This window comes from Ambystoma mexicanum, chromosome 8 (genome assembly GCF_040938575.1).
Source record: "Ambystoma mexicanum isolate Mex_15411 chromosome 8, UKY_AmexF1_1, whole genome shotgun sequence".
NCBI classification, from domain to species: Eukaryota; Metazoa; Chordata; class Amphibia; order Caudata; family Ambystomatidae; genus Ambystoma; species Ambystoma mexicanum.
Genome location: NC_090929.1, coordinates 1,531,263,328 through 1,531,335,416, shown reverse-complemented (window position 1 = coordinate 1,531,335,416; position 72,089 = coordinate 1,531,263,328).

Here is a 72,089-nt window from a genome sequence, read left to right as displayed (position 1 = left end):
CGCTCATGCCCCGTGTGTCTCTCCCCCTCCCGCCCACCCCCGCTCATGTCCGTGTGACTCTCCCCACCCGCCGCCCACCCCCACTCATGTCCTGTGTGTCTCTCTCCCTCCCCCCCACCCCGCTCATGCCCCGTGTGTCTCTCCCCCTCCCGCCCACCCCCCGCTCATGCCCCATGTGTCTCTCTCTCCTTCCCCCCACCCCCCATTCATGCCCCGTGTGTCTCTCTCCCCCCCCCACCCATGCCCCGTGTGTCTCTCCCCCTCCCGCCCACCCCCCGCTCATGCCCCGTGTGTCTCTCCCCACCCGCCGCCCACCCCCCCGCTCATGTCCGTATGTCTCTCACCACCTGCCGCCCACCCCCGCTCATGTCCGTGTGTCTCTCCCCACCCCCGCTCATGTCTGTGTGTCTCTCCCCACCCGCCGCCCAACCCCCGCTCATGACCCGTGTGTCTCTCCCCCTCCCGCCCACCCCCGCTCATGTCCGTGTGTCTCTCTACCCCCCACTCATGTCCCGTGTGTCTCTCTCCCCCCCACCCCCGCTCATGCCCCATGTGTCTCTCTCCCCCCCACCCCCACTCATGACCTGTGTTTCTCTCCCCCTCCTGCCCAACCCCCGCTCATGCCCCATGTGTCTCTCTCTCCTTCCCCCCACCCCCCACTCATGCCCTGTGTGTCTCTCTCCCTCCCCCCCACCCATGCCCCGTGTGTCTCTCCCCTTCCCACCCACCCCCCGCTCATGCCCCGTGTGTCTCTCCCCCTCCCACCCACCCCCCGATCTTGGCCTGGGTCTCTTTCCCCCTCCCGCCCAACCCCGCACTTGCCCCGTGTCTCTTTCCCACTCCCGCCCACCCCCGCTCTTGCCCCGTGTCTCTTTCCCCCTCCCACCCACCCCCGCTCTTGCCCCGGGTCTCTTTCCCCCTCCCGCCCGCCACCCGTTCTTGCACCGTGTGTCTTTCCCCCTCCCGCCCACCCACGCTCTTGCCCCGTGTCTCTTTCCCCCTCCCGCCCACCCCGGCTCTTGACCTGTGTCTCTTTCCCCCTCCCGCCCACCCACGCTCTTGCCCCATGTCTCTTTCCCCCTCCCGCCCAGCCCCGCTCTTGCCCCGTGTCTCTTTCCCTCTCCCGCCCACCCCCGCTCTTGCCCCGTGTCTTTCAATCTTCCGCCCACCCCCGCTCATGCCCCTTGTGTCTCTCCCCCTCCAGCCCACCCCCGATCATGCCCCGTGTGTCTCTCTCCCTCCCCACCCCCCACTCATGCCGCGTGCGTCTCTCTCCCTCCCCCCCACCCCGCGCTCATGCCCTGTGTGTCTCTCTCCCCTTACCCCCACCCCCTGCTCATGCCCTGTGTGTCTCTCTCCCTCCCCCCACCCCCGCTCATGCCCCGTGTATGTCTCCGGTTCTCCCCACCCCCCGCTCATGCTCCCTGTCTGTCTCCTGTTCCCCCCCACCCCCTGCTCTTGCCCCGTGTCTGTCTCCTGTTGCCCTCACCCGCCGCTCATTCCCCGTGTCTTCTCTCTCCTGTTGCCCCCCACCCCCCGCGCCTGCCCTGTGTCTCTCTCCTGTTGCCCCCCACCCCCGCTCATGCCCCATGTCTGTCTCTTTTGTTCCCGCCACCCCCCGCTCATGCCCTGTGTCTGTCTCCTGTTCCCCCACCACCCGCTCATGCCCCGTGTCTCTCTCCTGTTGCCCCCCACCCCCTGCTCATGCCCCGTGTCTGTCTCCTGTAACTCACCCACCCCCCACTCATGCTCGTGTCTGTCTCCTGTACCCCCCCACCCCCCCGCTCATGCCCCATGTCTGTCTCCTGTTGCTCCCTGCTCATGCCCCGTGTCTGTCTCCTGTTCCCCCCACCCGCTCATGTCCCATGTCTCTCTCCTGTTGCCCCCCGCTCATGCCCCGTGTCTGTCTCCTGTACCCCCCCACCCCCCCGCTCATGCCCTCTGTCTCTCTCCTGTTTCCCCCCACCCCCTGCTCATGCCCCGTGTCTGTCTCCTGTACCCCCCCACCCCCCGCTCATGCCCCATGTCTCTCTCCTGTTGCCCCCACTACCCCGCTCATGCCCCGTGTCTGATTTCTGTACCCCCCACCCCCCGCTCATGCCCCGTGTCTGTCTCCTGTACCCCCCCACCCCCCACTCATGCTCGTGTCTGTCTCCTGTACCCCCCCACCCCGCCGCTCATGCCCCATGTCTGTCTCCTGTTGCCCCCCTGCTCATGCCCCATGTCTGTCTCCTGTTCCCCCCACCCGCTCATGTCCCGTGTCTCTCTCCTGTTGCCCCCCACCCCCCGCTCATGCCCCGTGTCTGTCTCCTGTATCCCCCACCCCCCGCTCATGCCCTGTGTCTCTCTCCTGTTGTCCCCCACCCCCTGCTCATGCCCTGTGTCTGTCTCCTGTACCCCCTAACTCCACGCTCATGCCCGTGTCTCTCTCCTGTTGCCCCCCACACCCCCGCTCATGCCCCGTGTCTGTCTCCTGTTCTCCCCACCCCCCGCTCCTGCCCCGTGTCTGTCTCCTGTTCCTCCCACCCCCCGCTCATGCCCCGTGTCTGTCTCCTGTTGTCCCCCACCCCCCACTCATGCCCGTGTCTTTCTCCTGTTCTCCCCACCCCCCGCTCATGCCCTGTGTCTGTCTCCTGTTGCCCCCCACCCCCTGCTCATGCCCCGTGTCTGTCTCTGTTGTTCCCCCACCCCCGCTCATGCCCCGTGTCTGTCTCCTGTTCCCCCCACCACCCGCTCATGCCCCGTGTCTCTCTCCTGTTGCCCCCCACCCCCCGCTCATGCCCTGTGTCTGTCTCCTGTACCCCCCCACCCCCGCTCATGGCCCGTGTCTGTCTCCTGTACCCCCCCACCCCCCCGCTCATGCCCCGTGTCTGACTCCTGTTCTCCCCCCACTCATGCCCCGTGTCTGTCTCCTGTTCCCCCCACCCACTCATGTCCCGTGTCTCTCTCCTGTTGCCCCCCACCCCCCCGCTCATGCCCCGTGTCTGTCTCCTGTACCCCCCATCCCATGCTCAAGCCCCGTGTCTCTTTCCTGTTGCCCCCGACTCCCCCGCTCATGCCCCGTGTCTGTCTTCTGTTCCCCCCACCCCCTGCTCATGCCCCGTGTCTCTCTCCTGTTCCCCCCACTCCCTGCTCATGCCCCGTGTCTGTCTCCTGTTGCCCCCACCCATGCCCTGTGTCTGTCTCCTGCATTCCCCCACTCCACGCTCATGCCCGTGTCTTTCTCCTGTTGCCCCCCATGCCCCCGCTCATGCCCCGTGTCTGTCTCCTGTTGCCCCCCACCCTCCGTTCATTCACCGTGACTGTCTCCTGTTCTCCCCACCCCGGCTCATGCCCCGTATCTGTCTCCTGTTCCCCCCATCCCCAGCTCATGCCCCGTGTCTGTCTCCTGTTCTCCCCACCCCTCGCTCATGCCCCGTGTCTCTCTCCTGTTGACCCCACCCCCTGCTCATGCCCTGTGTCTGTCTCCTGTTGCCCCCCACCTCCCGCTCATGCCCCGTGTCTTCCTCGTGTTTCCCCCACCCCCTGCTCATGCCCCGTGCATCTCTCGTGTTACCCCCCGCCCCCGCTCATGCTCCGTGTCTCCCTCGTGTTCCCCCCACCCCCCGCTCATGCCCCTTGTCTCTCTCCTTTCCTCCCCACCCCCGCTCATGTCCCGTATGTGCCCTGTACCCCCCGCTCATGCCCTGTGTCTCCCTCGTGTTCCTCCCCACACCCTGCTCATACCCCGTGTCTCCCTCATGTTCCTCCCCACCCGCTGCTCATGCCCTGTGTCTCTCTTGTGTCCCCCCACCACCGCTCATGCCCTGTGTTTCCTTCCTTTTCCCCCCACCCCCTGCTCATGCCCCGTTTGTACCCTGTTCCCTCTCACCCCCCGCTCATGCCCATGTGTTTCCCCTGTGCCCCCCCAACCCCGCTCATGCGCCGTTGTGTTCTTTATACACCCCGCCTTCCCTTTCCATGGTGGCCATCTTGGTAAAAGATTTTCCTTCCTACACCGAGATGCTGCAGGCGTCCCGGCGTAGGAAGGAAAATTTTTTTGTTTTTTTTACCACCCGGCATTCCTACTTTGAGGACATAAGATGTTAGTGGTCTTCATCTATTGAAAAGGATGTTATGGTCACGTTGTACTAATAAAAACCTTAAAAATTTAGTTTAAAAAAATGTTACAGGGACGTTATGGTTAAGTTGCACTAATAAAAACCTATGAAATTCAATGAAAAAACTTTGTTAAAGGGACGTTATGGTTAAGTTGCGCTACTAAAAACCTATGAAATTCAGTGAAAAAACTTTATTAAAGGGACGTTATGGTAAAGTTGCGCTACTAAAAACCTATGAAATTCAGTGAAAAAACTTTGTCAAAGGAACGTTATGGTTCCAAGTAAAACCGAAAAACCCTTGAAATTTGCCAGTTATGGTAAGCTAAGCAACCATAACTCGCGCCACCACCGTGCACTGCTAAGACTAACACGCAGGACATCAAAGATGACATCACAAATGTCATTGACATTGAATAAACATATATATATATTACATGGCCATGGTAGTGGCCATGTAGTTATGGTTAAGTTGCTGTTTCCATAGGAAAATCACTTTTTGGATGGCTTATAACTTTGCTTTCCCTGGACGGATCCTCACCAAACTTTAAATAAATAAAGTATTTGGGTCACTCTGAATTCGTTTGCAAAGTTTGGTGAGGATTCGTCCAGGGGGGACAAAGTTATAGACTGAATGGGAAAAGATTTTTGCTTGCGCCTATAGCCCAAACCGCTGGACGGATTTCCACCAAATTTGGACCAGGAGCAGCGGCTTGGTCCCGAAAGCGTGCTTTTACAAATTTGGTGAAAATCCGTCCAGTAGTTTTTTTTTAAAATGACCAAAAAGTAGGTAAAACAAAATTTGAGATATCTGTGTTCGGTTCGCGGACACACTTCCCTGTTTGCTCCGTGGACAGTGTCCTGATTGGCCAATCGTCTTGCGTGATGTTCGCGGACATGCAACGTGTTCGCTGATTGGACGGCGTGGAACGTGAAGCGCGTCAGATTTTTCGGTAGCGCCCGCCATCTTGGATTCGCGGACGTCCGCGGACAGTGCGGTGAAACTTTGTTCAAAATGTGTATTTAGTAGAGTGTGTTGGTGTGTAGGAGTGTTTGGGGAGGGTGGGAGTGTATGAGATAGGATGAAAGTTGTGTTTTTTATGTGTTAGACGTTCTTTTTGTGTTCGATTTGTTTGCGGACATCACGGGTGTTCTGAAATGTTTTGAATAAACTGACTGGGGGGTGTTCTAAGGACTCAATATGTGTCCGTTTTGTTCGCAAGCAAAGTGAAACTGTTCTAAGAACACTTGAGGTGTCCGGGGAGTGTTCGTAGGGGGTGTCCTGAGGACGCTGTCCGTATTGTTCTCTGTCAAGTTGAATGTGTTCAAAGAACACCCGCGGTGTCCTGAAATGTTCGCAAATAAACAAAATGGGGGTGTTCTGAAGACGTTTTTGAGAACACTCCCGGTGTCCTGAAATGTTCGTAGTGTGGAAATCTATATAATATTGTGACCCCAATCGCATTGTTTAAATGTATGTTGGCCTACGCCAAGCTGTCTAAAGAATACTATGTACATAGGTTCCGCGGCAAGGTCTTGACCTTAATGTATCGTGTAAGCCGCCATCTTGGATCTAGCCGCCATTTTAGGTACTCTTGCAGTGTGGAAGTCACCCTGAATCACAAAATGGAGGCCGAATGACATTTCGAGTAAGACTTCGGCCATGGTGACCTCCGCACAAGTGAATGAATAAAATGTCCGCAGGCTACTTGTTAGGGTCATGAACTAAGACCCTGTCCTCTCTTTAACCTATGTGTAAATATGTAACCGTATCAGCGGAACTGATCTAATATATGGAAATTGTGTGTTCGACCTGGCTACGAACCCTAGCCATGGTTCCAAGAGTGGTTAACTTGCAAGAGGGCTGGCCAATGCAGTACAAAATGTATAAAAACCCAAGCATCCCGATGATCGGTCTCTCCCACTTTCAGTGCGAACCTAACGTTGAAGGTTCGCGTGTTAGTCAGAGGGCCGAATAGCTATTCGCGTGTCAATTGACTTTGGTAACTTTGTAACTTTGAAATAAAGCGCTTTGTATGTCCTTTGTAACCTGTGTTGGTGTGTTTCCATTTGGGCTTCCCGGCCTCATATCAATTTCTCTGTTTCCACAGTTGGCGCCCGAATAGGGACCCTCAAGATTGATGCCGGATCATCGAAGGTTGACGCAGACTATCGAATCGGGATCGGACGGTGTGATTCTGCGGGCCCGACCGATCGAGACGCGATACCTCGGCAGCGCTGCACTATCCGATCCTTGGGCGATAGTCGTGCGGTCTGACACGGCATCTTGACGAGGGTCCAATTCCGAGGCGGGCAGATTTGCCGAAACCACCGAAAGCAGGTAAAATTCGTTAGTTGAAGTCCTTTGTAAACCGTACGGTCCTCCTTAGGTTTGGTCAGGTGTAGTCGTGACCCGGCTCTTAATTTAACCCTGACAATTTGAATTTGGCGTATTGTATCTGCAGACACAATTATTGGACCAGGTAACACCAATTCTTTGAGAAATGCCTGGGAAATTGTCTAGCTGCTTTAGGGTTCTGTTCCGCAGCGATCGACAATCTTTGGAATTTAGCCGTCCGGCACCACAGGAGGGGTCGCCGGCGTGTACTATGTACTGTAAGTATGGCATTGGTAGTATTGTATTTAATGACATTTGGCACAGACAGACCAGAAATGCCTCCGAATTTCAGTGGCCAATCAATGGTAGCTTTGAGATCCCCCGTATTGAATACTTAGAGTCGATCTTGCTCAAGAAGAAGGCTAGGCCAGCAGCCTTTGATGTGTTACAAAATTGGAAAAAGGAAGCATTACAGCAGCTTAAAAGTAGGGATAAATATGCACGACGTCATAAAACGAATGCCGAAAAGGCATTGTTGTATGACAAGGAAAAACGATTAGAAGAAACCCAGAAAATGGATAGAGCTTTCTCGCTCGGGGTCCAGAAAATTTACCCCTCTAAAGATTTCCATGTTTCCGAGGAGTTTATTGAGAAAATATTAAACGAACGGAGGCATGATTCTTCAGCGCCACCTCCGTATGCTCCTGTTGTGGCCACTTTGCCCATTCCTGCTATTGCTCCTATCGCTATTCCTACTCCTCCTGCGCAGCCTACTGCCCCTAGTTCTTTGGTTGTCGCTCCTCTGTCTATTCCGTCTATTACATTACCTCTTTCCCCTGCACCCTTGTTAGGTTCACTTACACCTCCGATTCCGGGGAGTCCCGTGTTCACTAAATCAGATCCCGGTGCAGGGTCGAAAATTGTGACTCGTAGTACTGTTCCTGCGGGCAGGAAACAGGAACTATTTGCTTGGGCTAAACATTGCATGGAAAAAGGTGATCAAACTGATGTACTTTCGACATTATCTAATTTGCACGATTTTCCCGAGAAAAACGTTTTTATTGAAGGACTGGGGATTCATTTAGGTGTAATGTGGGGTAGATTGCAGACTTCGGATCTCCCACAAGGGGTGAGAGATCTGAACGCTTTGGCACTCTCGAGGGATACAGAGCAGAAGGTATATGGACATGTTGATAGGTTGTTTGAGTTTAGAAGGGATTTTGAAAGGTTACAAAACGAGGACGATGAAGACGATAGGATATATGTGCAGAAACGGTTCCTTTCGTGCCGAAGATCAGCACCTGAGGAAGTACGGATTTGTACCAGAGATGCGATTCGGTGGATCTCGGATTCATCGATATCGCCAGATGAGGTATATGACACATATAGTCAATACACGGTAGAGATGCAAAGGAAGGTAATCCAAGTGATGGTACAGCACTTGCAGGAGGAATGTATAAGGAAGAAGGTTGGTTGCCCCACAGAGTTATTAGGTATTTGTAAAAGAGCTTTTTCGCCCGACACTTCTACAGCTGCTTTAGCGCTCGATTTGGCCTTATTACTTAGTAAGCGGTCGGAGGTCGCTATATCTCAGTTGCCTATGAGAGAGGTCCCTCCGACCCTTGTCCCAAAAGTAGAAATCCCCGCCAACGCGGCGGCTGGTACTGCCGCGGTGGATATCCCTGCACATTACGTATCACAGTTTGTTCACGTCCCGTTCTCTCGACAGGAAGTGAACACGATTAGACAATCAGTTCCTGATATCAGGAAGAACCCGACAGGATTTTATAAAGAAATAGAATCCGTTTTGCAATCTTCTGTGTTCACCTTAAGTGACATGGATTTATTGTTTCCAGTGCTTTTGCCTGTTGATGTATGGAAACAGGTACGAACAATAGATGATGTGCCGGGGTTAGGGGATACATGGGTAAATCTGGCTAGAATAGATGGGGAACGACCTGCTGGTGAGAAACCACCCCAGGTAATACTCACTTTACCCGATAGAATAGTCGCCAAATTAAAAACTATAATTCCGGAAAAAAGGATTATTTGGGACAAGCTTACGGCCTGCGTCCAAGGGAAAACTGAAGGTATTACTGAATTCTTTAATAGATTCGAACAGGTGTTCTCCGACTTCAGTGGACAGGATTTAGGTACAGAGTCAGGGAAGAGGTTGTTTGTGGACAAATTTGTGCGTGGATTGTTGCCCGACATCCAGTCACAAATTATGTCCTCAGAGAGCGCTTGGCAGGCAAAATCTCAGTCAGAGGTCTTGCATATGGCTCAGTATTACGAGAATCGGGTTAATAATGAAAAAGAGAAAATCGAAAAAAGAAGGGGTGACCTAAAGACTAAGGTATTGTTGCAGCAAATTGTCAGAAACCCCAGAGGAGGTACGACACAAACTAGAGGTCAGTACATTCCAAGAGGAAATACTCCTCCAAATTCTATAAATATTAATCAGTGTGCTTATTGCCGCCAGGAAGGTCACTGGCGAGCACAGTGCCCTGCCCTCCGTCAGAGGTCAGGAGGCACATTCGGAGGAATGGGTAGGCGACCACAGGGCCGCCCTGGAGCAGGGGGCCCTGATAGGGGTCAGCTTCTACAAGATCCCCAGCAACCTTTTTCACGGGAAAATCAGACTCCGAGTATGGACTCGAGAAATATATTTGATCACCCTTCCGCCGCCTATCTTTCTGAGGAACTTCCCTTTGATGAAGTCTTGCCTTATTAGGATTGCCCGAAGCAGCGTTTGGAACCTTTACCTATTCCCGTTATTCAGAAGGGCCCCTATGTTGAATTATTGGTGGGGAATAGGAAACATCAGTTCTTGATCGACACTGGAGCACAAAAGTGCTCCATCGACCATTCGAGGGTTCCAAACATCCCACTGTCAGGGCAAACAAACGTCTCTATAGGGTTCTCTGGTATACCAACTGTTTGTCCGGTTTCTGCGCCGGTATCCGTTTCTTTGGGTCCTTTTACAGACCAGTGCCCTTTTCTTCTTACTTCAAACTGTGGAGAAAATTTGCTGGGGTTGAATTTGTTGAAGAAACTGAATGCAGTGATTCATTGTTCCCCTGACGGAATAAGATTAACAGTTTCATCACAGCAACCCTTTAACTCCCAATACTTGACCCGACCTCTACCTCCTGAATTTGACATTGTCCCAGAATGTTTGTGGGCAATAGACGACAATGATGTCGGGATATTGCACATCGACCCTGTTAAGATAATATTGAAACATGGGGTTAAGCTACCGCGCATTCCGCAATATAAAATTTCAATTGAAGGTGAGCGCGCTCTGAAATGCATTGTCTCCGATTTTGTACATCGTGGAGTGATCGAAGAGATTACAGGTAGCTTATGTAATAGTCCGATCTTGCCGGTATATAAGAAAGGCGACAATGCAATTCCGTACCGGTTTATAATAGATCTTCGTGCTATTAACCGGGTGGTAGCCCCACAATTTCCAATCGTGCCTTATGTAACAACGATCTTAACAATGATCCCTGCTACGGCTACACACTTTAGTGTCGTAGATTTGAAAAACGCCTTCTTTAGTATTCCGATACATGAGGAGAGCAGGTATTTGTTTGCGTTCACCTTGGGGGGGACGCTCGTTTACATTCACAAGGGCACCTCAAGGGTATACTGAAAGTCCTAGTATCTATAGTAGAGCCTTAAAAGAGCAGCTCGACACCCTTGAATTGCCACCTACTTGCACGCAGCTTCAATATGTAGACGATCTGCTCCTGGCTGCAGACTCTGAGAAAGCTTGTAAAGAAGGCACTATATTGTTGCTTGTTCATTTAGCTGAAAATGGTCACAAAGCTTCACTTAAGAAATTTCAATATTGTTGCCAGGAGGTTGCCTATTTAGGCTACCTCCTGTCAAAGGAGGGGAGAAGATTGACACCTGAACGAATAAAACACATTTCTGGCATGTCTGTCCCAAAAACACAGAAGGAAGTCAGAGCCCTGATAGGGATGGCGTCCTACTGTAGACTGTGGATCCCGAACTTTGCCCTAGTGGTAAAACCGATGTTGGCTTTGACGAAGAAGGGCATTTCTCTGCCACTGCCATGGGAATCGGAACATCAACGATCATTTGAGCTTCTCAAAGCCGCGCTGTGTTCAGCACCGGTTCTGGGTACACCAAATTACGATAAGGCCTTTGTGTTGTTTGTGTATGAATGTAATGGATGTGCTTTGTCTGTGTTAGCGCAGGAACATGGAGGGAAGAATAGGCCGTGCGGCTATTATTCCTCCGCCCTCGATCCTGTTGCATGCGCTTTGCCGCGATGTCTGCGCGCTGTTGCTGCTGCCGCTGCGTCTGTAAAACAGAGTGAGGGGATGGTCCTAGGCCACGATTTAATTTTGATGGTGCCTCACTCTGTCGATATTCTATTGAATAAAACTCAAACACAACACCTTACTTCTGCCCGGTTGACCAGGTACGAATTAGTTCTATTTGCTCCTCATATCCAAATTAAAAGGTGTTGTGTTCTCAATCCGGCTGAACTTTTGCCTCTCTCGCAAACTACTGCTTGCGGCGATGATGGATCACATGACTGCCTGTATGCCACCGAACAAGAAACAAAGGGCAGAATAGACCTCTCAGATACTCCTTTGGAGAATGCGGAAGGGGAGCTGTTTTGTGATGGCTCCTGTTTTAAACTTCCGAATGGCACATCTACAGCTGCTTATGCAGTTACTACTTTGAACAAGATCGTAGAAACTAAAAGGATTCCGCATAACTCCGCGCAGGCCGCAGAGATTATAGCGTTGACCCGCGCTTGTGAGCTCTCCCAAGGGCATAGAGTTAACATTTATACGGATAGTCAGTACGCCTTTGGGGTGGCTCACAACTTCGGAAAACTGTGGTCGGAAAGAGGGTTTCTGACCTCACACGGGACCAAGATTCAGCATGGTCCCTTAATAGTACAACTACTTTTAGCGCTCTCACTCCCTGAACAACTAGCGATCATGAAATGTGCAGCACATCGCAAGGTCATAGACGATGTGGGCAGAGGAAATGCCTTTGCAGATTCGATAGCTAGACAAACAGCCACAGACCTTAGCACAGACATGTATACCTCGAGGGAAGTGAGAGATGGTTGTATAATAGATGAAGGCATTGGGTCTGTGCGAGATATTCAGACTCATGCCTCTGTTGAAGAATCTAGGAAATGGGCTGAAGGCATGGGGAAATTGGATGACGAAGGGTGTTGGCTGGACGCATCTGACGGGAAATGGTTGCTTCCTGATTCTTATGTATTAGCAATGGTCACGATGGCACACGGTCCAACACATGTGTGTGCCCAGCAAATTGCGAAGATATTACAGCAGGTTTGGGTGAATGATAAAATTTTGGAAACTGCAAAAAGATATGTTCAGAATTGTATGATTTGCCTACAGCACAATGTGGGTAAAGGGACAGTGACTCCAAGGGGAAGTTTCGGGCCCCCCTCTGTCCCCTTTGAAACCATTCACCTTGATTTTATTGAAATGGAGCGATGTAATAACTTGAAATATGTTCTTGTTATCATTTGTGCTTTTAGCAAATGGGTCGAGGCTTTCCCCGTCAAAGATGCTACCGCCATGACCACCGCAAAGATCTTGGTAAAAGACTATTTTCCTCGATTTGGGCTCCCGAGGATAATTTGGTCGGACAATGGCCCCCACTTCATCGCAGCCGTAATGTTGCAAATATGTGTTGCCTTAGGGATAGAGAAACGTTTTCATTCAGCTAGGCACCCTCAAAGTGCGGGGTTGGTAGAAAGACACAACGGTATTTTTAAAAACAAACTTGCAAAAACATGTGCCGACACTAAATTAAAATGGCCAGCTGCTTTACCTATTGTGTTGTTAGCTATGCGCACCACACCCCAGACTAGAACTGGGCTCTCTCCATTCGAGGTAGTAATGGGAAGGCCTGCTAATATTTGGGGTCTCCCTAAACCTAAAGCCCTGAGGGATGTGGAGAATGTATTGCTCATAGATTATTGTAATCAATTGACTAAAAATCTGTATTTCATTTACCACCAGGTGAATGCCGCCTTACCTGTACGGTTTACGGGCCCAGGACACGATATATTGCCCGGCAGCTGGGTCCTGGTGAAGGCCTACGAAAGGTCTTCCTGTCTCGCGCCTCGCTGGCGGGGACCCTACCAGGTTTTATTGGTCACCAGGACGGCAGTACGGGTGGCAGGAAAGAAGAACTGGGTACATGCAACGCATGTGAAGAAGATCCCTCACCCGACGCCACACGTTACAGAAGAAACAGAACCCCTCGCTGATGCTACGATCTCTGATCTCGGAGTAGCAGGCAGCGCTGTGAGTGCGTCGGAGAAGTTCTCCGAGCCTGAGGAGCTCGGGGAGCCGTCCATTTTGTCTCCGCACTCCCTTGATCAATCACTTCCGGAAAACCTTGTTTCGAGCTCTGCGACTTCCGTCGCCACTGATACGACGCTCCCCTCAGGGAGCGACGATGCTTTGCTTTTGGATTCAACAAACTTGGGTACCATCAGGTACAACCTTCGACCACGAAAATAGAATCGCCGCACGAGTATCGTGCATCTGGAAGAAAAAGGAGTGATTGAAATACTATTGTCTTTCCTTTTTTTGGAACAAAGAAAAGGAGGGTTCTGTTGGCTAGGGTTGGGAAGGACTAAGAAGTCGCGCGGCCGAAGTGCCGCCAGCAACGAACATTGGGGCCGTCGATCGGGATAACTATGATGCCTGCCGCCTTCACCGCTGCTCCTCGTATTGAACTATTAGATAAGGAGGTGACCAATTCGAACAATGGACAATGTGCCTGGGCCCTGAAAACGTACTGTTGTGTTCTCGTTTTGATTATTGTTAGTTTTGCAACTGCTGCCGTGGGACTTTGGTATTTTGAAGAAATTTATCCTTTGAAGCCTCTGTTACCGACCAAAATCGTACCGACTGTTTTGACTCCCTCTGTACACCTTCACACTCTGTCCCCTAGGGACTCTCGGCATAGACAGAAATATTATAATAACACTCTGATGATAGTGATGAATGCTACGCATGCTATTTTTAATAGGAGTAATTGTTGGATCTGCACTCACTTACCACAACATGGGAACAAGGGACTGGGATGGTATATACATCCCTTACCTCTAACAACTTCCTGCTATGCCTCTCTTAGAGCACTCTTTTTTGGCCGATGGAATGATAGCATCTCAGGGAACTTCGATGGGACTAATTTGAATGAATTTGAAAAACGTGAATTGACTCCCCTGGGATGCTCGCTTTTCGCAAATAGGAGTAGACCTAATATCGCTTCTACTAGGCCGTCTGATAAACTTTCTTTTCCTTTTCAAAATCTAGTTTCTTTCAAGATGGCTCCGATAGGCAATAAGGATGCCATGCCTCCTTCTTATTCTGTAAATCATAGTCCTGATTCTGTCCCTTTCTGTGTACAAAGAAACGGCACTAGGCCAATGGGAGATTTCGAGCCTTGTGTAAATATTGTAAATTTGACTGGGGAAAATAGGCCTTTGTATGTAGGGGGACCCGTTTATTTTGTTTGTGGTAGTTTAGCTTTTCCCTGGTTGCCCAAGGATTGGCAGGGGACCTGTTATTTAGGGATATTGTTACCAGGTGTATTTATAGCCAGTACCTTAGAGGTATCTAAGGCTCGCCCGCGACGGGATAATGATGGAGATACCCCTGGACAAGTGTTCGGGGATATAGCCAAATCAGTAGTCCCCTTCTGGGGACAAATAGCAAATTCAGAAAACATTAGGGGATTAGCGAGGGTGTTGGAGAAAACGATCAACCGGACCACGGACATACTTTACAATATGACCTTAGAGCAAAAGGCGATAAGATTGGTAGCACTTCAAAATCGAATGGCATTAGATGTCATTTTAGCTGAACGAGGTGGAGTGTGTAAATTAGTGGGGTCCGTTTGCTGTGTTTTCGTACCAGATTCTTCACCAACAATATTCAAAGCAATTCAGAATTTACACACTCTTAGTTCTGAAGTCCATATCCCTGTAGGAGACTGGAGCCTTAGTACTTGGTTTTGGGATTCTCTACGATCTTGGGGGTGGAAGGTGCTTTCTGTTCTTTTAGGTATTTTAGGGACTCTGTTATTTCTTTGCTGCTGTTTTCAATGCCTCCCGAGTATATGCGGAATGATAGGGGGATGTTGTGCCCAGGTTATGAGCGCAATAGGGCGTAAAATATACACCCCGAAGACAGCATCTAAAGAATTCATGTTGCAAGAAGTTCTTATGAACAACTTTATGGCTATTGACATTTCAGACAATGATGCGGAACCTATGGATGCTAATGCCTTCAAGTATTTTCAAAAGTATTAGGAAATGATGTTTTAGCACTTGGCATAGGCCAAAAGGAGGGTCTGTGGAAATCGATATAATATTGTGACCCCAATCGCATTGTTTAAATGTATGTTGGCCTACGCCAAGCTGTCTAAAGAATACTATGTACATAGGTTCCGCGGCAAGGTCTTGACCTTAATGTATCGTGTAAGCCGCCATCTTGGATCTAGCCGCCATTTTAGGTACTCTTGCAGTGTGGAAGTCACCCTGAATCACAAAATGGAGGCCGAATGACATTTCGAGTAAGACTTCGGCCATGGTGACCTCCGCACACGTGAATGAATAAAATGTCCGCAGGCTACTTGTTAGGGTCATGTCCTCTCTTTAACCTATGTGTAAATATGTAACCGTATCAGCGGAACTGATCTAATATATGGAAATTGTGTGTTCGACCTGGCTACGAACCCTAGCCATGGTTCCAAGAATGGTTAACTTGCAAGAGGGCTGGCCAATGCAGTACAAAATGTATAAAAACCCAAGCATCCCGATGATCGGTCTCTCCCAATTTCAGTGCGAACCTAACGTTGAAGGTTCGCGTGTTAGTCAGAGGGCCGAATAGCTATTCGCGTGTCAATTGACTTTGGTAACTTTGTAACTTTGAAATAAAGCGCTTTGTATGTCCTTTGTAACCTGTGTTGGTGTGTTTCCTTTTGGGCTTCCCGGCCCCATATCAATTTCTCTGTTTCCACAGTAGGGGGTGTCCTGAGGACGATCTCCGTATTGTTCTCTGTCAAGTTGAATGTGTTCTAAGAACACCCGCGGTGTCCTGAAATGTTTGCAAATAAACAAAATGGGGGTGTTCTGAAGACGCTTCTAAGAACACTTGCGGTGTCCGGGGAGTGTTCGTAGGGGGTGTCCTGAGGACGCTGTCCGTATTGTTCTCTGTCAAGTTGAATGTGTCCTAAGAACACTCACGGTGTCCTGAAATGTTCGCAAATAAACAAATGGGGGTGTTCTGAAGACGCTTCTAAGAACACTCGCGGTGTCCGGGGAGTGTTCGTAGGGGGTGTCCTGAGGAAGCTGTCCGTATTGTTCTATGTCAAGTTGAATGTGTCCTAAGAACACTTGCGGTGTCCTGAAATGTTCGCAAATAAACAAGATGGTGGTGTTCTGAAGACGCTTCTAAGAACACTCCCGGTGTCCTGGAATGTTCGTAGGGGGTGTCCTGAGGACGCTGTCCGTATTGTTCTCTGTCAAGTTGAATGTGTTCTAAGAACACCCGCGGTGTCCTGAAATGTTCGCAAATAAACAAAATGGGGGTGTTCTGAAGACGCTTCTAAGAACACTCGCGGTGTCCGGGGAGTGTTCGTAGGGGGTGTCCTGAGGACGCTGTCCGTATTGTTCTCTGTCAAGTTGAATGTGTCCTAAGAACACTCGCGGTGTCCTGAAATGTTCGCAAATAAACAAGATGGTGGTGTTCTGAAGACGCTTCTAAGAACACTTGCGGTGTCCGGGGAGTGTTCGTAGGGGGTGTCCTGAGGACGCTGTCCGTATTGTTCTCTGTCAAGTTGAATGTGTCCTAAGAACACTCGCGGTGTCCTGAAATGTTCGCAAATAAACAAGATGGTGGTGTTCTGAAGAAGCTTCTAAGAACACTCCCGGTGTCCTGGAATGTTCGTAGGGTGTGTCCTGAGGACGCTGTCCGTATTGTTCTCTATCAAGTTGAATGTGTCCTAAGAACACTTGCGGTGTCCTGAAATGTTCGCAAATAAACAAGGTGGTGGTGTTCTGAAGACGCGTCTAAGAACACTTGCGGTGTCCGCGGATTGTTCGTAGGGGGTGTCCTGAGGACGCTGTCCGTATTGTTCTCTGTCAAGTTGAATGTGTTCTAGGAACACCTGCGGTGTCCTGAAATGTTTGTAAATAAACAAAATGGGGGTGTTCTGAAGACGTTTTTAAGAACACTCCCGGTGTCCTGGAATGTTCGTAGGGGGTGTCCTTAGGACGCTGTCCATATTGTTTGTTGTTAAATTGAAAGTGTTCTAAGAACTATCGCGTTGTTCTGAAATGTTCGTAGGGGGTGTCCTGAAAACGGTGTCCGTATTGTTCGCTGACAAGTTCAAAGTGTTCTAAGAACACTCACATTGTTCACGAACATTAAAAGTTTCCCATAGATCATAGTTGAAATGTTTGACTCTATGGATGTGATATGCTGCGGTGGTTGTTGCCAGGGCATAGAGTCTTGGGTGCACCACCGCAGCATATCACATTCATATTGGCTTATAACTTGAAAAACAAATGTATAAGGAACAAAGGTATTAGATACTATGGATGTGATATGCTGCTATGGTTATCCTTATTATTGTATACTTACTGTTTGGTCTAGTAATGGGAGTCCATGTTTTTCTTCTTCATTTCTGTGATAAAAGAAAATAGCATGTTAGTATTAGTATTTTGTAATGACTTATTACATTGTATAAGCAATATACTTTTATTTTTTTTCGACCCTCATATTTAGTAGAGTACAAATCAGAGTACTGTGCAATTTGCTCAGTTTCTGTATTTGTTGCTAAAATCATTGGGTGTGTGGGAGAAAAAAAAAATCCATGTTGGATTAAAAAAAAAACCTTTTTCTGTTATGCTACAGTTTATTTGTTTGTTTGTTTTCAGTGTTCACTTGTTGTTTCTGGCTAATGCTTTATACTTTGCTTTGTTGTATTTTTTTTGGAGCAGTAACAGATTCTTCATTTGTTTTGATATTATAAAATTTTGGAGCAGTTAGATACCAATTGGCGTATTCTAACTGTCTATTTTTTTAATATATTTTAGTGGTTTTGATTTATCTATTTGGATATTGTTAAATTTTGGGACAGTTAGATACCAATTGGCGTATTCTAACTGTGTATTTTTTGGCCTAATTTAGTGGTATTCATTTATCTGATTAGTTGTTGTAGAATCTTTGAGCTGTTAGATAGCTTTTGGAATATTCTAACAGTTTATATTATTTTAACACAAATTTATAATTTTGGAACAGTTAGATACCAATTGGCGTATTCTAACTGTGTATTTTTTGGTCTAATTTAGTGGTATTCATTTATCTGATTAGTTGTTGTAGAATCTTTGAGCAGTTAGATAGCTTTTGGAGTATTCTAACAGTTTATATTTTTTTAACACAAATTTACTTAAAGGTTTAAATACAGTTTATTCATCAAATTTTGGTTTTAAGAACATCAAATAAGCGTTTGTAAGATTTGCTGGTAATCTCTGCTTTAGAGTAATGGTACTATCATTACATTCAAACCATCCACATTTCTATTTTATATATGCCGTGTAGTGCCCTGAATTGGTTGTGGCTCCTGCGTGGTAGATTATACCTATTGTTGTGAAGGTTTTCTTACCAAGTGATATTTGACTATGTGTGAATCCAGTCAGCTTGCAGTTGTTTTTGGTACCATCTGCATTGTAACGTAGAAGCATTAGTATTATGTATTTACTATGTGTTTATATTACTAACGTGGAGCGATTATCTGAATTGCAGGTAGAGCACAATCTACCATGGTTTGCATTTTGTACAAGTTGCTGAAATGGAATGGATTCACAATTTGGTATTGATATATATATGAAGCGTTCATTGGGAATTTCTTCTTGTGTCACATTGTTGCACAGAGTGCATGTATGTTTGCACATGTATGAAATCTGGAAGATTTCCTTTATAGGTATGTTTTTGTTTTCCAGTACTTGTAGTAAGTACATTAAAAATTCTTGTGGATCTTCCTGTGAGTTTATAGTGAATTTCACCATTCCAGCACAGTAGTCCAATTCTTGTCTTATTCCATAAACACTATATGTGTTGTCAGGATTGTTTTTTGTGTTTCTATGAAGTGCTAACATTTGCATACACAATGGGTCTCTAAAGTGTAAGTAAATGTTGTCAACAATTGGTGGTAATTGAAATAGAATATTCATTGCTACATTTGCATAGCAACTTACACCAACTATATTTGAGAATTTAAATGGTCCAGGTAGTTCTGTATCTAACTGCTATTTTTGGAGTTTGTCTTCCTTCTTTAAAGAAGTACCTGGTTTACTTTCTCTAATTGATTCTTTTTTGTTTGTGGTACTTGATGAAGTATTAGTTTCTTTTACTCTCTTTGGAGGATTTGCAGTGACGTCCTGTTGCATTTCTGTTTGATTTAGTTTTCTTTTACAACGTTTTAGTTTTTGTGGAACAGAATATGTGTTTAGATGGGGAGTGTATAGTGAGCGAAGTCTATTATATTCTAAAATGCAAGGAATATCAGCGTTTACTTTACTTGCATCAAAGTTGATTAGAAATAGACCGTCAAGTGTACGTAAGCGTGATAGTGCTATGTAGCTCATGCCTTCTTTAAATACTGTGTTACCAATATCTATCATTGCTTTGTCTAGGGTAAGACTTTGTGATATATGAATCGTGACTGCGTATGCAAGAGTTAGAGAAAATTATTCTCTGCGTACATACATATCTTTGAAGACAAGGAATCTAGCTGTTGAGCGCCCTATCCGTTTTACTTCTGAAAGTTTGTCAAAGAGTATATTGACAAACTGAATTTTGTTGTCACGTGGGTATGTTTGAAAGCCAACAATTGTACCCAGTGCTCCATTAACTAGTCCTTGTTCCACGTCATGGTTACGTTTAAGCATTACTCTGCAATTTAAGGATAATTTTAATATCTTTTCTAAGACTGCTGTGTTTGAGATTGATTTTTCTAAATTGTTTAGTCTTGTTGTGGCTTGGTCACACATGGGTAGTGTCATACCATTTACATCTAGTTTGTCTGTGGCGCTAATTTTCATTATTGGTTGCATTTCTTTACTTAACATTATTTCATTGAATTTGAGACAGCTTGCAAGAGTTGTCATTAAGGCCATACAATTGACATTTTTGTGGGCTAATTGTTTCATAACATCTGTATCACATGCATTATCGCCATAAAGTGCATTAATGTGCCGGGTTTTCAATGTTGCTTCTGCTTCTTTAGTAAGTATACCAACTCTCAAACTTTTTAAAATGTTGGCATAAGTTAGATCTGCAGATTGGCGCATGTTTTCTGTTAATTCTCTGTATTGGAAATGTTGCCAAAGGTTGACATTTCCAATGCTGCCAACAGTTTTACGGCAGAGTTTGTGCCCTAATGTTTTAAAAATAGGTTCATCTTTTACTGGTGTTAATTGAAGTAGATCTCCAAAAACAATAATGTGTTTTCCTGCAAAGAGCTATTCATAGTCTGTTTTGAGTACTTCTTGTAATCTGAGGTGAATCAAAGCTAACATCAGGTTGGAGACCATGCTCACTTCATCTATTAGTAGCATTTTCATTTGTTTCAATACTCTGCGTAATTCCATTGCAGCTTCTGCCGAAAGTTTGTAATAGTCTAATTTGTTCTGGTGTTCTACTGGTAATAGTAGTAATCGGTGTAATATAACACCACCTATGTTGTAGGCAGCTAAACCTGTGGGGGCAGTGACAACAGCTGACAGTTTGTTGTTTGTCAATTGTTGAAGGAACTTACTAATGATTTTGATTAGGAATGTTTTGCCAGAACCAGCTTCACCACTGATGTACAGTAGTATAGGTTTATAATTATGGCAGGAACATTCATTATTTTCATGTTTTACACCATGTGCAATTTGTTTTGTTACTTCTTGAAAAATGCTACTTTGCTCATTGTTTAGTTTTGATTGTAGTATAGTTAAGTCTTCCTTATCTTCATACTGACACATGGTGTTTTCTACTTCTATCATAGCTAATTCTGCCTCATTTGTTATTAGTTGTTCTCCCAGTGGTGCTTGGCTTCCTGTTACAGAAGGTTGACTACTGTCAGGAGTATCCTTATCTAGTTGGGCTTGGAGTCCTTCTTCATGTTCCTGTTCATTGTGCAACATTGTTTTGTACTGTGTAAAGTTTACATCAGTTATAGTGCTTTCATTTGCTTTGGAAGCATCCTCATATGAGTCATAGTTATCTAGAATTGTTCTTCTTTTCTCCATGGTTTGAAGAGTTGTAGCAGGGACATGTAATATACTTCTTTATGTCGAGGCTAGGGGCATGAGCTGGGGGTGGGTGGCTGGGCTAGAGACACACGGAGCATGAGTAGGGGGTGAGGGGAGAGACACACGGGGCATGAGCGGGGGGTGGGTGGGTGTCAGGGATAGACACACACGGGCATGAGCGGGGGGTGGGTTTGAGGGAAAGACACACACAGGGCAGGAGCGGGGGGTGGGTGGGAGGGCTAGAGACACACGGGTCATGAGAGGGTGGTGGGTGGGAGGGCTAGGGGCCTGAGTGGGGAGTGGGTGGGAGGGCTAGGGGCATTTGCGGGGGGTGGGTGGGAGGATTAGAGACACACAGGGCATGAGCGGGGGGTGGGAGGGCTAGAGACACACAGGGCATGAGCGGGGGTGGGGGGGAGAGAGAGAGACACATGGGGCATGAGCAGGGGTGGGGGGGAGGTAGAGAGACACACGGGGCATGAGCGGGGGGTGGGAGGGCTAGAGACACATGGGGCATGAGCGGGGGGTGGGTGGGAGGGCTAGAGACACACAGGGCATGAGCGGGGGTGGGGGGGAGAGAGAGAGACACATGGGGCATGAGCGGGGGTGGGGGGAGGGAGAGACACACATGGGGCATGAGCGGGGGGTGGACGAGAGGGATAGAGACACACGGGGCATGAGCGAGGGGACAAACAAAAACACGGACATGCTGCACGGACATGAGCTCATGTGGCAGATCCCGCTCCTCGGCCATCCGCTGGCCACTGTGTGCAATCGCGTGAGTGGGGGGCTGGAGGAACAGGGGACGCACAGAGCATGAGTGGATGTGGGGGGACCAGGAAGGACACACGGGGCATGAGCGGGGTGGGGGGGACAAGAGACAGACACACTCCTGCTGACCTGACAAAGCCTCTCATGCGGCAAAGAAAGATGGCGGGCGTCTCTGAAGCCAGACGCACTGCACAATTTCACAGCATCCATGAGAGAGCACGTCAGATGTCCACGGACATCACGCAAGCTGCTGGCCCAATCACCGTCCTGTCCGCAGAGCGAACAGGGAAGTGTGTCCGCGAAGCGAACACAGATATCACTAATTTTTTTTTACCTACTTTTTGGTCATTTTAAAAAAAACTACTGGACGGATTTTCACCAAATTTGCAAAAGCACGCTTTCAGGACCAAATTTGGTGAAAATCCCTCCAGCGGTTTGGGCTGTAGACGCGAGCAACATTTTTTTCCCATTCAGTCTATGGGAAAAAAAAAAGTTTATGGACCCCCCTATAACTTTGCCCCCCTGGACGAATCCTCACCAAACTTTGCAAAAGAATTCAGAGTGACCCAAATACTTTTTTTGCAAAGATTGGTGAGGATTCGTCCAGGGAGAGCGAAGTTATAAGCCACCCAAAAGTGCTCTTCCTATGGAAACAGCAACTTAACCATAACTACATAGCCACTATCGTGGCCATGTAATATATGTATATATATATATATTCAGTGAAAAAAACTTTGTTAAAGGGACATAATGGTTAAGTTGCGCTACTAAAAACCTGTGAAATTCAGTGAAAAAACGTTGTTAAAGGGACGTCATGGTTCCAAGTAAAACCGAAAAACCCTTGAAATTCGCCAGTTATGGTCAGCTAAGCAACCATAACTCGCGCCACCACCATGCACTGCTAAGACTAACACCCAGGACATCAAAGATGACATCACAAATGGCATTGATGACATCACCGATGACATCACATGTCTGGCTCACTATTTTTTCTTTTGCTGACATATCTAGGCCACATGGTTTTCTTCAGTAACAAAAAACAAAAATTAAAGTGTTCTAAAGAACACTATATCTGTCCGTAATGTTCGCTATCAACTTAAAACTGTCCTAAGAACACAATTGGTGTCCTGAAATGTTCGTAAATAAACGAAAATGATGTGTCCTGAACAACAGTACAACTGTTCGTAGTGTTCGCTAGCAACATGAAACTGTACTAAGAACACATGCCGTGTCCTGAATTGTTCGTAAACAAACAAAAATTAAAGTGTCCTAAAGAACACTATACTTGTCCGGTACTGTTCGCTAGCAAGTTCAAACTGTTCTAAGAACGCTATTGGTGTCCTAAAATGTTCATACGTAAACAAAAATGGAGGTGTCCTGAAGAACACTATACCTGTTCGTAGTGTTCGCTACCCAATTGAAACTGTTCTAAGAACACAATTGGTGTCCTGAAATGTTCGTACATAAACGAAATTACACGTGTCCTGAAGAACACTATATCTGTCCTTACTGTTCGCTACCAAGTTTAAACTGTTCTAAGAACACACGCGGTGTCCTGAAATGTTCGTTTCACGTGTACGCACTTTTAATTACTTCAGAACCCGAACAGTGTCCGTAGGACATCAATGCGCATGCGCTAACCAATGTCCGCGCACTTGGTGTCCTGCGGACAGGCGCTTCCTTCGCGGACAAGTTCGCAAACGGATCATATGACCGCGCCCACGCTCATCGTGTGTCCTGAAATGCGGACACTGTTCGTGTCCCCGAACAATTTAAAAGTACATTTTCAGTTAATCCATAATATTTTTCAATAAAATCTCACCATGGCACAAGTCCCACATAGCAATCTTGAGTTTCTATATACCTTTTGAAACTTTCCGATCCTTTTTTTGTGTTCGATCTGTCCGCGGACAGTGCGCATGTCCGCGAACCGCGCACAAGCACCCCTATAAAAGACCACGCCCAAGAGCTTATTCCCATTGTGTTTCTGGCTATTCTTCAGAACACAGTGATTTTTGCTGCCACCTGCAGACTACACCATCATCGTGATGGCATCCTTGGCTGCTGAACTGCCACTTGGTGCTGCACCTGCTTCAGCACCACCCCCACCCCCTCCACCACCACCACCTCCCCAAGGGCCTGAAGAGGGGAACAGGAGTGAGGATGCGGAGGAGGAAGAAGAGGATGATGAGAATGAGGTAGAGGAAAACCCTACTACCCACACTAGGCGTGATTCTTGGGTGTGGCGGTTATTTACCATTCATGGTAATGTTCCTAAGGCTCGTGCGAACCGTGTTACCTGCAAGGAGTGCAAAATGATACTCAGTCGCGGGAAGCACAATAAGTACAGCTTTGGGACCACTACTATGAAGCGACACCTGAGGTCATTTAACTCTGGGGCTATTCGCAGGGTTGTACCTTGCGAAGAACGGAGCAGGTTGATTTCCTCTACTTCATCCTCTGTTTCTGATCCTGTCACCACAAGGACCACCTCTGTGGGACAGCGTCTTCCTCAAGCTGCCTCACAGGCCATACAGAATGCTGATGACCCTTACCTTTCGAGGGTCACAGTTGTATGTATGTACTGTGACACAGTACTCTGCAGGGGGAGCGACTTCGGAGTGCTTTTGAGACTATCGTCTCAGAGCACGAGAAGACCTGCTCACTACCCAAATAAAACCCACTCTACATCTTCCTCTCTCAGCTCGCCCTTTCTTATCCCTGTGGTTGGTGTCCCCCCCTTTACCCTCCTTTACCCTCCTCTCCTAGTGTGTCGTGTCTGAAAAAAATACAAAATTACAAAAATCAAAAAAAAATAAGGCTCTTTTCAGAGCCGCCTTTCCCAGTTAAAAAATAGAAGTGAAACTAAATGAAGCAGGGCTCTTTGGATTTTTTAGAAGTCCGCGGACAGTTCGCGAACATTAAAAAAATTGGGTTGCTACTCCATCACAAACATTGTAATTTTCTCTGGAAAGAAGTGGTGGCTCTGAAAAGAGCCTTTGGGTGGTGTTTGTAAGTCAAAAATTGTAAATGCTTAACATCTACTTCAAAATCGTTGTTGTAATTCCAAAAAAGGTCGCAATGCATTTTGTACATTTCTCAGAAAAATCTGATTGCCAGCATAAGTAAGATGGACACCATCTCTGCGAAAAATGTATGTACTACAAAACATAATATTTTCATTGTGAAAAGAAGACATGCCAAAATCTCTTAGAAAGGCACAAACAGCCTTATTAACATTGCGCCTTGCTTTTTCCATTTGTGGACCAAATGAAGAAGAACAAAGCCACATTTGTCTCTGCGCAATCCGTGAAAATATCACTTGAGAATTAGGAAACATGTCCATAACCTTCCTAAGTCCTTCTTTCATAGCAAATTGCAAAAAAATTACAGTCACATGTCCTAAACTGTTCCCTCCACAATGAATTACAATTATGTCTGGATGCTGCTCTGTCTCCAAAGTAGCACAGAGAGGTAGCAAGTCCAACCACTTTATTCCACGTACTCCATGCCAGTGTACTTCCACATGTGGGAATCCAAGATCTACAGCTACTCCACAGCTTTCTGCATGCACCTTCAACCAATGTATCCACGAATCTCCTAAAATCCAAACAATCTGTTTTCTGAAAAACACAGCCATAGCTATCTTTTGTTCTCTCAGCAAAAAGAGTATCTGAGAAAATCTCTCCTGGCACAACACACCCACCAAACTTTCCTGACCAATCCCTTTCAGTGCTTATTCTCATTTGCATGACTTCTGAACCCAAAAATCCCCGGATGTAACTCCCGATGTCCGCGAACTACCGCCATGTCCGCGGACATATCGTAACATGAACAGCCCTTCTACCATTTCCACTACACTCTCTCTGCCATTCCCTCATTGGATGTACCTCAAAAATCACATGACCATGCACCAATCACATTCAAGACCTCTACATCTAACTGCATCATCATAGATCAGCACTGCAAATGTACTCTGAATCTCTCTGAGTACAAGTGTCATATCATTGGCAAGCAGCATCTACCAGAAATACTGTACAAGTCTTCAAGATTTCTACTTGCAACTCCATGCATATCCATATGCGTGAACACAAACTTCAGGTATGCATATTTTCTGTATAGTAGATGAACACATTTTCAAACAGACTTTTGCCTTGTAAAATCTGTAAAATTAATTTACTTTACTTTTTTCAATTTCCTAAAATCAACTATCACTTATAAACCTTTATACTATTTACTTTCTTTATACACACACACTCAAATCAAAACTAACTTTTTAAATTAAATATATAGACTACATATATTCAAACAAAATTGCATGCAAACACAATCTGTTTAAACCTTTATAAAAATACTTATACAATTTCATATTTTTTGTTTTTATTTATTTATTTACTTAATTACTTTAAATTAGACATGACATTGAGGCGCTATTACCTAGAACAGTTTACTTACAGAAATAGTGGTATTCACTAATATATTATAAATTTCACAAGACATAGTAAATATATTTTTTTTTTGCTACAGTTAGTCATTCAATACAATTTGTTCATTAAGAACATATCATATGTACTGAACTGTTGCAATGTATCTTATGTAAATAAATTAGTTTCATGGTTTTACAGAAGGCACTGAGGATTTCAATTAAAAAAATCAATATCTAAATTAAAAACAGTGCTATATAAAAACAAAGTTACTAATTTGAAGCTTTTACAATTGCAGTGAAGACCAGTTTCCTGAAAAGAAGCAGCCGAATTCGAAGAAGAAAGATAAACTAAGAAGTTACCTGTTAATTTTGAAAAAAAAGTAAGTAAAATATCACCATAATATTTGTCTTATTAATCAAATATACTATAACATTAATAGGAGCTATTTCGGTTTCTAAAAATAGAAATTTTGTACCATTTTGTCCAAAAATTTCCATGTCTTAAACAGCGATTTACAGCCAGAATGGACCACAAATTTCTATTTTTGGACACACAAATTACCCAACTGAACCACTACAATTTTCATATTATAGAACAAACAACTGTTTTAATTGTATACATTAGATTTACTATTTGTACTTTTCCACACCACTAGCTTACTTTTTTTTGTCATCTGAACCCCAGTTTAGTAACACATAAATTCAAGAATACCTATCCCTACTAGTTTTAGTTCCCAATGCACAAATACACACCATTACATACATCTTTATCATCTTACTCAAATACTCATGCACACAGCACACATACATTCCAGAACACCCCAACCCATATCTTCTTTATTTATTTCAACAGACCCTAAAGAATGCCTACCAAAAGTCAAGTCCGTAGAAAGCAACGCAAAAGTAGAGCAAATGAAAATAAAGGTGTCCAACATAAGCATCCATCTCTAGCAGAATTTGTAAAAAAAGTTGAAACAAAACAGCTAATACAATCATTTAGTGAAACACAAGAAGTTTCAACTACAACAACTGCGCTTCCTCTATCAAAATGTAAAACAAACCAAAAAACAATTAACAGAAAATCAGCTATCAGTACAGATAAAACTACTTCTTCAAATTTTAATATAGTGCAAAGTAAGCATACCAAGAAAAGTATTTTAGCCAAAATATACCGTCACAAAGTCCTTCAAAATCTTATAAAAACAGGAGAGAAATCAGGTTCAAAGCTTAAAACCTATCGTAGGAAATTAATCTTAGAAGCATTGATGGACAGTGCAATTCTTCTGAAAAGAAATGTATTTATTTTACTGTTAAACAAAATGAAACCACTAACAAAACTAATAACTAAATTACAAAAAAGGCTTCTCAATAAGCGAAATATCAACAGAAAGAACTTCTTAAGTATCAGTGGAGGTGAATGGAATCACACTACAAGCACAGAACCATATTTTAATGAAGAAGCGTACAAACAAAAGCAAACAAATACAATTGCCATACATAGCAGTGGTCGAGGTTATGAAAAAGTGAATAATACCATAATGGAACAAGAAGTACTTCTTACAAAAATATGCCCTGAAAACTTAGAATTACCCCTCCATTCAACTGAATCAGAACGTCTAGTGTACAAATGGCCATGCACGTCAATGTGTAACATTCCCAAACAATGTTTCAAATCTTTACGCCAATTCCTCAATAAATATGTAAAAAGCAAAGACAAAATCAAAATTAAATTACTGCAAAATATAGATACCTGTCCAGTGCGCAAGTACACAGGACTACAAGGACATTCATTGGCCTGCATTACAGGACCTACTTGTAAAACCACTTTCCATGATATCAAAAGGATATCAACACATCATTCAACTATAAGAAATCTAGTCTATAAAAGGTACTATGCTAAAAGTCCTGCTTTAGCACTATCAAAGTTAAATAACATCCTTCTACATGGTACAGCAAAAGACCTACTTGAAGAAATTCACTATATCCAGAAAAAATATTTTGGAAGTGAAAGCCATTTACAGAATGAAATAGCTTTAAACCAATTAAGCAACAATTCTACACATGGCAACCATTTGCTAAACACGTACAAAAAAGAAATACTAAAATTTAAAAGTACATCAGCTGAAGTACCAAACCATGTATGTGTATGTTGCCGTAGATTTTTTTATAAAAGTAACACAAAAACTGTGGACCTATCATACAAAATAGAAGACAATGAAGATTCTAAATGGTTTGAATTAGCTCTCTACCTTGTAGCAGAAAACAAATATGAAATAACTGAGCCCTTAATACTTTGCAGTTATTGTACTACTAAACTTGACAACAACCAAACTCCTTCACGTTCTATCACAAATAATTTGGAATTATACCCAGTACCAAAACCTCTACAACAACTTAATTTATATGAGAACATCATAATTCAAACAGTACACCCATTTCAAACAATAATACGCCTTCAACCAAAAACAGCAAAATTACCTCCCTCTGAATTGGTAAAAGGCATTCATGGAAAAGTAGTTTATTTACCATTAAATCTAAAAGAAAATGTGCATACTCTAGGAGTGCAACGTCCAATGCAGCAATCTTTAATTATATTAGTAAATGGAGTACCTACAAAAGACAAAAAATATGGCAACAGCTGGTAGATTTATATAAAATTAGACAAGCCTTCCAATATCTTAAAGAGAATAATGAATATTACAAAGAAATTAATATTGAAGAAAACTTGAAAGATACAACTGAAATAATTCAAGAAACACAAGAAGCTGGTCAATTTGAGCTACTAGATCCTGCTACAATATCAAATACTTTAGACCATTATACAATTCATCCTTTGCACTTTAATGACACCGTACAAGATGTACTGGAAACTTACCAAATGCGTCAAACAAAAGGATCGCCAATCAGTATATGGGAAAAAAGTATAGAAGACGTGCTTTTCCTCTACTCTTTCCTACTGGCAAAGGAAGAAGGTATGATGATAGACCTATTCAAATATCAGCTTCAGAATACCGCTCATTACGGATGTATTCTGAAGATCCCAGATTTAGACAAAATGTGGAATACATATTCCACCTACTCTTTGAAAGTGAACTAGCAACTTTATGTTACAGAGTTGCACACATATTAAAATCAGGATCACACTTTCAAAATATGACAGCTACACAATTATTAGAGAAAGTGCAACAAAGGGATGAGGTTTTACAATCAAATATTACAAATCTATTAGCAAATATGCGTGGTACTAAAGAGTACTGGTTTCGACGTCATGGAGATGTACGTTGTATGATCAGAAACCTTGGCCCACCCACTTGGTTTGTTACATTAAGTTGTGCAGAATATGCATGGGAAGATTTACATGATTTCCTAGGCATATCAAATAAAAACAAAACAAACATAGATATTCTAACACCTGGAGAACTTTGTTCTTTGGATCCTGTTAATGTTTCAAGATATTTTTACCATCGCTTCATTGCTATGCTACATTTTATTTGTAATAATACTGTTCCTCCCCTCGGAGAAGTGCAACACTTCTTTTGGAGAAAAGAATACCAAGCCAGAGGAGCACCACATATCCACATGTTTTTATGGATTAAAGATGCTCCTAAATTTGGTCAAGACAGTGATGCCACTGTTTTACAGTTTATTGAAAAATATGTCACTTGTGAAATTCCATCAGAAGCGACAAATAGTGATCTTCATGCACACATTTTACAATTTCAAAGACACAAATGTGGAAAATATTGTCGTCACAAATACAAAAACAAAGGAAAATACTACACCAAATGCCGATTTGGTTTCCCTAGACCAGTTACAAATACAGGTCAAGTAAACAACCTCATGTCTTCAGTTAGACATAGTGTTAAAGGTAAGTCACCTAAAAATACATATTACATAAAAAGAAAAGAAGAAGAAAAATATATCAATGATTATAATGCAATCATTTCCCACTTATGGAATGCAAACATAGATGTGCAGTACATTGCAGACAATTCTACTGCAGTTGCACGATATGTCACAGCATACTTAACTAAAGCAGAAAAGACAGAGCTCCAAGAACTTTGGAATGACCTGTCATCAGATAAAACAGTTTCTCAGAAATTATACAGCTTGGGCATAAAAATGCTCACCCATAGAGAATGTGGATCTTATGAAGCAGCTGATCGTTTAACTGGTACTTCATTGTATGGTAAATCTGAAAATATAGTATGGCTAAGTCTTGATCCAGCTAAATCTAGAAAAAGAGTTCTCAAATCATATGAAGATATAGAAACAATAGCCAAACATGATCCCAACAGCCAAGACATTTTAAAAAACAATGTATTGGACACATACTACCCAAACAGAAGTAATACTTTGGATAACATGTGTCTATACCAAATAGCCCAAAACTACACATACAAAAATAATATGAAACCTGATGAAAGAAAAGGTAAATACAGAGTGACAGACTGTGAAGGCAGCTTAGTTAAACTCACTAAACCAAATTTAATTAATCATATCAAATTGTCATTGAAGACTCCTCAACATAAAGAAGTATATTACATGTCCCTGCTACAACTCTTCAAACCATGGAGAAAAGAAGAACAATTACTAGATAACTATGACTCATATGAGGATGCTTTCAAAGCAAATGAAAGCACTATAACTGATGTAAACTTTACACAGTACAAAACAATGTTGCACAATGAACAGCAACATGAAGAAGAACTCCAAGCCCAACTAGATAAGGATACTCCTGACAGTAGTCAACCTTCTGTAACAGGAAGCCAAGAACCACTGGGAGAACCACTAATAACAAATGAGGAAGAATTAGCTATGATAGAAGTAGAAAACACCATGTGTCAGTATGAAGATAAGGAAGACTTAACTATACTACAATCAAAACTAAACAATGAGCAAAGTAGCATTTTTCAAGAAGTAACAAATCACATTGCACATGGTGTAAAACATGAAAATAAAGAATGTTCCTGCCATAATTATAAACCTATACTACTGTACGTCAGTGGTGAAGCTGGTTCTGGCAAAACATTCCTAATCAAAATCATTAGTAAGTTCCTTCAACAATTGACAAACAACAAACTGTCAGCTGTTGTCACTGCCCCCACAGGTTTAGCTGCCTACAACATAGGTGGTGTTACATTACACCGATTACTACTATTACCCGTAGAACACCAGAACAAATTAGACTATTACAAACTTTCTGCAGAAGCTGCAATGGAATTACGCAGAGTATTGAAACAAATGAAAATGCTACTAATAGATGAAGTGAGCATGGTCTCCAACCTGATGTTAGCTTTGATTCACCTCAGATTACAAGAAGTACTCAAAACAGACTATGAAGAGCTCTTTGCAGGAAAACACATTATTGTTTTTGGAGATCTGCTTCAACTAACACCAGTAAAAGGTGAACCTATTTTTAAAACATTAGGGCACAAACTCTGCTGTAAAACTGTTGGCAGCATTGGAAATGTCAACCTTTGGCAACATTTCCAATACAGAGAATTAACAGAAAACATGCGCCAATCTGCAGATCTAACTTATGCCAACATTTTAAAAAGTTTGAGAGTTGGTATACTTTCTAAAGATGCAGAAGCAATATTGAAAACCCGGCACATTCATGCACTTTATGGTGATAATGCATGTGCTACAGATGTTATGGAACAATTAGCCCTCAAAAAGGTCAATTGTATGGCCTTAATGCCAACTTTTGCAAGCTGTCTCAAATTCAATGAAATAATGTTAAGTAAAGAAATGCAACCAATAATGGAAATTAGCGCCACAGACAAACTAGATGTACATGGTATGGCACTACCCATGTGTGACCAAGACACAACAAGACTAAATAATTTAGAAAAATCAATCTCAAACACAGCAGGCTTAGAAAAGATGTTAAAATTATCCTTAAATTGCAGAGTAATGCTTAAACGTAACCTTGACGTGGACCAAGGACTAGCTAATGGAGCACTGGGTACAGTTGTTGGCTTTCAAACATACCCACGTGACAACAAAATTCAGTTTGTCAATATACTCTTTGACAAACTTTCAGAAGTAAAACGGATAGGATGCTCAACAGCTAGATTCCTTCTCTTCAAAGATATGTATGTACGCAGAGAACAATTTTCTCTAACTCTTGCATACGCAGTCACGATTCATAAATCACAAGGTCTTACCCTAGACAAAGCAATGATAGATATTGGTAACACAGTCTTTAAAGAAGGCATGAGCTACGTAGCACTATCACGCTTACGTGACACTTGACGGTCTATTTCTAATCAACTTTGATGCAAGTAAAGTAAACGCTGATATTCCTTGCATTTTAGAATATAATAGACTTCGCTCACTATACACTCCCAATCTAAACACATATTCTGTTCCACAAAAACTAAAACGTTGTAAAAGAAAACTAAATCAAACAGAAATGCAACAGGACGTCACTGCAAATCCTCCAAAGAGAGTAAAAGAAATTAATACTTCATCAAGTACCACAAACAAAAAAGAATCAATTAGAGAAAGTAAACCAGGTACTTCTTTAAAGAAGGAAGACAAACTCCAAAAAAAGCAGTTAGAAACAGAACTACCTGGACCATTTAAATTCTCAAATATAGTTGGTGTAAGTTGCTATGCAAATGTAGCAATGAATATTCTATTTCAATTACCACCAATTGTTGACAACATTTACTTACACAGTACAGACCCATTGTGTTTGCAAATGTTAGTACTTCACAGAAATGCAGCAAACAATCCTGACAACACATATACAGGCCGATTCATGGAATAATTAGCGCGGCGCAAGTGGGCAAAAACGTGCGAATCGCAGTGGAATAGCGAAAATCGCAGTGCAAGTGCGAAAATCGCACGAAAAGCAGCGCACATCGATTCATGGAAGGCCGTGCGCGAGAAAACCATTGGATGTGCGATAAAAAAGTGTGCGGCGCACGTTGGCGCACAGGCCATCTAACTGCGTGTGCCAGGTCACAGCGAAAATCGCACAGGCCACAGCGAAAATCGCACATAGCGCGGCGCACGCAACAAAAGTAGGCGGAACACGGGGCGCAACACTCGGAATGGGGAACAACTTGGCAAAATGTGGGCGTCACGGGGGAAGTACAGGGTACAAGTGCGCGGAACGCCCACACGCTCGCCTACAACACGTATTCATGGAATAGAATAGGGCAAAAAAGCGCACGCTCAAACCAGCGCACAGGCACAAACACGACCGCCACAAGCAAGCAGGCGGTAGCGTCTCTGCGCCTGAAAGAAATGTGCGCCAAAAGGTGCGCCAACAAATAGCACCTATATACAGCCATGATGAATGTCCTATACTGTGGCCCTCCAGGACAAATGACGTGCAAAGGGGTACCCACAAACACGGACACCCGCTGACAAAAAATACGTGTGCGTGTATACCGGGGTGCGCGGGAAGTCTCACACGCGATTTGGCAGGGTACGTGGATTTCAGGGGTTGGCGGGAAGTTCCACACACGATTTGGCAGGGTACGTGGATTTCAGGGGTGCGCGGGAAGTTCCACATGCGATTTGGCCGGGTACGTGCGCGGGAATTTCCACACGCGATTTGGCTGGGTACATGGATTCCAGGGGTGTGCGGGAAGTCCCACACACGATTTGGCAGGGTACGTGGATTTCAGGGGTGCGCGGGAAGTTCCACACGCGATTTGGCCGGGGACGTGCGTGGGAATTTCCACACGCGATTTGGCTGGGTACGTGGATTCCAGGGGTGTGCGGGAAGTTGCACACGCGATTTGGCAGGGTACGTGCGTGGGAATTTCCACACGCGATTTGGCTGGGTACGTGGATTTCAGGGGTGCGCGGGAAGTTCCACACGCGATTTGGCCGGGTACGTGCGCGGGAATTTCCACACGCGATTTGGCAGGGTACGTGGATTTCAGGGGTGCGCGGGAAGTTGCACACGCGATTTGGCAGGGTACGTGCGTGGGAATTTCCACACGCGATTTGGCTGGGTACGTGGATCTCAGGGGTGCGCGGGAAGTCCCACACGCGATTTGGCAGGGTACGTGGATTTCAGGGGTGCGCAGGAAGTTGCCCACGCGATTTGGCCGGGTACGTGCGTGGGAATTTCCACATGCGATTTGGCTGGGTACGTGGATCACAGGGGTGCGCGGGAAGTCTCACACGCGATTTGGAAGGGTACGTGGATTTCAGGGGTGCGTGGGAAGTTCCACACGCGATTTGGCCGGGTACGTGTGCAGGAATTTGCACACGAGACTTGGCTGGGTACGTGGATCTCAGGGGTGCGCGGGAAGTCCCACACGCGATTTGGCCGGGTACGTGCGCGGGAATTTCCACACGCGATTTGGCTGGGTACGTGTATTTCAGGGGTACGTGGGAAATTCTACACGCGATTTGGCTGTGTGCTCCCAGGTAGTCCCTGTACACCCTTCACGGCCCCTGCAGGCAGCCGACACCACAGGGGACTACCCTGCACACCTGCTCATGTCACCCAGCACCCCCACCCCCCAGCAGTGTGGGCACCCTCCACCAGGCCCCCACTCATGGCCCCTATCACCCGAACCCCCCAGCAGTGCAGGGGCAGCACCACCAGGCCCCCACTCATGTCCCCCTCCACCCCCACCCCCCAGCATCCAGGGGCACCCTCCACCAGGCCCCCACTCATGGCCCCTATCACCCCCACCCCCCAGCATCCAGGGGCATCCTCCACCAGGCCCCCACTCATGTCTCCCACCACTCCCACCCCCCAGCAGTGTGGGGCACCCTCCACCAGGCCCCCACCAATGTCTCCCACCACCCCCACCCCCCAGCAGTGCAGGGGCACCCTCCACCAGGCCCCCACTCATGTATCCCAGCACCCCCAACCCCCAGCCACCATGGGCAACCCCCACCAGGCCCCCACTCATGTCTCCCACCACCCCCAACCCCCCAGCAGTGTGGGGCACCCTCCACCAGGCCCCCCCTCATGGCCCCTTACACCCCCACCCCCCAGCAGTGCAGGGGCACCCTCCACCAGGCCCCCACTCATGTCTCCCACCACCCCCACCCCCCAGCAGTGCAGGGGCACCCTCCACCAGACCCCCACCCATGTCTCCCAGCACCCCCACCCCCAAGCAGTGCAGGGGCAGCACCACCAGGCCCCCACTCATGTCCCCCTGCACCCCCACCCCCCAGCATCCAGGAGCACCCTCCACCAGGCCCCCACTCATGTCTCCCACCACCCCCACCCCCCAGCAGTGTGGGGCACCCTCCACAAGGCCCCCACCCATGTCTCCCACCACCCCCACCCCCCAGCCACCATGCGCATCCCCCACCAGGCCCCCACTCATGTCTGCCACCCACCCCCACCCCCCAGCCACCATGGGCACCCTCCACCAGGCCTCCACACATGTCTCCCACCCACCCCACCCCCCAGCCACCATGGGCATCCCCCACCAGGCCCCCACTCATGTCTCCCACCACCCCCACCCCCCAGCCACCATGGGCATCCCCCACCAGGCCCCCACTCATGTCTCCCACCACCCCCACCCCCCAGCATCCAGGGGCACCCTCCACCAGGCCCCCACTCATGTCTCCCACCACCCCCACCCCCAGCAGTGCAGGGGCAACCTCCACCAGGCCCCCACCCATGTCTCCCAGCACCCTCACCCCCCAGCAGTGCAGGGGCAGCACCACCAGGCCCCCACTCATGTCCCCCTGCACCCCCATCCCCCAGCATCCAGGGGCACCCTCCACCAGGCCCCCACTCATGTCTCCCACCACCCCCACCCCCCAGCAGTGTGGGGCACCCTCCACCAGGCCCCCACCCATTTCTCCCACCACCCCCACCCCCCAGCCACCATGGGCATCCCCCACCAGGCCCCCACTCATGTCTCCCACCGACCCCCACCCCCCAGCCACCATGGGCACCCTCCACCAGGCCTCCACTCATGTCTCCCACCCACCCCCACCCCCCAGCCACCATGGGCATCCCCCACCAGGCCCCCACTCATGTCTCCCACCACCCCCCCAGGAGTGCAGGGGCACCCTCCACCAGGCCCCCACTCATGTCTACCACCCACCCCCACCCCCCAGCCACCATGGGCAGCCCCCACCAGGCCCCCACTCATGTCCCCCTGCACCCCCACCCCCCAGCATCCAGGGGCACCCTCCACCAGGCCCCCACTCATGTCCCCCTGCACACCCACCCCCCAGCATCCAGGGGCACCCTCCACCAGGCCCCCACTCATGGCCCCTATCACCCCCACCCCCCAGCCACCATGGCCAGCCCCCACCAGGCCCCCACCCATGTCTCCCACCACCCCCACCCCCCAGCAGTGCAGGGGCACCCTCCACCTCGCCCCCACACATGTCTCCCACCACCCACACCCCCCAGCAGTGCAGGGGCAGCCTCCACCAGGCCGCCACTCATGTCTACCACCACCCCCACCCCCCAGCCACCAGGGGCACCCTCCACCAGGCCCCCACTCATGTCTCCCACCACCCCCAACCCCCAGCCACCAGGGGCATCCACCACCAGGCCCCCACTCATGTCTCCCACCACCCCCACCCCCCAGCAGTGCAGGGGCACCCTCCACCAGGCCCCCACTCATGTCTCCCACCACCCCCACCCCCCAGCCACCAGAGCAGCCTCCACCAGGCCCCCACTCATGTCCCCTATCACCCCCACCCCCCAGCCACCATGGGCAGCCCCCACCAGGCCCCCACTCATGTCTCCCACCCACCCCCACCCCCCAGCCACCATGGCCAGCCCCCACCATGCCCCCACTCATGTCCCCCTGCACCCCCACGCCCCAGCATCCAGGGGCACCCTCCACCAGGCCCCCACTCATGTCCCCCTGCACCCCCACCCCCCAGCATCCAGGGGCACCCTCCACCAGGCCCCCACTCATGGCCCCTATCACCCCCACCCCCCCGCCACCAGGGGCAGCCTCCACCAGGCCCCCACCCATGTCTCCCACCACCCCCATCCCCCAGCAGTGCAGGGGCACCCTCCACCAGGCCCCCACTCATGTCTACCACCACCCCCACCCCTCCAGCAGTGCAGGGGCAGCCTCCACCAGGCCCCCACTCATGTCTACCACCACCCCCACCCCCCAGCCACCAGGGGCACCCTCCACCAGGCCCCCACTCATGTTTCCCACCGCCCCCACCCCCCAGCAGTGCAGGGGCACCCTCCACCAGGCCCCCACTCATGTCTACCACCCACCCCCACCCCCCAGCCACCATGGGCAGCCCCCACCAGGCCCCCACTCATGTCCCCCTGCACCCCCACCCCCCAGCATCCAGGGGCACCCTCCACCAGGCCCCCACTCATGTCTCCCACCACCCCCACCCCCCAGCAGTGCAGGGGCACCCTCCACCAGGCCCCCACCCATGTCCCCCTGCAACCAGGTCCTCACAATCACCAACCATGTGCATAATGGTCAGCCTCCACAGTCAAAAGGCCCTACCAAGTAACCCATTCACCCACATGGAAATGAAAATTACATGTTACACCCCCAACGTACATAAAGCAAATGAACCCATGTCTGTCACACACAATGGTTGCAAATTAATTTGAAAACACCCAACATGACATGCATGAAACCAATGAGATGATACCACACAGTGAAGTATGAAAACAAAAATGTATTAAATAAATATGAATGCAAATGAAATGAAACAAAGTACAATGCCAATGAAAAAAAGAAAAGGTGCATGTCCGTCCCAAAAAATGAAAAACACCAAATCCAAAAAAAATGTACTTCTAAGTCACATTAAAAATGAAATCAATCCGACAGAAAAAAAAAATAAAAATCCAAACACCATTGCTCCATGGAGAAGAAAAAATAAAATTAAAAAATAAAACAATCCAAAAAAGAACTATGTACAAAATATCCAAGGGTCCATGAGCCCAACTGAACAAAGGAAACCTACAAAAAACCCTAACAAAAATGCAACTATATACAAAAAGTGGAGCTGTGTCCGTCGACTCCAAATCATAAGAATAAACAAATGAAACCTAAAACTAAAGAACTATATACAAAGGCGGCGGGCAAGTCCAGCGGCTCACTACGTAGTGTTCCGGGCCAGGGCATCATCAAACTCCTCGTCTATGTCCCGGAGGCGGTCCTGTTCCATGGCCCCGAGGGTCCGCAGGGACGACGCCATCTGCTCCTCCAACCCCCTGCGGATTGCCTCGAGGCACTCGGCCCGCCTCAGGGCCCTCCGCATGGAGTTCTCCGCCCTGACCATCGTGAGCCGCTCCTCTTCCGCCCGCCACCCCTCCGCACCTATCTGCTGGCCAAAACCGCAGCCACACGGAAGACACTTCCTGTCCTGGGTCCTCCTGCCCTCCGGCCGATGCCTGCCCCTCCGATGTTGATGGCCCCGAGCCATGATGCGTCCCACGTTGACTCTGCTGCTGCCTCCGACGCAACTGCCTCTGCCAGCACAACGGCATCCAGGCTGATGGAATCCACCGACGCCGTCGTGCACGTGCCCTGCCTGATGATGCCGGCACATCCTCCATCTGCTGGGGTACAGTTGCTGTGGTGTCCACCCCTGCTTGACCTCCGACTCCTGACTGTGGCAGGGATGGGATCCCCACTGAGGTGGCTGCATAGGTCAGGGCAGGTCCAGAGGGGGCCCTGGTGGCATCTGGGCCGGAAGACGGCAAGGAGAACGACTGGCGTATAGCCTCCACAGAGGAGGAGGAGAGGGCCGCCAGATTGGCCGACACATGCAGGAAACCCCCGAACATGGAAGATCCCAATTGGGCCACGTCGGCACGGTGCTCTTCGTGATGATGTGCGTGCTCCTCCCGGGAAGCATGCACGTCATCACGAATTGCACCCGCGCGCAACCCCAATCAGGACCTTCTCCATACGGACACGGCCTGGGACGGGGCAACCCTGCTGGTGCATGGTGGTGTACTCACAGGGTCAGGGACAGAGACATGCACAGGCCCCTCCACGGTGACCTGTGCTGCCTCCTGCCCCTGGCCCTGGACTGCACCACTTGCACCAGCAGGGATGCCCCCACCAGGCCCCATGTGTGCCCCTGTGGCGGCCTCCTCCTCCTCTGTGGAAACCACCAACCTGGATGGCTCCTCACCGTCTTCTACCGTAGCAGGCCCCTGTGGGGGCTCACCCACCCCTTCCGCTGCAGCCGTGGGGGCATCCCCGCCGCCTTGCTCCACAGCGGCGTCTCCGCTCTCTTCTTCACTATACGCTGCGTAGAGGGAGACAAAAAACACAAGCATCAGGGTACTGTACAATGGTCCCCTAGACAGGAAGCAATAGCAGATGAGTACCACTGTCAAAGTACACTTCCATCATGTCCCTCCACAGCACATGGGTCAGTCCAGGCAAAACACACACAGTAACAGGCATGGTGCATGCCATGGACATTTCCATACATGTCCAATGGACTCTTGAAACATACAATGATATGGAACTCACATGCATCATGGGTCATGCCTATCACATGCACACACTTCACCTCAGTCACATCCATCTGGCCCCATACACCCCAAACACAGCGGATACAAGGGTAACTAGGCTGCATCAGTGAATCTGTGCATTGTCACACACATGTGTCATGGATCCATGGCATGCACAAGTCACAGACACGCAGGTCAGGCACACAGACATGGCTACCATATATGTACCTGCCATCAGCACCCATCCCTCACCCCCACCCATGTCCAGGAACAGAGACTGGCATGCTCTCATGTCTAAAATCTGCATAGGGCTCCCCATGTGGCATTTAAACACATGCAACAACCATGTGGTTCACACATCACTGGTCGCACATGCATTACCATGATGTCCCTGCACACATACATGCATACATGGCCTATGTCACACATACAGGCAAGTATCAGAGAACCAGCACACCGCAACATGCCCTGTCTCACACAGCAATGCTTGGACACTTACCGCTCAACTCCAGACGGGTCTCCCTCTCAAGGATCTGGGCGTGGAGCGCTGGGCGTACGCGTTCCAGGACCCTCATCTGGATGGAACTCATGCGGCCCCGGCCCCCCTCCACGAGGCGCCGGGCCTTCACGAGGGTCCTGGACCTCAAGTCCTCCCAGCGCTTCTTGATCTTCTGGACGTCGCGGGTTGCCACCCCCTCCGCGTTGATGGCAACCACACAGTCGGCCCAGATCCTCTCCCGTCCTTCCTTGCTGGCGCGGGACGATCCAAAGAGGGCATCATACTGCCCCAGGACATGCTCCACCAGGACACCAACTTCGGTGGCAGTGAAGCTGGTGCCCCTCTGCCCCTCTGGCCTGGGGTTGCCACTGGTGCCAGATGTGGAAGTGCCCGACATGGCAACCCCAGAGGCAGGTGTGGGTGGGCAACTGGGTCCTGGGGCTGGGCTGTGGAGCGATGTTATCCCAGTCAGGAGTCTTCAGTTCCAGCAGGGGTGGACACATCAACTGGACCCCTGCAGATGGCTGATGTGCAGGCACCAAATGGCAGGGCACGGTGGCAGCAGGCAGGCAGGCAGGCAGGCAGCAGCAGATGGCACGTGGGAGGCTGCTCGAGGCACTGGGGGGCAGTAATTCGGCCTTCTGGGCAGGAGCGTGGTCTTCCGTGTGTTTTCGCATGGCCAGCTTGATATGGAGTGATTTGGCATGTGAAAATCCTGCACGTCAGCGTGAAATTCGAGGAAAGGCCCTTAGCGCGTAAGCGCGTCAGCACGCATACGCAATTCTATTGGACCAAAGGCCCTCAGTGCGTAAGCACGTCTGTGACGTGACCCGCACGGGTGTTTCCCACACAGCACGTGATGACGGGGCACACGTGGAAAGACTGCACGTCAGAGTGTCATTGCATGTAATTGGACAAAAGTGCGCGTACACGCGATTGGCCTATGTACGTGTATATCAGGGGTGCGCGGGCACTTACACACGCAAGTACGTCAGCGCACCTGTATCCCGGGGTGCGCGGGAATTTCCACACGCTATTGGACTGGGTACTGGATTTCAGGGGTGCGCGGGTCACACGCTCGCCTACAGCACGCGCAACGCATACATTTGCGCGCTAACAAAATAACAAGCTCAGACCCAGGATGAACATACCGTTCCTAGCAGCAGTGGGCGTGGGCTACCAAAGGAGGAGGAGGAGGATAGTCAGGGCCAGAATATTCACACCCAGAACCAGCCTTTTTGGGATGCCTGATGACCAGGTGTATGGGAGGTACAGCTTTCCACCACACATAATACTGGACCTGGTGAGTGAGTGGGAGGATGACCTCACATCACCCACCCTGTGCTCCCAAGCATTCAGCCCCCTGAAGAAAGTCCTCAATGTACTGCACTTCTTAGCCACTGGATCATTTCAGCGGACAAGTGCCATAGTGGGTGTGGTATCACAGGCCACCCAGTCACGCTGCCTACACCAGGTCTTGAACATCATCACTGCACGCCCATCAGTCCGCAGGCACATATACCTGCCCAGAACACCTGCAGAAAGGCATGCTGCTGCCCTGGATTTTTACGGTGTGGCACGATTCCCCAAAGTGCTAGGTGCCATCGACTGCACCCATGTGGCTCTACGTCCCCCCAGGGCATCAGAGCACATCTATAGGAACCGCAAGCACTGGCATTCCATCAACGTGCAGGTAGTATGTAATGCCAAGGGAATCATCACCTCAGTATATGCCAACTATCCCGGGTCCACCCACGACAGCTTCATTTACCGAATGTCCACCCTAAGCCGGGACCTAGAAGCTGGGCGGCATGGCGATACATGGCTGCTTGGTGAGTATGAATGCCACTGCACATGCATGCATGTCAGATACTGAGCAAGGTCACAACCCCACCAATGATACCAATCACCACCTCCACAGGGGACAGTGCCTACCCTCTCAGCCCCCACATGATGACGCCAATTCGGAACCCCACCAGGCCACCCCAGGTAAGATATAACACAGCCCACATTACAACCCGGGGCATAGTGGAGCGCACATTCGGAGTGCTAAAGTCACGCTTTCGCTCCCTTGACCGTTCTGGCGGGCAGCTGTTGTACGCTCCCCCAGTAGTGTGCAGGATCATAGTGGCAGCATGTGTCCTGCACAACGTTGCAACACGCCGGGGCCTGGCCGTGGACATGGTGGTGGCCCCACATCCCCAACCACATGCACAGCCGCTGCGCATGGGAGGGGAAAGGGCACGGGAGGCGGCAGCCCGTACACAGCTAGTGGCTAATTACTTCACATAGAAATCACACCCCTGTGGAGTGCACACTGCCCTGGCACATTCCATCTGACAATCAATGATAACTCAACCTGACACTGATGCTGAATGTCTGGAGAATCAACCGTGAAAACCATATCAGCTGGAAGTGTTACACTGTGTGCATCCCTACCCACACAGACACCACCAATGCAGTTTTGTGAAGAAACACATTCAAGCAGCTAAAATGAATACCCACTTGCAAAATGCAACAAGAGGACAGTGCCATGTCAGCCAACCCATCCCCAGCACCGCCACACGACACACCGTGCCATGTCATGCTATTTTCAGGTAAACAAAGTAATCCCCACAACATGACACTAGTGTCACAATGTACAGTGTCCCTAATTGAAACTTGCAACACCTGAAATGCTCACAGTAATGCAGGACCAACAACAAACTTGAGCAGGTACTACCATTAACATGACATCACAAATGTTATGAATTAGTAGTCTCACCACCTGGAAATGCCTGCACTCCCACCACTACCAACTGTGCAGTGTTGGCGCCATGTAGAGTTGTAGGTGCACTGCTGCCAACATGGACTCCATCTCCAAACTAGAGGGCCTTGTGTAGACATGAGGAAGGGACCTGCAAATTGGGAGGTAGACACAGATGATGAGTTACACATCAATGCAACATGCAGTGTACAACACAACAGCAATATGCACTAGGAATGTATACACAGTATTGACTAGACTACCCACACATGTAGTGGGAGTCCAATGTCACCATGTACGTCAATGTCACTTGGGCACACCCTTTGCAAGCCCATGGAAACGGGAAGCAGGAGGAGTGTGTGTGACTCAAACCCAAGCATCTAAACCAAATACATGACAAGCCTGCATGTGCCCAGCCACAATGCAGCGTATGCCCACAGGAACCACGGAAGGCAACAAATTGTCCCAAAAATATTGGGAAAAAAATAATTAAAAATAAAAAAAAAAATAAATGAAAATAAAAATAAAAAAAATCAAAAATGGCCATTGATGGGCCCGGGGGGGTTGGGGAGGCCACCCAGGAGGTCCAAGGGCAGGGTGCACACCAAAACCCACCTGTGTGGATCCTGGGAAAAAAAAACACCTCCATGGACTCATGGCCCACACGGCTACCCTATTGTGGGAATATCACTGCTGTCGCTATTATCACCCTGTGCAGCTGCATCCGGAGGTGGTTGCACTATGGGAGGCAGCCCACGCAAGGCCCTAGTCTGCTCCTCCATGGCTGCAAGCATGCGGGTGTGGTAGGTCTGGTTCTGGAGGATGAGTGTGCGGAGGTCCCCATGCAACAACTCAGGGGATGCCCGGACCTCCGCCCTTGTTGCCTGCATCTCAGCTGAGAGCGTACTGGTGAGACGCTCCAGCTGCTGTTCTGTCCATTGGTGTGTTGAAGCCTCAAGCTCAACAAGAGTCGTCCTGAGGTGAAGGAGCTCCTGCCTCAGGGCTTCCCTGTGGCCCTAGGACTCTATGGAGATGGCCTCCTGCAGAGTCGCCAGTGCCGCCCGCCTGTCCCTGTTGGACGCCAACATGTCCTCCCTGTGTGACTGGCAAATGGAGTCGGTTGCCTGCTGTAGTCGCTCCATCAGCCTTTCAGGGGGGACAATGGAAATGGCCACCCTATCCATGGCCTGAGGCATCATCTCGGATGATGCTGCCTGTTGGGTTGCCATACCGTAAATGGATTGCTCCCATGCGGTATTGCCAGGTGGCGTAAGGCCACCACGTCGGCGGGCACCACACCTGTCTGGGGCAAGGCGAACTGCGCCTTGCTGTGCCGGCACTGCCTGAGGCTGCAGGACTGCATTCCCCCTCTGATCTGCTGGCCCAGGAACAGGATCAGATGTCGCGGAGTGTGACCCTGCATCCGTAACCACCAAAGGCGTAGCTGCCAACACTGACATCCCCATTGAGGGTTCTGACCCTGGTGCAGGTGGGTGGGACAGAACAGAATCCCTTCCTGGAACACTCACCTGCGACGGCACGTAGGTCTCATCATCCGAATCAACACCTGAGTACAGCTCGGGGGAGGTGCAGCCAGAGACACCCCTTGAGAGCACGACCTGCAGCACTTGTGGGTTCTCACCCACCACCACACCACGTCCCTCACTGGTGGTTGGTCGGCCCTCGGACCCCTCCTGGGTCTGCACCATCTCCAGAACCCCAGCAGTATCAGGTGCGTCTTCCCCTGCAAAGACATAAAAACAAAGAAATGGAAACAGGCATTAGCACCATGGCACACAATGAGGGCTGAGAAGCAAGAGAACCAGTACTTGATTGACACATGTCCAACATGACTAAAACCCTCCCATGCATGCACCCTCACTGCATATGAAGGGCAGGCATATGGCACACACTGATGACACCAAGATGGAAGATGAACACATTTTCTGCATGCTGCCTGGCAGTGGCATCACACATTGGCCTGTGATTGCCAGGTGAAACACACATGCCATCACACAGATGGCATGTACCATTGCTATTGAGTGAAGATGGAGAGGAGGGCAGCACCTATTCATTCAGTCCAGTTCCCGCATGTAATAGCTTTTCTAATTCAAACAGGTCAGATTTTTCACCTGGAGCTGCCAGTCCAAAATGGTCCAATTGCACAGGGACATGTGTGAACAAATGATATCCAGGTCACTCCACTTTACCATATCCATGTCAGACATGTGACTAGAGGACTGCGAAATGCCTAGTAAAAGTGGTGGAATGCAAACAATCTGACTGAATGAACAGTGAAAAATAAGCAACAATGTTGTGGCAAGGTGACACTTCAAGGGCAACTGGCGTACAGTTGGGCTAGATGTCTACTGTTGGCAGAAGGGATACTGCTATGGCCAAATGCAGCTGTGCAGGATGTATTGCATGAAGCACATGGCTGACCCATACGACTCAGGCACACACACTCTCACCTGGCACACAAACAGAAGCCCTCACACACACCATGCACATGGATGACACACACATGCATGTGCACTCACCGGACAATGCCTCGTAATCAGGCAGATCTCCCACGCCTTGGATCTGTTCCTCCGTGACGTAGGTCCCAGCGACTGACTCATGTGGAGTGAGTTCCATGTCTACTACTGGAGACCCACCTCCAGTCACTAGAGTTGCGGCATGACTTGAGGCCAGCTTACTCTTTGCCCTGCGCTTTAGGTCATTCCAGCGCTTATAGCAATCATTGGCTGTGCGCCTCACGATTCCAAGGGCACTTACGATGTCCGCAACGGTCTGCCAGTGTGCCTGGCGTTGTGCAGGTGTGGTCTTGGATCCTGCAACAATGACCATGTCGTTATCATGTGTGGACACATACTCGACAAGTGCATTCAGTTCGTCATCCGTGAAGCTGGGCTTCCTCGACGGGCCGGACTGTGTGGCCGTGTCTGGGGCATCAGCCTGTGCCGGACGAGCACTCTTCCTCTTCCGCTTGGAAGGTGGTGGTGATCCTGAGTGTCCTGCGCCGCTCTGGACACTAGGGACAGGAGCCCTGGTGGACTCTGTATCAGGAGTGTGGGATTGCACACTCAGCATGGGAGTTGGTGCAGGCATTGGCTCAAATGTAATGGTGTCAGGGGGAATGTCAGCAGGATGGACTAGGACCGACACTGTCATGGCTGGGTGTGTGAGAGCTGGGGTGGATGGAGCCGCAGCTGCCCCTGCAGCCTCTCCGCCCTGCCTACTTGGGGCAGCAGATGACCTTGCTGCCCCAGATGCATGTGGCATGATGACATCAACGTGCACCAGCGCACGTGTCATAGGCCTGCTGACCTGGAAGTCAGCCATGGAGTCAGCCAGGTCTGGTGCCACAATGGGCTGGTCCAACAAGGGCTGAGCATGGATGGTGTCAGCCACATCAGCCTCAACGGGAGGGGGGGGATTATGGGTGCCCTTGACTGGTCCTCCACACATGGGGGGACAGGCTCACCCTGCAAGTAACGACCACGTCCCCTACCGGATCCACCACGGCCACCACTTGTGGCTCTTCCACCTTTGCCACCCTTACGGAATCCTCACCTCCCAGCCATGGCACTGATGTTAATGTGCGTATGGGAGTTGCTGTAAACTATTGTCCTGGGCAATTGGGGGTCAAAGGGGTTGGGTACCAGATGGTTATTGTACCCTAGTGCTCTTGCAAGGCTGAATGTAACCCCTGGGGAAAGATGACGGGTCACGCTACGCACAGGAGCCCCAAAAAAGGGAGATGACGTGCACGCAACCCCTCCTAGACCACGTGTGCAGAAAGTAAAACCTGCACTATGCTGTGGCACCCAGTAACACAAGAATGAACGTATGCGTGTCACACGCAGCCTAGAATGACCTCTGAAGGGGTAGGCTACACACGGGGCAAGCACAGATGTTAGATACGTGCGTGACTCACCGTCTGCCAGGTAAAAGAGCGTGAAAAAGGAGCGCGTTTGGTTGGCAACACCCCCGCCAAAAGAAGATTTGTACGCTGTCTGAGGAGACAGGACAACAGTAGAAGGGAACACTGTTTGAGGGAACAAGCCCAGGTAAACCAGTAAAAGAGAAAAAAGAGAAAAAGCTGTCAGAGGTAACAGGGAATACGAACTTGAAACGCTGTGAAGTAAATCGCGTGTGAAACGACAAGAAGTACAGAATTCACCCACTCGCTCTCCACAAAAGCACGTACAAGGAAATGGTGTTCTACACGTACCTTTTATACAGGCCCACACGTCCAGCGTCACTTACGCGGCGTGTACGCGCTAGGGCAATTTCCACCAATTACACGCTTTGTCACTTCTGCGTGTAGGGCCATTTCCACCAATTACACGCTTTGTCACTTCTGCGTGTAGGGCCATTTCCACCAATTACACGCTTTGTCACTGCCGCGTGTACGCGCTAGGCCCATTCCCACCAATTACACGCTTTGATCTTTCATTTTTTTCACACGCACCATTTTCAAACGTGTGCCCAATTCAACGTGCACGTGACTTCATAGACGCGCATACGCTGGCGACGCGTTTATGCGCTAAGGGCCTTTCCTCGAATTACACGTAGACGTGTTGGATTTTTCACGTGCCAAATCACTCCGCATCAAGCTGGCCACGCGTAAGCACATGGAAGACCACGCTCCTGCCCAGAAGGCCGAACTACTGCCCCCCAGAGCCCCAAGCACGCTCCCACCTGCCATCTGCTGCTGCCTGACTGCCTGCTGCCCACGTGCACTGCCATTTGCTGCCTGCACATCAGCCAGGGGTGCTGTTGCTGTGACCACCCCTGCTGGAACGGAAGACTCCCGACTGGGATTCCATCGCTCCACAGCCCAGCCCCAGGACCCAGTTGCCCACCCACTCCTGCCTCTGGGGTTGTCATGTCGGGGCAAACACCATCTGGGACCACTGACAACCCCCGGCCAGAGAGGCAGAGGGGCACCAGCTTCAGTGCCACCGAAGTTGGTGTCCTGGTGGAGCAAGTCCTGGGGCAGTATGATGCCCTCTTCGGAAGTTCCCGCGCCGACAAGGAAGGACGGACTCGGATCTGGACTGACATCGTGACTGCCATCAACGTGGAGGGGGTGGCAGTCCGCGACTTACAACATGTCAGGAAGCGCTGGGAGGACTTCAGGTCCAGGACCCTGAACAAGGCCCGGCGCCTCTTGAAGGCAGCGGATGCCAAGGGGCGCCGGGGCCACTTGTCGGAAGAACAGATGAGGGTCCTGGAACGCATATCCCCAGCGCTCCACGTCCAGGTCCTAGAGAAGCAGACCCGTCTGGAGTCGAGCGGTGAGTGTACATGCATCCTGATTGTGAGCAGTGCGTGTGGTGATTATTCGGTAGTGTGCAGGTTGCACATCTGTTTGTATGGGGTCGAGTATGGGTGGGGGTGTACAGGGCCGTGGGGCTGACACATGCGAGGGCTGTAATGTGTGAGACATGGATGGTGCTTGTGTGTGTAGGCTTGCATGCCAAATGCAGTTGTGTGGGCACACATGTTTGGATGAATGTGTATGTAAGTAGACATGTCCGTGATGTCACGCATGTATGTTGTTTTCGGCTGCATGTATGAGCACTGTGTACATGTGCATGTGTGTGTATTTGACAAGGGTGCAACAGTGATGCAACATGGATGCATGTGACAGCGGTATGTGGAAGCCTGATTGGCAGATGTGACATGGATGCCCGTCTGAACAGTGCGACACTTGGCAGAGGTGTACACATGCATGCAAGTGTGGTGGTGTGTGTACATGTGTGGTGCACTTCCTGTGTTGCATGTGATGTCTGGCTCACCTTTGGCTGCTCATGCTGTTGTATGTGTAGGGATGGTGGTGGCAGTTGCGATATGGCTGTGGTATGGCTCATGTGTGCGAGTTGTAATGACATGTGTGTTGGGGATTGTGATGACATGTCTGAGGTTTGCCAATGCCACTCATGTGCAATGTCATGTGTGTATGTGTCCATTGTACAGTGCTCTGATGCCTGTGTTTTGTTTCTCTCTGTCTGCAGCGTCAACTGATGAAGAGGGCGGAGAAGGTGCTGTGGAGCACAGTGGCGGGGATCCCACCGCCAGCCGGAGACGCAAGGCCCGGCTCCCCTCCCGTGTTGTCATCTCGTCGGGGAGTGAGGAGTCCGGTGCCGCGTCCCAGGCTGCAGCTGCCGGGGGGAGGTCCAAGAGGCGGAGGTTGGAGTTGGACTCCTCGGCAGCAGAAGGGGCAGCTGGGACCCCACAGGGCCCAACAGGGGAAGATGGCATGGAGTCATCCAGGTTGGTGGGGGGTTTGGTGGAGGAGGAGGCCGTGCAAGCACCAGAGATGGGGTCTGGAGGTGGGGATCCCACTGGTGCTAGTGGTGCAGTGCAGGACCAGGGACAGGAGGCAGCACAGGCCGCCGCGGAGGTGCCTGTGTGCAATCCTGTCCCCGATCCTGTCCCTGCATCATCTTGCACCAGCAGGGATGCCTACGTCCAGACCCGTTTTCAGGCAGGGGATGAGCTGACGTCAACTGGCCTTCCTCTGCCTGCGGACGTGGCTATCCAGGTCTGGGTTGAGCCTGTCCTGGCTGGTGTGGCGTTGCGTCAACGGGCCATGCGAGGTGACCTGCAGTCTTTTCATGGAGAGACTGCACGTCATCTCGAATGGCTCGTTGACCACGTCAGCCTGCTGGGACAGGTCACCCAGGCCAGATTCCTCCGTCTGATGGGGCTTGCTCCGACCCCCTCCTCAACTGGACCCCCTACGCGCCAGTCGTCCTCTGTGCCATCTTCCCACCCATCAGTCACCTGGGTGCCCTGTGGAGCTGCCTCTGACGGTGCGGCCAGGCTGGTGGAGGAGGCATCCCTGCCACAGTCGGGAGTCGGACGTCCAGAAGGGGTGGCCACATCAACAATTGCACCCCAGCCGGCGGAGGATGTGCAGGCAGCAGGAGGCAGTGCACGGGCAGAGGCAGAGCAGCAGCAGCAACGTTTTGGGAGCCATGAAGGCTCGGGGCCTTCAACATCGGAGGGGCAGGCATCGGCCGGAGGGCAGGAGGACCCAGGACAGAGAGTGTCTTCCGTGTGGCAGCGGTTGGGCCACACCATAGGTGCGGAGCGGCGGCGGGCAGAAGAGGCGCGGCTCACAATGGTCAGGGCGGAGAACTCCATGCGGAGGGCCCTGAGGCGGGCCGAGTGCCTCGAGGCAATCCGCAGGGGGTTGGAGGAGGACACGGCGTCGTCCCTGCGGACCCTCGGGGCCATGGAACAGGACTGCCTCCGGTACATCGAACAGGAGTTCGATGATGCCCTGGCCCGGAACACCACGGAGTGAGCCGCTGGACTTGCCCGCCGCCTTTGTATATAGTTCTTTAGTTTTAGGTTTCCTTTGTTTGTTCTTATGATTTGGAGTCGACGGACACTGCTCCACTTTTTGTATATAGTTGCATTTTAGTTAGGGTTTTTTGTAGGTTTCCTTTGTTCAGTTGGGCTCATGGACTCTTGGATGTTTTGTACATAGTTCCTAATTGGATTGATTTTATTTTTCATTTGACTTTGGACGACATTTTTATGGATTAGGATTTGGTGTTTTTATTTTTTTAAACGGACATGCAGCTTATCTTTTTTTCATTCCCATTGTAGTTTGTTTCATTTCTTTTGCATTCTTTCTTTTTTTAATACAATTTTATTTTCATACTTCACTGTGTGGTATCATCTCATTGGTTTCATGCATGTCATGTTGGGTGTTTTCCCATTCAATTGCAACCATTGTGTGTGACGGACATGGGTTCATTAGCTTTATGAACATTGGGGGTGTAACATGTAATTTCCATTTCCATAACGCACATGATTGGGGATTGTGAGGACCTGGTGGAGGCTGCCCATGGTGGCTGGGGGGTGGGGGTGGTTGTTCGACATGAGTTGGACATGAGTGGGGGCCTGGTGGAGGGTGCCCCACACTGCTGGGGGGGTGGGGGTGGTGGGAGACATGAGTTGGACATGAGTGGGGGCCTGGTGGAGGGTGCCCCACACTGCTGGGGGGTGGGGGTGGTGGGAGACATGGGTGGGGGCCTGGTGGAGGGTGCCCCACACTGCTGGGGGGTGGGGGGGTGGGAGACATGAGTGGGGGCCTGGTGGAGGGTGCCCATGGTGGCTGGGGGATGGGGGTGGTGGGAGACATGAGTGGGGGCCTGGTGGTGCTGCCCCTGCACTGCTGGGGGATGGGGGTGGTGGGAGACATGAGTGGGGGCCTGGTGGTGCTGCCCCTGCACTGCTGGGGGGTGGGGGTGGTGGGAGACATGGGTGGGGGCCTGGTGGAGGCTGCCCCTGGTGGCTGGGGGGTGGGGGTGGTGGTAGACATGAGTGGGGGCCTGGTGGAGGCTGCCCCTGGTGGCTGGGGGGTGGGGGTGATAGGGGCCATGAGTGGGGGCCTGGTGGAGGGTGCCCCACACTGCTGGGGGGTGGGGGTGGTGGGAGACATGAGTGGGGGCCTGGTGGGGAATGCCCATGGTGGCTGGGGGGTGGGGGTGGTGGGAGACATGGGTGGGGGCCTGGTGGAGGGTGCCCCGCACTGCTGGGGGGTGGGGGTGGTGGTAGACATGAGTGGGGGCCTGGTGGAGGGTGCCCCTGCACTGCTGGGGGGTGGGGGTGATAGGGGCCATGAGTGGGCGCCTGGTGGAGGGTGCCCCTGGATGCTGGGGGGTGGGGGTGATAGGGGCCATGAGTGGGGACCTGGTGGAGGGTGCCCCACACTGCTGGGGGGTGGGGGTGGTGGGAGACATGAGTGGGGGCCTGGTGGAGGGTGCCCATGGTGGCTGGGGGGTGGGGGTGGTGGGAGACATGGGTGTGGGCCTGGTGGAGGGTGCCCCACACTGCTGGGGGGTGGGGGTGTTGGGAGACATGGGTGGGGGCCTGGTGGAGGCTGCCCCTGGTGGCTGGGGGGCGGGGGTGATAGGGGCCATGAGTGGGGGCCTGGTGGAGGGTGCCCCTGGATGCTGGGGGGTGGGGGTGCAGGGGGACATGAGTGGGGGCCTGGTGGAGGCTGCCCCTGCACTGCTGGGGGGTGGGGGTGGTGGGAGACATGGGTGGGGGCCTGGTGGAGGCTGCCCCTGCACTGCTGGGGGGTGGGGGTGGTGGGAGACATGGGTGGGGGCCTGGTGGAGGCTGCCCCTGGTGGCTGGGGGGTGGGGGTGGTGGTAGACATGAGTGGGGGCCTGGTGGAGGCTGCCCCTGGTGGCTGGGGGGTGGGGGTGATAGGGGCCATGAGTGAGGGCCTGGTGGAGGGTGCCCCTGGATGCTGGGGGGTGGGGGTGATAGGGGCCATGAGTGGGGGCCTGGTGGAGGGTGCCCCTGGATGCTGGGGGGTGGGGGTGATAGGGGCCATGAGTGGGGGCCTGGTGGAGGGTGCCCCACACTGCTGGGGTGTGGGGGTGGTGGGAGACATGAGTGGGGGCCTGGTGGAGGGTGCCCATGGTGGCTGGGGGATGGGGGTGGTGGGAGACATGTGTGGGGGCCTGGTGGTGCTGCCCCTGCACTGCTGGGGGATGGGGGTGGTGGGAGACATGAGTGGGGGCCTGGTGGAGGCTGCCCCTGCACTGCTGGGGGATGGGGGTGGTGGGAGACATGGGTGGGGGCCTGGTGGAGGGTGCCCCACACTGCTGGGGGGTGGGGGTGGTGGGAGACATGAGTGGGGGCCTGGTGGAGGGTGCCCATGGTGGCTGGGGGATGGGGGTGGTGGGAGACATGAGTGGGGGCCTGGTGGAGGTTGCCCATGGTGGCTGGGGGATGGGGGTGGTGGGAGACATGAGTGGAGGCCTGGTGGTGCTGCCCCTGCACTGCTGGGGGATGGGGGTGGTGGGAGACATGAGTGGGGGCCTGGTGGAGGCTGCCCCTGCACTGCTGGGGGGTGGGGGTGGTGGGAGACATGGGTGGGGGCCTGGTGGAGGGTGCCCCACACTGCTGGGGGGTGGGGGTGGTGGGAGACATGAGTGGGGGCCTGGTGGAGGGTGCCCATGGTGGCTGGGGGATGGGGGTGGTGGGAGACATGATTGGGCTCCTGGTGGAGGGTGCCCATGGTGGCTGGGGGATGGGGGTGGTGGGAGACATGAGTGGGGGCTTGGTGGAGGGTGCCCCTGGATGCTGGGGGGTGGGGGTGATAGGGGCCATGAGTGGGGGCCTGGTGGAGGGTGCCCCACACTGCTGGGGGGTGGGGGTGGTGGGAGACATGAGTGGGGGCCTGGTGGGGAATGCCCATGGTGGCTGGGGGGTGGGGGTGGTGGGAGACATGGGTGGGGGCCTGGTGGAGGGTGCCCCGCACTGCTGGGGGGTGGGGGTGGTGGTAGACATGAGTGGGGGCCTGGTGGAGGGTGCCCCTGCACTGCTGGGGGGTGGGGGTGGTGGGAGACATGAGTGGGGGCCTGGTGGGGGATGCCCATGGTGGCTGGGGGGTGGGGGTGGTGGGAGACATGCATTGGTGATCAGTAGTGCAAGGTGACATGTGGGTTGGCTGGGAGGCATGCCCATGGTGGATGGGCTGCCTGCGGGACATGAGCAGGGGTGCAGGGTAGTCCCCCGTGGTGTGGGCTGCCTGCAGGGGCCGCGGAGGTTGTCGAGTGTACACCTGGGAGGACCCACACGGCCAATTCACGTGTAGTACTCCCCAGAACCCCTGAAATTCACATACCCTGCTGAAATCGCGTGTGGAACTTCCCGCGCACCCCTGGAATACACGTACCCTGCTCGCTCGGGGCCAATCGCGTGTGGAACTTCCCGCGCACCCCTGAAATACACGTACCCTGCTCGCACTGGGCCAATCGCGTGTGGAACTTCCCGCGCACCCCTGAAATACACGTACCCTGATGAAATCGCGTGTGGAACTTCCCGCGCACGCCTGGAATACACGTACCCTGCTCGCACGGGGCCAATCGCGTGTGGAACTTCCCGCGCACCCCTGAAATACACGTACCCTGCTCGCACTGGCCCAATCGCGTGTGGAACTTCCCGCGCACCCCTGAAATACACGTACCCTGATGAAATCGCGTGTGGAACTTCCCGCACCCCTGGAATACACGTACCCTGCTGGCACTGGCCCAATCGCGTGTGGAACTTCCCGTGCACCACTGAAATACACGTACCCTGCTCGCACTGGGCCAATCGTGTGTGGAACTTCCCGCGCACCCCTGAAATACACGTACCCTGATGAAATCGCGTGTGGAACTTCCCGCGCACCCCGGGAATACACGTACCCTGCTCGCACGGGGCCAATTGCGTGTGGAACTTCCCGCGCCCCCCTGAAATACACGTACCCTGCTCGCACTGGCCCAATCGCGTATGGAACTTCCCGCGCACCCCTTAAATACACGTACCCTGTTGAAATCGCGTGTGGAACTTCCCGCGCACCCCTGGAATACACGTACCCTGCTCGCACGAGGCCAATCGTGTGTGGAACTTCCCGCTCACCCCTGAAATACACATACCCTGATGAAATCGCGTGTGGAACTTCCCGCGCACCCCTGGAATACACGTACCCTGCTCGCACGGGGCCAATCGCGTGTGGAACTTCCCGCGAACCCCTGGAATACACGTACCCTGCTGTAATCGCGTGTGGAACTTCCCGCACACCCCTGTAATACACGTACCCTGCTGATTTTGGTGTGGAACTTCCCGTGCACCCCTGATGCACACGTACACAGGACAATCGCGTGTGGAACTTCCCGCGAAACACTGAAATACACGTTCCCCGCTTGGCGTTTGCTGTTTGCCAGCCCGGTGAACTGGTCCAGGGTTAGCGCAGCCCTTTGCGATTATTTGGGGATTTTGAAGGCTTTTCCTTGCGCGAGGGCGTTCTTGGGGGCGTAACTGGCGCTGCTGCAGGGTCGCTGCGCCACGCTGCGCCACGGCTGGTTTTGGATGCGAAAATCCATGAATGCGCTGTGCGCGGAAATCGATTTTCGCGCACGCGGCTGGCGCAGACAATCGCACGCGGACACTCTGCACCAGCCGCTTGCGACACTTTTCTGCGAAATTCTATGAATTACCCTGATAGTGTTTTTGGAATAAGACGGCAATTGGACTACTGTGCTGGAATGGTGAAATTCACTATAAACTCACAGGAAGATCCACAAGAATTTCTAATGTACTTACTACAAGTACTGGAAAACAAAAACATACCTATAGATGAAATATTTTAGATTTCATACATGTGGAAACATACATGCACTCTCTGCAACAGTGTGACACAAGAAGAAATCCCCAATGAACGCTTCATATATATATCAATACCAAATTGTGAATCCATTCCATTTCAGCAACTTGTACAAAATGCAAACCATGGTAGATTATGCTCTACCTGCAATTCAGATAATCGCTCCACGTTAGTAATACAAACACATAGTAAATACGTAATACTAATGCTTCTACGTTACAATGCAGATGGTACCAAAAACAACTGCAAGCTGACTGGATTACCACATGGTCAAATATCACTTGGTAAGAAAACCTTCACAACAATAGGTATAATCTACCACGCAGGAGCCACAACCAATTCAGGGCACTACACTGCATATATAAAAAAGAAATGTGGATGGTTTGAATGTAATGATAGTACCATTACTCTAAAGCAGAGATTACCAGCAAAACTTACAAACGCTTATTTGATGTTCTTAAAACCAAAATTTGATAAATAAACTGTATTTAAACCTTTAAGTAAATTTGTGTTACAAAAATATAAACTGTTAGAATACTCCAAAAGCTATCTAACTGCTCAAAGATTCTACAACAACTAATCAGATAAATGAATACCACTAAATTAGACCAAAAAATACACAGTTAGAATACGCCAATTGGTATCTAACTGTCCCAAAATTTAACAATATCCAAATAGATAAATCAAAACCACTAAAATATATTAAAAAAATAGACAGTTAGAATACGCCAATTGGTATCTAACTGCTCCAAAATTTTATAATATCAAAACAAATGAAGAATCTGTTACTGCTCCAAAAAAAATACAACAAAGCAAAGTATAAAGCATTAGCCAGAAACAACAAGTGAACACTGAAAACAAACAAACAAATAAACTGTAGCATAACAGAAAAAGGGTTTTTTTTAATCCAACATGGATTGTTTTTTTCTCCCACAGACCCAATGATTTTAGCAACAAATACAGAAACTGAGCAAATTGCACAGTACTCTGATTTGTACTCTACTAAATATGAGGGTCGAAAAAAAAAAAAAGTTTATTGCTTATACAATGTAATAAGTCATTACAAAATACTAATACTAACATGCTATTTTCTTTTATCACAGAAATGAAGAAGAAAAACATGGACTCCCATTACTAGACCAAACAGTAAGTATACAATAATAAGGACAACCATAGCAGCATATCACATCTATAGTATCTAATACCTTTGTTCCTTATACATTTCTTTTTCACCCAAAGTTATAAGCAAATATCAATGTGATATGCTGTGGTGGTTGTTGCCAGGGCATACAGTCTTGGGTGCATGGCCAAATGGCCATGCACCCAAGACTCTATGCCCTGGCAACAACCACCGCAGCATATCACATCCTTAGAGTCAAACATTTCAACTATGATCTAAGGGAAACTTTTAATGTCCGCGAACAATGTGAGTGTTCTTAGAACACTTTGAACTTGCCAGCGACACAATAATAAGGACAACCATAGCAGCATATCACATCCATAGTATCTAATACCTTTGTTCCGTATACATTTGTTTTTCACCCAAAGTTATAAGCAAATATGAATGTGATATGCTGCGGTGGTTGTTGCCAGGGCATACAGTCTTGGGTGCATGGCCAAATGGCCATGCACCCAAGACTCTATGCCCTGGCAACAACCACCGCAGCATATCACATCCATAGAGTCAAACATTTCAACTATGATCTATGGGAAACTTTTAATGTCCGCGAACAATGTGAGTGTTCTTAGAACACTTTGAACTTGCCAGCGAACAATACGGACACCGTTTTCAGGACAACCCCTACGAACATTTCAGAACAACGCGATAGTTCTTAGAACACTTTCAACTTAACAACGAACAATACGGACAGCGTCCTAAGGACACCCCCTACGAACACTCCCCAGACACCGCGAGTGTTCTTAGAAGCGTCTTCAGAACACCACCATCTTGTTTATTTGCGAACATTTCAGGACACCGCGAGTGTTCTTAGGACACATTCAACTTGACAGAGAACAATACGGACAGCGTCCTCAGGACACCCCCTACGAACACTCCCCGGACACCGCGAGTGTTCTTAGAAGCGTCTTCAGAACATCCCCATTTTGTTTATTTGCGAACATTTCAGGACACCGCGGGTGTTCTTAGAACACATTCAACTTGACAGAGAACAATACGGACAGCGTCCTCAGGACACCCCCTACGAACATTCCAGGACACCGGGAGTGTTCTTAGAAGCGTCTTCAGAACACCACCATCTTGTTTATTTGCAATCATTTCAGGACACCGCGAGTGTTCTTAGGACACATTCAACTTGACAGAGAACAATACGGACAGCGTCCTCAGGACACCCCCTACAAAATCTCCCCGGACACAGCGAGTGTTCTTAGAAGCGTCTTCAGAACACCACCATCTTGTTTATTTGCGAACATTTCAGGACACCGCGAGTGTTCACAGGACACATTCAACTTGACAGAGAACAATACGGACAGCGTCCTCAGGACACCCCCTACGAACACTCCCCGGACACCGCAAGTGTTCTTAGAAGCGTCTCCAGAACACCCCCATTTTGTTTATTTGCGAACATTTCAGGACACTGCAAGTGTTCTTAGGACACATTCAACTTGACAGAGAACAATACGGACAGCGCCCTCAGGACACCCCCTACGAACACTCCCCGGACACCGCGAGTGTTCTTAGAACAGTTTCACTTTGCTTGCGAACAAAACGGATACATATTGAGTCCTTAGAACACCCCCCAGTCAGTTTATTTAGAACATTTCAGAACACCTGTGATGTCCGCAAACAAATCGAACACAAAAAGAACGTCTAACACATAAAAAACACAACTTTCATCCTATCTCATACACTCCCACCCTCCCCAAACCTTCCTACACACAAACACACTCTACAAAATACACATTTTGAACAAAGTTTCACTGCGCTGTCCGCGGACGTCCGCAAATCCAAGATGGCGGGCGCTACCGAAAAATCTGACGCGCTTCACGCTCCATGCCGTCCAATCAGTGAACACGTTGCATGTCCGCGAACATCACGCAAGACGGTTGGCCAATCAGGACACTGTCCGCGGAGCGAACAGGGAAGTGTGTCCGCGAACCGAACACAGATATCACTAATTTTTTTTTACCTACTTTTTGGTCATTTAAAAAAAAACTACTCGACGGATTTTCACCAAATTTGCAAAAGCACGTTTTCGGGACCAAGCCGCTGCTCCTGGTCCAAATTTGGTGGAAATCCGTCCAGCGGTTTGGGCTGTAGGCGCGAGCAAAACTTTTTTCCCATTCAGTCTATGGGAAAAAAAAAAGTTTTGGGACCCCCCCTATAACTTTGCCCCCCCTGAACGAATCCTCACCAAACTTTGCAAAACAATTCAGAGTGACCCAATTACTTTTTTTGCAAAGTTTGGTGAGGATCTGTCCAGGGAGAGCGAAGTTATAAGCCACCCAAAAAGTGCTCTTCCTAAGGAAACAGCAACTTAACCATAACTATGTAATATATATATATATGTATATATATATATATATATATATATATATATATATATATATATATATATATATATATATATATAGTATTAGGGTTCAAAACTATCCTTACTAACCTCTGAAACCACCAAGTACGCAAATGAGTCACCACCTTTCTAAAAACGTGCATAGAAATGCAATGCATATGCAAATATCTGTATGTAAATCCATAAATGGTGCACCACCTCTTCAGAATGCGGAGAGAAGTAAAACTACCAACAGGAATGCACAAGCTTCTAAATGCACCCTATAGAAATCGGACACTGTATACAGTTAGAATATGCCACCTGGTATCTAACTGCAACCAGAATACTGCAATACTACTTGCAGCATTGACACTGCCCAACTCAACCTTCAGCAGCCACTGTGCTACAAACATATCCTCAAACATTTCCAAAGTATAAACAGTTACATTACACCAACAGGTATATGGCTGCCCTCACAATTCTGAAGTAGCATAGTGCAATGGCACAATACTTGCAAAACATCAACAGCAATCAAATGCATAAAGAAACAGTGCAAAAAAGGGAAGCAGGTAAACAGTTAGAATACACCACTGCTATATAAATGCAACCATACTCCCAACACATACAAAACAGAGACCGTACACCATTCCAATTCCTCCTATAGCAACAGTACACCGTAAACATTGTTACAATCAGTGCAAACTGTAATTGACTGTGCAACGTAACAGCAAATAAATGTGGATGATTTTTTTTTTAATGAAGCATAGATTCATTTTTTCCACAGACCCAAAGAGTATGCAAAGAAATACGAACTGCACAAATTGCAAAGTACACATGCTTAAAGCATAGTACTTATGAAGTACTAATTATGAGGGTCCACAATGTATAAAATATCTGCAATGCAATGAACTGCGAAGTAACAAAATGCCTGCTGTAACATGTTATGTTCTCTTTCCACAGATAATGAAGGAACAATTACTACAACATTTCACATGCCATAAACAAAAAACAACACAGGCCCTCCACAATTGAAACAGTAAGTATGACATAATTGGTAGCATACTTCTTTATAATCTGCAAAGGTGAATGAGTCCACATGCCACAATATTCGATGTACATCTACATTGCTCTGTGCTGCTGGTGCCCACGGCCTTCACACTTCACTACACACCGTACAGTGTAGGGGCTCCAGCCATGCACTCAATATTATAGACCATGGCCACAACTACCACAGCACAGTACAGCCATGCATAGAAACATCTATCCACTTACCACAACCCCGACACATAATACATGCATCTACCACTTAGCCACTTCAGTTCACATTGTATGACATTACTTCCACACAATGGACAACCTCTTTGCTAAATACCTTCTTCACCTAAGCCTGTAATAAGTGGACAAATTCAATGCACTATAGTACAGTAACCTATCCAATAATCTGCACAATCACAACAACCCAAACAGAAAAATGCATCCATATGTACTATGTAACTGTCCTATGTGCTGTAAGATTTGCCTCCTCACATTCCATTGGCACCATTTAGCGCATTAGACCATCTTTGTTGCTAGGTACACCATTTCAGTGGAAGGTACAGAACACAGAATACAGTGGAGCACATGGTGCTCAACTCGGCAGCCATAATGGAAAGTGTGTGGTACTCCTTAAAATGTCAAACTTCTGCTTCTCTTTTTTAATGTGTAATGGAAACATAATTTGAAAACCATACCCACCTTATAATGTTTGAAGAAGGTTTCAAGTAATTCCTTTTGTTTGCTAAACGAGAGCCCCAAATATCCTTGTGCTGCAAGACACCAAACTGTGTAAAATGGCCCTGCCACACACGCATGCGGAGCCATCGCACACACAGTCTGTCATCGTACACCATTGCTTCATAAAACACTGCACATATAAATAGTGCATAGGGGCTGTAAATGAACATTTTATGTGCATTGTCATCTGTGCATTCAGTGCAGCAGGTGTAAGGTGCCATCATCTCTCTCTATCTCACCACATTTCTCTCACTGCTAAATCCTGTCACTTCCACCTCTATAACATTTGTAAAATTTGACCCCTCCTTACCTTTCATGCCACTAAACTTTAATTACCTCCCTCACCTTCTCCAGACTCTTCTACTGTTCCTCCCTTCTCTTTGGCTCCCCTCCTCTCATCTCTCCCCTCTTAATTCCATCTACCACTCTGCCATCCGCTCCCTATGCCTTCTCTCACCTCTAGACTCCATCTCCTCCTCCCTCATCTCTCTAGGTTGGCTCTCTTTTCACTCCCAGCTCAGGTTCAAGTTCCTGTCTTGTTTTCAAGTCCCTCTATGGTCTTGCTCCCCCACCTCTCCTCTCTTCTTTCCTTCTACACCCCTTCTCGTCCTCTCTGCTCTTCTAATCTTTTCCTACTCTCTCCTCCTCCTTCACACTGCACCCCCTCCCACTTCCGCTCCTTCCACCTCCTTGCTCCCTTCCACTGGAACCACGTTCCCCTTCACATCCGCTCTTCTCCCTCCTACCCTTCTTTTCGCTCTTCTCTAAAATCTTACCTCTTCCACTTACCTCCCTAACACCCCACATTACTTTCCTCCTTTCTTCCCCTTTACCCTCACCTCTTACTCCTCCTCTTCCATACCCTCTCCATCCCTCCTACCTCCTTCCTCCCTTCTCCCTGCTCGATTCTAGTCTCACCTGTTCCTCTCTTCTTCCCTCACATTCCTGCATTCCCTCTTTCCCCCGTTTTTACCTCCTCTAACACCTACTACTCCCTTGCACACCTTTCCCCTCCCACACCCTTCCCACTGCTGCAATATTGTAAGTTGTTCTTTATACTGTTTTCAGGTTGTGGTTCAATTGTCATCTTATGCTTGCTGTACGTTTATTTGTTCTCATGTAAAGCACTTTGCAGTAAAGCACTATATAAATTCAACAAAATACAAATACAAATACAAATCATCTCTCCATGTACGTCATACTAACTTCAACGTAAAACCAGAATTTTTTTTTTTGCTGTATGGTTGCCAGAAAGCGAAACATAACATAACTCTGTTCCAACAGGACAAATGCTCATTGTAAAACAGCCTTGAGTGGGATGCATGATTTGCTCAAAGGGCACACAATGTATGAAATAAAAAAAAGCAAAGATGGCTTACAGTGTAGTTTCTGCGCACATGTTCCACAAAGGTAGACTGCGACTGTTTAATGCGCCGTACACAGCAATTTCTCGTCCACACAGTATAACCATGGAATTTGCAGAAGTTATGTAAGTACAACTTTAGTTTGAATGTGTATTGGATTAGAATTTAGTAGGATGTGTCTGATGACACATTTCTGTATGCATAATTATGAAGTTACCCTACCATAGACTTTGTCTATGTGCACTGTACGGGGGTTTGTAACATTACAGTGCCATGCCATGTCTCCACCATTCAGCATAAATAGCAACTATGATTGTTGTTCGTTTTGTATACATGCTTCTCCAGCCCATGCAAATTTATACATAAAGCACAACACTGAAAGTGAACCTAACTTGTGCACTGAAACAGCACACAATATTCTCAATCGTGTGCTGCTACATTGCTTTGCCTGTATGGCCCTTCCAATGACCGTTGAAACACTCAAGGGTTGTACGCGCATTCATTGTATTGACATTATTAACAGCCAGAGGTCCATATATCACTCGACGGCACACAAACATCGACAAGTTATATTGTAGTGTTGCCATATTTTGGCAAAACAGCTCCTGCCTTGCCTTGCAATTGGAGGTGATCCCCATGAGGATTATTTTGTTTTAACGTTTCTTTGCACACACAAACTGCGTGGCGGGTCTGATGACACTCACTGCCACTGACATGTTTTGTGAAAAGTGCACACAAGAAAGCAGGGTGTGTTGGCAACATTTGAAACATGTTTTGCATGTGTGTAGCCATAGAAGGAGAGTGGCACCTACAAAACAGAGCAAGGCAGTAGGTGAACATATGACGCTATTCAATAACACACAGTAGATCACCAAAAAGGTCCATGACGCAGCCATCTAGGCCTCTTTACAACATTCTTCCCACAGACCCTTGTCCTGTACGCTGCCACTGATAATGTCTAGTTAAATGTATTCTTATTCATGTTTGTTCGCAGATACCTTACACCTTACTGGCGCGTGATAGCACTTCCACTTTCCAACAGACAGGTGGTGGAGCTATGGGCCTGTATGTCCATTTGTGTTTCTGGCAATGACAAGCAACCTGCAAACCTTTATGATGTAAGGCATCACAGAGACAACAGCTGGTACCCTTCCTAACTTACAAAAAAAGTGTGTGTTCTCCCGCACAAACCACCAAGTAATCCTTGTGCTACTTTCCCAGATGACAAAAGAAGTACAGAAAATCACAGACGGCATTCTATGCTGGAATGTATCTGCAAAATGAAAAAAGCAGTAGTTGCAAGCTTCTTACACTTGCTTGTGAACATTGTATGAAAATTAAAGCCACTTGCAACAGTACACAGAATTGTTCGTAAATTATTCAAATGTTCTTTGAGCAATTACTGTGTACAACAGGACCGAAATCACACGCTCTGTGTTTGCATGTTACTTGAGCTTCTGTTTATGTTGTTGATTTCAAGACCTAGCTCCTCACATGACAGCGACGCACATTATGAAAATATCTGGCGTGCACTCCTTGAGCAACTACTGTCAACATTTAATGTCAGCTATGGAGAATGGCAGCGCCGACCATGTTCTTTGCGCACCTCAAAAAGTACACAAAAGAAAGCTATTAGTGAGATGGGTACCCGTCCTGTATTTGCAGGACGTACCCGCACAGACGGTATTGTCCGGTGATTTGTGGGCATTCAGTGCGGACCTCTAAACATGCTGATTTTCCATTCACCCCGCCTGGGTAAAAGCTTTTGTGCCCTGAGCTCACACTTCTGTGTGAAAATTGAATGCTAATGTAGAAAGGCGGTATGGCAGCTCTCCCAGGATGTGCAACATTTGAAGATGTTGCTCTGTGTAAACAGACCACTGCAATGGCAGCAGAGTTACAAGAATAGAGGCGCCAGAGGGGGATATTAGCAAGGACTGTTATTCCGTCAGAAATGTGCACTCGGAGTGAATAGCAGTGCCAGCATGTTGTCTGGCAACTAAGCGTGTACGTTTCTGAGTGAAGTATAAAAATGTTCTCTCACAGTAGTTTGTGTAGTCCTGCTGTACCTTCCATGCTGAATGGGGGAGAAAGAAATTACAGCATACCCATTTCCCTGAACTTATGCCTATGACCGAATATATAGCGCAAGGATATGCCATTGTGAAGTGCACCTTTTCTTGTAGTAGGATATGTTTGCTTTCCAAAGCATTTCTATAAGACATCAATTTTGTACACATACATGTGAAGTACACCTTCAAATATATGTTGGTAGCTGCGTACATTAACCACATTTCAAATGTGTGATGCTAAAGAACTTGTGTCATCTCCCAATTTCTTACTTCACTCCCAAAGCAAAGTGTGTGATCAGGGGCAAACCATACGAAATGAAAATGGTATGTCACTCCGTAAAGGGCACAAGTCTAATGAAGTACACCATATGCAAGTCCACACATTTCAGGGCAACTCTAGTGCTCTACCAAGTGTAAAATGTCTTCCACAACCATTCTGTAACGGTGACCACCAATAGGAGACATGCAGATTTGAAATGGTGTACGATGGAGCAATGTATGGTTAAAACAACTTCCCCAATTGAGCAAAGGAAAATACTCCATAAACGTATTTGTGAAATCCACATACCAATATCAAGTATCACAGTGTTGGCATGCATGGCTGCATTAAGTTGGGCTGGTTGTGGCCAAGGCCTAGCCTCTTGGGTGCATGCAGAGACCTATGGCCTCCGGCCATGTACCCAAGTGGCTAGGCCTTGGCCACAGCTAGCCCATCGTAATGCAGCCATGCATACAAACATCTGGCCAGTTATTACAATCCACAAATTTCACACAGCCACTGGCAATCCAACCAAACCTCTGCAAAATAATAGATGCAGGCATACAAACACCTAACCAGTTACCAGAACCTGCAAACATAGCACAGACTGCAGCAAACCTACGCACTTCCGTTCACATACTATTGTACTTGTACTTCTTTTAACTAAAGTGCAAAATCTTCAGATCATTGGCCCTGCACCCAATACTGTATTAAGTACTGACAACCAATACATCATAATGCACTAAAGTTCTCAGTCATCTGGCCAATGACACAACCTAAACACCTGAACCATCTACATGAACCCTATCCACTTCTATACACACATTATTGCACCACTTCAGCTAAAGGTTTTTCGGTTTTACTTGGAACCATAACGTCCCTTTAACAAAGTTTTTTCACTGAATTTCATAGGTTTTTAGTAGCGCAACTTAACCATAACGTCCCTTTAACAAAGTTTTTTCACTGAATTTCATAGGTTTTTAGTAGCGCAACTTAACCATAACGTCCCTTTAACAAAGTTTTTTCACTGAATTCCATAGGTTTTTAGTAGCGCAATTTAACCATAACGTCCCTTTAACAAAGTTTTTTCATTGAATTTCATAGGTTTTTAGTATTGCAACTTAACAATAATGACTTTCACTTTATATACATATCATATGGAACTGACTGAATCTCTTCTACTGTACTTGATGTCCGCAAACTCATTTAATGTTCGCTGACATGTTCGAAGAACAGTACCACTACCTAAAAAACTCTGGGGAGGTATGTTTGATTGTTATATCATAACATAGGAACATTTAACAAATTTAAAAAAAAGCACACAAACACATTATATGTACTAATACATAAGAAATGTAACCCATATATACAACACACTAACCATTCATTTAAATGCACTATGTTCTAAAATGGAATATACCACAAGAAAATAAATTGGCTTCCAACATAATTACCTCACAAACACAACAGAACTGAAAACAAGAGCAGACCCACTGAGTACATAGGACATATCTTACCTGAAATAGTAAGTGTACTTAATTGTATTCATATATTTATAAACTTTCTGTATTAGATAAAAAAATATATTATCTTTTTTTTTTTCTCTCTCACAGAAATGTCTAGTGGAACATTTCCCACATGAAGAAATGTCACAAGATAGTGAAACTAATGGTAAACACTTTATAAAATAAACCATTTAATTATTATTATTTTGTATACATTTAACATATATATATATATATTTTTTTTTTTTGTACAGAGCATAACAAAATAGAAACTACCTCTGAAGAAGCTGTTATGGAAAACAAGCTTGACAGCATAAAAGAAAAAATTGATTTATTGTTGACCAATTTTAATAATTTGAAAACTTTTGTTGAAGATCATTTTAAAACAAAAACGTCATACCATTGCCCCACATGTACTTGTCCCCCCTCACCATATCCCAGTTAATTATCCCCAAACGCTCTCCATAACCCAAAATGTTTTGATGAGACTTCCATCCCTTCTTCACCTAATAACAATCATGATGAAACCCCTAATTCTCCTGTTTTTGTTTCTGTTTCTGCCTCACCTTCTCTGTCATAAATTATTAATACATGTTAAATAAAGTTTAATTTTTATATTGTGTTGTAAATAGTTTCATTTTTTTTTAGAAAAACAATGTAGGTGTCCGCGGACAGTGCAGGTGTTCTAAAATGTTTATAAATAAACGAAAATGGAGATGTCCTGTAGAACACTATACCTGTCCATACTGTGCGCTACCAAGTTGAAACTGTTCTAAGAACACACGCGGTGTCCTGAAATGTTCGTAAATGAACGAAAATGGAGGTGTCCTGAGGAACACTATACCTGTTCATACTGTTTGCTAGCAAGATGAAACTATTCTAAGAACACACGCCGTGTCCTGAAATGTTTGTAAAAAAAAAAAAATTAAAGTGTCCTAAAGAACACTATATCTGTCCGTAGTGTTCGCTAGCAAGTTCAAACTGTTCTAAGAACACACGCGGTGTCCTGAATTGTTCGTAATTAAACGAAAATGGAGGTGTCTTAAAGAACACTATACCTGTCCGTACTGTTCGCTAGCAACTTGAAAATGTTCTAAGAACACGATTGGTGTCCTGAAATGTTCGTACATAAATGAAATTGAACGTGTCCTGAAGAACAGTATATCTGTCCTTACTGTTCGCTAGCAAATTTAAACTGTTCTAAGAACACACGCAGTGTCCTGAAATGTTCGTTTCACGTGTGACGCAATTTTAATTAGTTCAGTACCCGAACAGTGTCCGTAGAACATCAACGCGCATGCGCTGGCCATTCTCCGTGCATTTGGTGTCCTGCGGACATGCGCTTCCTTCGCGGACTTGTTCACGAACGGATCATATGACCACGCCCACGCTGATTGCGTGTTCTGAATGAGGACACTGTTCGGGTCCCCGAACAAATTAAAAGTACATTTTCAATTAATCCATAATATTTTTCAATAAAATCTCACCATGGCACAAGTCCCACATAGTAATCCTGAGTTTCTACATACCTTTTGAAACTTTTCAAACTTTTTTTTGTGTTCGATCTGTCCGTGGACAGCGCGCATGTCCGCGAACTGCGCACAAGCACCCCTATAAAAGACCACGCCCTAGAGCTTATTCTCATGGTGTTTCTGGCTATTCTTCAGAGCACAGCTATTTCTCCAGTAACTTGCTGATTACACCATCGAGATGGCATCCCTGGCTGCAGAACTGCCACCTGGTGCTGCACCTGCTTTAGCACCACCCCCACCCCCTCCACCACCTCCCCAAGGGCCTGAAGAGGGGAACAGGAGTGAGGATGCGGAGGAGGAAGAAGAGGATGATAAGAATGAGGTAGAGGAAAACCCTACTACCCGCACTATACATGAGTCTTGGGTGTGGCGGTTATTTACCATTCATGGTAATGTTCCTAAGGCTCGTGTGAACCGTGTTACCTGCAATGAGTGCAAAATGATACTCAGTCAAGGGAAGCACAGTAAGTACAGCTTTGGGACCACTACTATGAAGCGACACCTGAGGTCATTTCACTCTGGGGCTATTCGCAGGGTTGTACCTTGCGAAGAACGTAGCAGGTTGATTTCCTCTACTTCATCCTCTGTTTCTGATCCTGTCACCACAAGGACCACCTCTGTGGGGCAGCGTCTTCCTCAAGCTGCCTCAAAAGCCATACAGAATTCTGATGACCCTTACCTTTCGAGGGTCACAGTTGTATGTATGTACTGTGACACAGTACTCTGCAGGGGGGAGCGACTTCGTAGTGCTTTTGAGACTATCGTCTCAGAGCACGAGAAGATCTGCTCACTACCCAAATAAAACCCACTCTACATCTCTCTCTCAGCTCGCCCTTTCTTATCCCTGTGGTTGGTGTACCCCCCTTTACCTTCCTTTCCCCTCCTCTCCTAGTGTGTCGTGTATAAAAAAACAAAATAAATACAAAATATCAAAAATCAAAAAAAAAATGAGGCTCTTTTCAGAGCCGCCTTTCACAGTTAAAAAATAGAAGTGAAAATAAATGAAGCAGGCCCCTTTGTATTTTTTAGAAGTCCGCGGACAGTTCGCGAACATTTAAATAATTGGGTTGCTACCCCATCACAAACATTGCAATTTTCTCTGGGAAGAAGTGGTGTCTCTGAAAAGAGCTTTTGAGTGGTGTTTGTAAGTCAAAAATTATAAATGCTTAACACCTACTTCAAAATGGTTGTTGTAATTCCCAAAAAGGTTGCAATGCATTTTGTACATTTCTCAGAAAAATCTGATTGCCAGCATAAGTAAGATGGACTCCATCTCTGCGAAAAATGTATGTACTACGAAACATACTATTTTCATTGTGAAAAGAGGACATGCCAAAATCTCTTAGAAAGGCACAAACAGCCTTATTAACATTGCGCCTTGCTTTTTCCATTTGTAGACCAAATGAAGAAGAACGAAGCCACATTTGTCTCTGCGCAATCCGTGAAAATATCACTTGAAAATTAGGAAACATGTCCATAACCTTCCCAAGTCCTTCTTTCATAGCAAATTGCAAAAAAAATCCAGTCATATGTCCTAAACTGTTCCCTCCACAATGAATTACAATTATGTCTGGATGTTGCTCTGTCTCCAAAGTAGCACAGAAAGGTAGCAAGTCCAACCACTTCATTCCACGTACTCCATGCCAGTGTACTTCCACATGTGGGAATCCAAGATCTACAGCTACTCAACAGCTTTCTGCATGCACCTTCAACCAATGTATCCACAAATCTCCCAAAATCCAAACAATCTGTTATCTGAAACACACAGCCATAGCTATCTTTTGTTCTCTCAGCAAAAAGAGTATCTGAAAAACTCTCTCCTGGCACAACACACCCACTAAATTTTCCTGACCAATCCCTTTCAGTGCTTATTCTCATTTGCATGACTTCTGAACCCAAAAATCCCCGGATGTAACTCCCGATGTCCGTGAACTACCGCCATGTCCGCGGACATATCGTAATATGAACAGCCCTTCTACCTTTTCCACTTCACTCTCTCTGCCATTCCCTCATTGGAAGTAGCTAAAAAATCACATGACCATGCACCAATCACATTCAAGACTTCTAGATCTAACTGCATCATCATAGATCAGCACTGCAAATGTACTGTGAATCTCTCTGAGTACAAGTGTCATATCATTGGCAAGCACCATCTACCAGAAATACTGGACAAGTCTCCAAGATTTCTACTTGCAGCACCATGCATATCCATATGCATGAACACAAACTTCAGGTATGCATATTTTCTGTACAGTAGATGAACACATCATCTATCACTTATAAACCTTTATACTATTTACTTTCTTTATACACACACACTCAAATCGTGTTAAACTAACATTTTTTAAATGAAATATATAAACTACATATATTCAAACAAAATTGCATGCAAGCACAATCTATGTTTAAATCTTTAAAAAAATACTTATACAATTTCATATTTTTTTTGTTTTTATTTATTTATTTACTTAATTACTTTAATTTAGACATGACATTGAGGCGCTATTACCAAGAACAGCTTACTTACAGAAATAGTAGTATTCACTGGTATATTATAAATTTCACAAGACATAGTAAAGATATTTTTTTTTGCTACAGTTAGTCATTCATTAAGAACATATCATATGTACCGAACTGATGCAATGTATCTTATGTAAATAAATTAGTTTAATGGTTTTAAAGAAGGCAGTGAGGATTTCAATTAAAAAAATCAATATCTAAATTATAAACAACGCTATATACAAACAAAGTTACTAATTTGAAGCTTTTACAATTACAGTGAAGACCAGTGAAGACCAGTCTACTGAAAAGAAGCAGCCGAATTTGAAGAACAAAGAAGAACTAAGAAGTTACCTGTTAATTTAAGAAAAAAAGTAAGTAGAATATCACCATAATATTTGTATTATTAATCAAGCATACTATAACATTAATACAAGCTATTTTGATGCCTAAAGATAGAGATTGTGTACCATTTTGTCCAAAAATCTCCATGTCTTAAACGGCGATTTACAGCCAGAATGGCCCACAAATTTCTATTTTTGGACACACAAATTACCCAACTGAACCGCTACAATTTTCATATTATAAAACAAACAACTGTTTTAATTGTATACATTAGATTTACTATTTGCACTTTTTCACACCACTAGCTTACTTTTTTTTGTCATCTGAACCCCAATTTAGTAACACATAAATTCAAAAATACCTATCCCTTACTCGTTGTAGTTCCCAATGCACAATCACACACCATTACATACATCTTTATCATCTTACTGAAACACTCATGCACACAGCACACATACATTCCAGAACACCCCAACCCATATCTTCTTTATTTTTTTCAACAGACCCTAAAGAATGCCTACCAAAAGTCAAGTCTGTAGAAAGCAACGCAAAAGTAGAGCAAATGAAAATAAAAGTGTCCAACATAAGCATCCATCTCTAGCAGAATTTGTAAAAAAAGTTGAAACAAAACAGCTAATACAGTAATTTAGTGAAACACAAGAAGTTTCACGTACAAAAACTTTGCCTGCTCTATCAAAATGTAAAACAAACCAAAAAACAATTAACAGAAAATCAGCTATCACTACAGATAAAACTACTTCTTCAAATTTTAATATAGTGCAAAGTAAGCATACCAAGAAAAGTATTTTAGCCAAAATGTACCGTCACAAAGTCCTTCAAAATCTTATAAAAACAGGAGAGAATTCAGGTTCAATGCTTAAAACGTATCATAGAAAATTAATCTTACAAGCGTTGATGGACAGTGCAATTCTTCTGAAAAGAAAGTTATTTATTTTACTGTTAAACAAAATGAAACCACTAACAAAACTAATAACTAAATTACAAAAAAGACTTCTCAATAAGCAAAATGTCAACAGAAAGAACTTCTTAAGTATCTGCGGAGGTGAATGGAATCACACTACGAGCACAGAACCATATTTTAATGAAGAAGAGTACAAACAAAAGACATACATAACAGTTGTCGAGGTTATGAAAAAGTGAATAATACCATAATGGAACAAGAAGTACTTCTTACAAAAATATGCCCTGAAAACTTAGAGTTACCCCTCCATTCAACTGAATCAGAACGTCTAGTGTACAAATGGCCATGCACGTCAATGTGTAACATACCCAAACAATGTTTCAAATCTTTATGCCAATTCCTCAATAAATATGTAAAAAGCAAAGACAAAATCAAAATTAAATTACTGCAAAATTTGGATACCTGTCCAGTGCGCAAGTACACAGGACTACAAGGACATTCATTGACCTGCATTACAGGACCTACTTGTAAAACCACTTTCCATGATATCAAAAGGATATCAACACATCATTCAACTATAAGAAATCTAGTCTATAAACTGTACTATGCTAAAAGTCCTGCTTTAGCACTAGCAAAGTTAAATAACATCCTTCTACATGGTACAGCAAAAGACCTAATTGAAGAAATTCACTATATCCAGAAAAAATATTTTGGAAGTGAAAGCCATTTACAGAATGAAATAGCTTTAAACCAATTTAGCAACACTTCTACACATGGCAACTTTTTGCTAAACACATACAAAAAAGAAATACTAAAATTTAAAAGTACATCAGCTGAAGTACCAAACCATGTATGTGTATGTTGCCGTAGAACATTTTATAAAAGTAACACAAAAACTGTAGACCTATCATACAAAATAGAAGACAATGAAGATTCGAAATGGTTTGAATTAGCTCTCTACCTTGTAGCAGAAAACAAATACGAAATAACTGAGCCCTTAATACTTTGCAGTTACTGCATTACAAAACTTGACAACAACCAAACTCCTTCACGTGCTATCACAAATAATTTGGAATTATACCCAGTACCAAAACCCCTACAACAACTTACTTTATATGAGAGCATCATAATTCAAACAGTACACCCATTTCAAGCAATAATACGCCTTCAACCAAAAACAGCAAAATTACCTCCTTCTGAATTGGTAAAAGGCATTTGTGGAAAAGTAGTTTATTTACCATTAGATCCAAAAGAAAATGTGCATACTCTAGGAGTGCAACGTCCAATGCAGCTATCTTTAATTATCTTAGTAAATGGAGTACCTACAAAAGACAAAAAAATATAGCAACAGCTGGTAGATTTATATAAAGTTAGACAAGCCTTCCAATATCTTAAAGAGAATAATGAATATCACGAAGAAATTAATATTGAAGAAAACTTGAAAGATACAACTGAAATAATTCAAGAAACAC